The 60,948-nt window shown below is 38.8% G+C and overlaps 1 protein-coding gene across 2 annotated transcripts; it reads left to right on the forward strand.

Moving 5' to 3' along the window:
- Positions 1 to 39,957: 39,957 nt before the first annotated feature.
- Positions 39,958 to 52,611, forward strand: kif2c (kinesin family member 2C). 2 transcript variants are annotated; one of them, XM_036597659.1, is made up of 22 exons: positions 39,958 to 40,154; positions 41,467 to 41,561; positions 41,716 to 41,838; positions 43,132 to 43,180; positions 43,278 to 43,310; positions 43,647 to 43,778; positions 43,936 to 44,043; positions 44,359 to 44,456; positions 44,536 to 44,631; positions 47,612 to 47,666; positions 47,881 to 48,043; positions 48,694 to 48,784; positions 48,896 to 48,959; positions 49,049 to 49,140; positions 49,363 to 49,505; positions 49,779 to 49,983; positions 50,720 to 50,830; positions 51,229 to 51,296; positions 51,430 to 51,523; positions 51,709 to 51,783; positions 52,170 to 52,263; positions 52,349 to 52,611. In XM_036597659.1, the coding sequence occupies exons 1-22, from the start codon at positions 40,094 to 40,096 to the stop codon at positions 52,411 to 52,413; spliced, it is 2,115 nt and encodes a 704-aa protein (XP_036453552.1). In that variant the 5' UTR covers positions 39,958 to 40,093; the 3' UTR covers positions 52,414 to 52,611. The 2 variants fall into 2 exon arrangements, with proteins under 2 accessions (XP_036453552.1, XP_036453553.1); XM_036597660.1 differs by lacking the exon at positions 43,278 to 43,310.
- The last annotated feature ends 8,337 nt before the right edge of the window (positions 52,612 to 60,948 follow it).

A 60,948-nucleotide genomic window follows, 5' to 3' on the forward strand; every position in this document is an offset into this window, starting at 1 on the left:
CTGCGTCTTCTGCGTCCCCTGACACCGTAAACTCCAGAGTGACGCACATGTTCAATGCAATAGTACATAAACATTATTCTTTTTAAGGTAAACATTAACAAAATTGTCTGTTGTACACTGTCAGAAAAAAAGGTACTGTATAAGTACACTTTTGTTCACCAAGGTACAAGTAATGCAAATGCACCCTCAAAGGTACAGTAAAGGTCATAAGGCTTATTGTGTTTCCTAGCTAAAGGTCCTGAAGATGTATCCTTAAAAGTACCACCCCACTGACAGTTTTTAGTGTACTTTAGTGTAAAAGATGGCTCTTCAAGGGTTCTTCAGTGAAGGAAATGGTACTACAAAGAACCATTTTATGTTTAGATGTTTTTTTGCACGGTGAAATAGATCTTTGCATGTGTTGTATATGGTTCAATATGAGACCAAAAAGGATTCTTCTATTGTTAAAAGCTTGACTTTGTAACATAAGAAGAACCGCTTATATATATTTATTAGTCTTAATATCCACAATGCCTCATATTTCAAAAGTGGTGATCAAATCAAAAATCTTAGGGCAGATAACTTCATTAGAAAATACTTCAAATAGATAATTAGAGTAGATTGTTTATTTCATTAAAAAACCCAAGGGGGAGCGAAGGAATAAAACATCTAAAATACCTTCTTGTGTCTGCTTCATTTAGTTTATATCTACATTGTATAAAATCCTATATGAATATGTAAAGTGAATATGAAAATTCCAAACTTTTGAACAGTAGTGTATGTTTTAGTTTAGGCCTTTGGATATGATCAGCATTAGAGAGTGGGTATCATTTAACGCGCCCATCAGCTGAGCCGAGCCATCAGCGTGGCCCAAATCAGCCGTGGACATCCTGGATCAAATTTCAGAGCTAGTGGCCAGTGATTGAGACTGATTGGATTATTTTGATAACGTAACGGCCAGTTGCCTGGCAACATGCACTGTTATGCAGTAAACAGAGCAGTCGTCAAACACCAGCTCTCTGCCCGTGCGTGCGTTTTCCAATGCTAGCCCCTCTCTCGATAAGGAACCATGATTTAAGGCAGAATAATTGGGGCTTGAGATAATACTGGCTCGGACCTGGACGTTAGGACAATACAGTGGGCTTTGGCGTGAAAGGCAATAAAACACTGCTCTAACTATAAGATCCACCCACAGACTTCCGTTTAACATTCAGTCATAACATGACTGATGGGTGTATTCCATGAAAGTGGTAAAATCCTGACGGCAGCGAGCAATAAAACTGCTGCAAGACCTTGTGTACTTTCACAACATAACAATGCTGTCTGATTTTGAATAGAAGATTCTGTATGCCTCTTCAGTCCTCAGTTAAATTAGATGGGAAATACCACAAAGGTTGTCTATGTGAGAGTGCAATGACATGCGCACGCAGGATCTGAAGGCTTTGAATCCAACCTAATAATCATACTCAGCTCACACCCAGGCAAAAGCATAAATAGACATGCAAAGTCCACACTTACACAAATAAATCATTTCGCATTCAAACTCTAGATGAAGGCCCTGCACTTCCTTCAAAGGTCCCATCACACCTACAACCTCCTTTACCCCAGAGCTCATTCTCTAATTCAAATAAACATCCTGCAAAGGACCAACAGCGTAATTCTGTTTCATTTCTTTTTTTTCTCTCTTTTTTTCCAAACTCAGCCTCCTGCGTGCTCTTTGAGGCCTGTGCCGAGGCTGAAAACACAAGCTTCCTCCTCCTCTCTCTCTCTCTCTCTCTCTCTCTGGTGTTATTTAAGGAAAAAGGCGGCCTCTCCCCTCCTTTCACTGCCCTGGGATGGGTGTGGTTTTTTCGCGAAGACAAACTTCTGAATGATGTGTGCCTGCAGATTCAGTCCCCGAGCCGTTCTAGAGGAGGAGCGTCTAGGCCTGAGCTCACAGTGGAGTTAAAAAAGCTTCGGCTCTTCTCACGCTGGAGCACCGTGGGCCCCCTCACGCTGGACACAGAGGTGGTCTAGGCCCAGGGGACCCAACTGAGGCTCTACACCTCTTAGAGCAGAGATCTTCTGGAGCACTTGTGTGAGTAAAAGTGTTGGTTGTTTTATGTTTGTTTGTCAGTTTTGTTTTTAATTGGTTCTTTTGAGCATATGAACCTGGTTGAAGGCTGTGAAAGCGTTCTGCTGTGGAGAACGGACAGATGCATCGTAAAACACAAGCCATCTGGTGGCTTTGCAGCTGGTGTCCTTAATTAAAACGTGTTGTTTATGATGAAGAGTTAAAGCCTTTTGAAATTTGATTTTTTATTAGAAACTAGCGATGCTTAGGAATTTTTGTATATAGAATATTGAAATACATAAAAAAAATGAATGAAAACCATGTCTTTCTTGACAAGCTTCGCAAAAATCACGAATAGTTTGCTGGTAATCTGGTAAATCTTGTTTCAAAAAACTATATATGTAAGTATGTACATGTGTATAATATACTTATATATATATATATATATATATATATATATACATATATATATATATATATATATATATATATATATACATATATATATATATATATATATATATATATATATATATATATATATGTACATGTACGTATATGTATGTGATCATTACTATGTTTCACTTTCAGTTTTTAAAGTAGTTTGCTGACAACAACTAAATGGTTAGCGGCTGAGTGAAATAGAAAGAAAAAGCACTTGTATTGTTCTGCTTATTGAATACCAAATATTCTTGAATATTTTTTTGTCAGAACACAAATAGGTTTTATTATTCATGCACCATCCAAATTATTCACTTCTCATGATTACCAACAACAATGCCGGGCTAATGACACAAAATAAAACAATTTGTCATTGGAATTGTTTCAGTGGTATTTCATAAAGTAACAGTGAATAACATCTATTTGTACATATAGTCATGGTAAAAATGAACACGGTAAATCGGCTATTTAAAGAAACGGACCATTTTGAATGAACCTTCCGCCTTACCCTCATAACTCCAGGAAAAAGCCGACTAGGCATGAAGTTGCACTGTAATCACAGTTTTACATGGGCTTTAATGGGGAACTAAAACTAATTTCATTTAATAAAATGAATGGCTTGTTGGAAATGCATTAATTTGCTTGAAAGTTGGTGCTCACTATGCTGTGGTCTACTGCAGTAATATCTGGCATGGATTTCTATGATTTTGCTAAACAAAAGATAGCAAGGTGCCTGAGCAAAGGAACAAGAATCATGTCTCCAAATAGGATGGCCAGAGTGAGGTTGAACACAGTGCTGTGAGCGTGAAAAAGAAACAAACGTAGCTCAAAATGTCTCCCATTGGCAGCAGCCCTAGATCTTTTTAGAACATTTACCGCACAGAACCATTTGCCGGGAAGAATCTGTGTTGCTCTCTTTATAGGAGGTGGAGAAAGTGAGGAAATAAACAAGCGTCATTTCATTCAGAGAGGTGAAGAGCGGGAAAGAGAGTGGAGAATGGCCTTCGGAGAATTTGCTTGAGCCCTGGCAGAAGAAGAGGAAGTAAGCCATCTTTTCCACCTGACATCACTGACGGGATTAGAACAACACTGAGGCTGAGGCTCCTTACGCAGGGCCTGTACAGTACAAGCACTCTGGATTCACTCACCTACCTCAGCCGCTTGCCCACTATGAAAGCCCACCACAATCCTAAAACCTCGATTCTCTTAATTCACTTAATATGGTCATTAAGCTTATGTTCAAGAGGCAAGACTGCTACAGCTTAAAAAAGTGTCCACTGACGTGTTACAGAGTGGCTTAAAGTGTGAAACTCAATTTTACTGCTTTAGTGGGTGAAGATTTTACAGGCTTTAATTTATTTAACCTTGATGCACGGTTTGTTGAAGACTGTAGACAGCTGTCTCTTATAAATGAACAGAATTAAATAGATGATTGAATTTTTTACAGTGTCATTTAAAACACATCTAGTACTAAATGCCGCATTGAAAATCTGTATTTTTTCATTTAAATCTGGAAATCTGAAAACAACAGAAAGTTTTACGATTTTGAATAATTTAAAACAAAAAAGGTTAAGCAAAATAAAGAAGAAATATTCTAAATTCTGTATTCAAATGTGTAAGCAAATGTGTGTCATGTTACCATGTTGAGGACTTTGTACAAAAGGGTCAGATTTTTTGGAGTCTTATCTTTTCCATTGACGCACGTGTTCAGGCGACTCTCAGGTGGATTAGATCTACTCATCCGAGGCTTTTGCACAAACTTGTGGAATGCGGCTCGAGTGCACGCTGTCATTAAAGCAAAAGGGGGGGAAATGTATGAATAAATACTAAGAAATTCTGAAATTCTTGTAAACTTCGTGTAAAATTCAAAGTTTCTACTTTTTAGTTACATTGTTTTGCTGATTTGTATTGAAAATCTTTGTATTAACTTAGAAGCATTTTCACTAATAGTCTCAGATTTTTGCACCCCATTGTTAATTCTTTTACTAAAATTAATTTATTTACTAGGATTAAATAATAAATTGTCACTGTCTAACAAGAAAAACTCTAAAATGGTCACTACAGGGCAAAGTCTTTAAAAATCTTAAGTTTTAGTGTAAGTAATATGTAGTGTAGAGTAACATGATTTTATTCACGTCATTTTTTGCCTTTTTTTTTTCTTTTGGTCCATTTACTTACGTAACTCACGTAACATAAAGGGAGCTGCTGTGCTTAAATGATGTAAAACTTGGCAAATTTGGAGATACGTGATTTTGATATGAGAGGGATGATATATAACTGTGATTGAAAAGTAAACGCTGACATAATAATGTTATATTTATATATAATAATGTTATAATGTTATATACATTTGGCCCTATCTGATCTAAATGAATGTATATAGTATTTCTATTGCTACGTATATATATATATATATATATATATATATATATATATATATATATATATAGCAATAGAAATGTACTAAGAGCAAGGTATGGGCAGTTTTACAGAGGGAATTTGCATTTTGTTGTTACGGATGAATTGTATTGCAAATGGACACTCTGGGACTAAATGGCTGGTGTGTGTGAGTGGCCGGGGCGGAAATGACTATGCAAAACAGACAAACAAATTAAGTCAGAGGGGAAGGGGAGATGACATCATAACGTCCATATCAGAGCAAATTATGGGCTGATTTAGAGCTGCAGACATTAACAGTTTCCAATGTCAAATGACCATCCAGAAGAAGAAAACAAAAGACAAAAAAGATGACGAAGAGAAGCAATAAGAAAACAAAGGAAAGGAAAATGTCAAAGAAAGAGAAAGAGATGATAAAGAAGTAAGAAATACTATATTTCATTTGTTTACCACAATGATACATCCACTCTGTAATATAAGGTAGACTAAAGTAAACACATGTAGACAAGCACACTTCAGCCAGGAATTCTGGATTTCAAGTGTCTGTCTGGTCTTCTGAACATCAGGGTTCAAAAGAATGGAAAAAGATTGGACATTATAGCCCAAGCAGCATTGGACTGATGCATCCAAAGTCTCGGATGTCATCAATGCTATAACATCTCCATATTTTCCTCTCAGAAGCTTGATTTTTCCACATTTGTTGACTCAAATAAGCTTTTGAAGGCCAAAAAGAGGGCAGGAGGACAGAGAGCGAGGCAGGCTCCAAGTGAAAAGCGAAAAATAAAGATGAAAGAATGAACCATGTGCAAGGACCTGGTGTGAGAGGTTTTGTTCTCCTCTCCTTGTTTACAGGAAGTGCACTGAGGTCCAACAGATGGGCACATTCATGGCGAGCGACTTTATTGCATTTTTCCAGGCCCAATAAAGCGCCAAAATTTCTCTCCACCTTCAGTTCACTGTGGGAAAGAAGGACTCCAGCTACTTGTCTGACGGGCAGGCGGCCACGAGCGTGTGCACCAGGTTAATTGGGCGAAATTGCTGCCGTTTTATTAATGAGGATTCCAGCGCGCAAAAAGGAAGAACAGAGGATGTGAAAGAGAGAGAAAGAGGAGGAAAAATGTCCTTAACAGGGTGTGTGAATCAAGAATAGTCAATTTATTGTTCAGTCCAGTCACGCAATGGGACCTGTTCTGGTGAAAGTAGTATAGTTCTTTAATATGTAGTTAGATTCAGTTTTAGTTGCAAGTGCTTTATATAACAGACATCATTCTAAAGAAACTTTGCAGAAATTTGGGGGCTGAAGGAAACACTGGCAGAAAAAAAACTCCCTAACAATTGCTGAAGAACCACTGAGAGGCACCAAGACTCAAAAGAGGAACCCGTCCTCCTCTGGGCTACAGCAGATAGTGGAGTTATGATAAAATTATTAGAACGACTGAACACAAAACAACTGCCACCAGACCTCAAGCCAAGCTTCAATATCCGGACAGCTGTCTCTTTGCAGAACCAGACTGCTCTCTGATGCAGTGCTATTTAAACCCTTAAAGACAACTGAAATCAAATTTGGCCTTTTTACTTTCTATGTCCCTGGTAAGCACAATTCATCATACCACTACATTTGAAAAACAAAATTCTAGCTTCCCTGTAATCTTTGATTGAAGTGTGATGACTTATGCCCACCACTAAAACAACATCTGAGTTTCGATTACATCACCGTGCACCAGCAGGCAGGAGAAAATAATGTTAACTAATGAAATCATGTTTCACCATCCACTCTTAGCACCACCATCTGTATTCAAGCTTTCTCAGAAACCTTCCCTAATGTTTCACATGTATGTCATGATATGGAAATGCATTTTGTTTTCCGATTCACATTGAATTGAATGTTGCGGTAGAAAAGCTGCTGATCCTGCTTTTCATTCAACTTTTCTCCTTTAACACTGGAGTTTCTCAATGCTGCTTATGTTTATTATAACACAAAAAAACATGCAAAAGTCTTAAAAAATAGGATGAATGATGGAAATTGTTTAAAACGTTGGTAGTGACTGTGTTTTTGCCAGTAAATATTCTGTTTAACATTAGAATAAACACAAACAAACAAATACAGTGAAATGTAAACATACGTAAAACAAGAATTTCTTGTTTTTACAGGAGTGGTTAATGTTGTAGTTAGAAGAATACAGTTAGAAGGTCACAGGTCTGGTTCCTGACTTCCTGCTGCACTCTAGCCATTGCATAGATTTGATCCATTCCTGGATCATACAGTCCATACTTGACTTCCTCGAGGAACACTTTAGAAATGGTTAAGCTAACACACTCACACATATTAAATCCCTATGTATTTTTATTTGTTTTTATTCTAATCTTAGCAGGGACGTGGGAAGTAGGGGTACTGAGACTTCAGGGTTGGTTAACCGCAACTGCTAAAAATATTTTTTTTTTTCAAATAAGATTTTGACTAATTTGAACATAGTCAAGACTTATATCTGCTAGTTTTACAGTGGAGTTTGTATTTTTATGTTTTAGTCATACATTTTTAAAGCCTCCAGTAGTCGTGCACTGTTTACATTACCTCTCTGGGGGTTGGATTTCAAGACTCTATAACTCTAAAATCGCTTCCCTCGCCCACTGCTGGCCACTTTGGCTGTGCATAGCTAAAACACATGCAGGTTGAGGTGCAAAGAGAGCAGCTGTATACAGAGCTGTAAGTCATTTCTTGAACCCCAAAGCAGCCTAATATAAACTTAAAAATGATGTTCCATGCTTTGAATGCATTCTTTTTCATTAACCGTTATATCTCCCGCTTGGTGCCCATTCGAGTGTGTGGCTGTGGGCATAACACAATTGGTTACCACGCCACACATCATCATTCTGATTAGACGTCTTTCAACTCATTTGCATAAAGTTCATCCAGAAAGACAGAGCAGAGTAATCAGGGTGTGCATTCAGCAGTTTAATGAGTCAGTTATGTGTGTATATTGTTGTTTCTCACCATGTCATGACACACTCAGTTTGATGTAAATTATCAAACAAAAATAAAATGAAAGGGTAAATAACTTTGCATGATGTCACTGTTTACGTCACGTATATGTTGCTTACAATTTCAGCACCCATGACTTAAAACACCTACTTGTGTCCCTGAATTGCTTTTCAAACAAATGCACTTTTGTACAGCACTGTAGAAAAAACAAGATTTAGCTAAGCCAAAAAAAAGGAAGCTTTTGTTTGCATGAAAAATAAGAATAGGAACATACTTCACACTTCGGTCACCTGTAATTGGCATTGTGATGAAATCAATTCATAATAAGGCTTTATCAGTGTGAATTACAATCAAAATGTGTGCGCTTGCTTGCTTAGAATCTGACAATAAAAGCAGCATCATGCTTCTTTTACATGGTGTTAGAAAACACACTAGCACACAGAAAGCTTCAGTTCCACCTGGGCCACATGGACATGCACACAGCCGAGCAGATTTGAAAGAGTCAAAGGGGACAAAGTCAAAGCCTCAAAATGAATTACCTACAAGACTTTAGGTTAGATAGGGTTAAGGGCCTGTTTAGGCTCAAGCGGTATGAGCCTGGTTATATTCAACCTCTCCCTGTTTCCTCCCACTGTACTTTTTAACATCTTCAGCATGTCTCTGCACTGAGTAGTAAATAATTTTCAGTCTCATTCTGCTTCCCGATTAAGCTCCTTGGGCTAAAGGCCTGTTAGACATTTAAGAAGTAGTTTGGCGGACACAGTTTGTCCTAGCTTTAATTGCTTTTTTTATGTGGTCCTTTTGGAGAAAAACATGAATCGTCCGAGAGAGAGAGAGAGGTTGCGTCAAATCTTTTGTTCCTTTGAGGAAATTATTCCATTTCTTATGATTACCTGTTCGACTGAATAGGTCCATTGGTACTGAACACATACAGCATGACATACTGTACTGTATGTGTAATTATACTGTATGTAAATATGAATATTTACAGTAACGTTTGATAACAGGGTGTAAACCCCTCAGATCACTCATTTTCCCCATGTTTACTGGCATTCATCATTGCGCTGTAGATCTAGAGTATGCCACACATCACATTGTTTGCAGATTGTGTAAATGAAAAGCCTATATAGTATAACATCTTTAATACAAAAAATGCTTTCAATCCTTTCTTTGTAGAAGTGACATTAATATACATAACTCCAAAGTACAGTCTTTATGGTAATATAGAATCCTGGACAGGAGCCCTCTAGCCCTCTAGACAAAGCGGATATCATGTACTGATTATTTCCAGAATACGTTTGTTATAATTGGGCTTGGAACCACATGTAAAGGAGAGAAATTTCAGTAACAACATTTACGTCTGTAACTCAAGATGAAGTTGACTGCGGTCTAGAATGAACTTTCTGTCCTAGCATGCCCTCTGCGTGTGTGCATGTGAGGGTGTGTGAGGCTGTTAGCATTACATGAGTGTGTGTGTGTATATGCGAGTGTTTTTATCCATATTCTGGACAAAAACAACAACAAGGATCAACAAAATGGTCCAGATTTTGTAAAGCATTTTTTTTACAAAAGCTACATGACCATTCAAAAGTTTGGAATCACTGTTTTCAATGATATTAAACCAACTTTGTAGTAGGTACATGTATAAAAAGACTAATATCATGCTTGTACTCTATAGCTTAATAGAGTTCAAGTAATTTGAAAGAAGATGTAAAAAATAGGTGAAATTCCATAGGGACAATATGAAATATACTCAAATCAACATCCAGACTCCCTCATATTTGAAACATAATCAAATCTCAGGCAGAGAACCTGAATTACTATAAATAATTACAGCATATTATTTATCCTTTAATAACTTTTTGATGTTCCCAAAAAACTTTTGGGAACGTTCTGTTGTCTAACTTAAGAATTTAGTCAAACATTGGTGAAAGACATGCCTTCTGAGGATGTAAGTGAATTATCTACTGTTGTCATCATATCTTCATCAGTATAATGTTAATTTTGCATTTGAGACCTCAATATCAAGACCGACCTTTTGACTGTTTATCAAGACCAACCTTTTTTTAAACTTTTTTTGACGTTTTGTGCTTGTGACATTAATACGTAAAGATGTATGATGTGGTCTAAAATCTTCCTTGAAATCCAACCCAGCACCTCTGACTCATAGCAACTTTCAGTTTTAACAAAAAAAAAAAATCTTACATAGTGCACCTTGAATATGACAAGTAACTCCAAACTTTTGAATGAGTGTCATTTTTATTAAAACTTTCCTCTTGTTTGCTGATGATGAAGTTAGGTTTGGAATTAGAGAAAATCTTTTACATACACATCATTACTGTCATAACAAAGTCTTATATCTCCAAGATTGTAACATTACAATAAAATTCAGTTCCTGTTCTGTTCTTCACAGACTGCCCTTCATGTAGATAATTTTCCCTCATAACAGTCAGTAAGTACAAGCTATTCATTTTTAGGTATCAGAAAAAAAGCAAAAAACATTACAAACAGAAGCCTCAACAATTAAATGTAATATCCATTTTTCAGTGTTTACACTTTGCCTTTATTGCAGCTTCCATCTTTTTTCAGTGATGTTGAGGTCTGGACTCTGGGGTGGACAGTCCATTGTTCTGAGAGCACCAGCAGCTTCTCCTCTTTCAAAGATAGATGCTTTAAATGCTGTTTATCTGATGGTGACAGTTTTGGTGGTCTGCCAGGTCTTGCATGGTTATTAGGAGTCCCATTTTCTCTGTACCTTTTAATCATTTTTTTGAACTCCAGTTTTGGAAAGTCCTGTTTTTTCTTTGACTTTCCTTATCCTTATGCAGATGAAATGTCTTATAACTAATTTCCTGAAAAAATGTATGCTGAAAAATTAATAGCTTATACTTAATGGCCATTTTAATTGCAAATTAAATAAATCGTGGGTGGTCTCTGACTTTGACACAGTACTTTACGTAACCATAACCCCATTTTCTAATAGGTATTAATGCAAAAGCGTGTGTGTGTCAAAGTGTGGTAGGAAGCTGTAGGCTGTTGCAGGGCTGGTGACTGGGCCCTGCTGTGTGCCTCTTTCAAACTCTCCCTGCTTGGCTTTGAACTGAGATTATCAGTGTGTGTGTCTGCGTCACGGCTCCGTCCCCTCCCCGCCCCAGGCCCTTTTCCCCATTGCACCGGGCACACACACTCAGCTTTATCTCTGCCATCGAGCCGGGAAGCCCGCCCTCCCGCTTCCCATCATGCACTGCCTTCCTTTGTCCACTCAAGTGCTTCCTCCATGCCAGGAGCAGGCAGTGGCGTCAGAGCAGCTGGGCCAATCCCGAGCATCCAGCGGGCCTGTCCCGCAGCCTTTCTAGCCAGAACAACCAACACAGGCTGTGAAAATCATGTGTAGACATGGAGGGGGGCTGGCAGCACTTCAGACTCTCAGCAGACGCCCTGTGATTTTGATCCTGGGCAATGAGAGCGTCACTCTCCAGCAAAGCAGAAATATGAGGTGCCAGCACTGTTCTCAATTGCTGGAAATTTTAGGGCATGCTACTGCAGCTGAAAACAAGTGAAATATAGCTGGGAGAGTAAAAAAACAATGGAATGGGTCAAGTGAATGAGAGTGAAACATTTCATGTTGCTGCCGGTTCCTTTGGCTCTGCCCAACATTGGATACGTTAGCAGAGATCTACATTCAGTGTCTTATTTCACAAAGACGTCAGTAATAACATCAGTGAAGTAGCTTGAAGGCTGAAGACAAGTGAGCAGCATAGAAAATCTTCAAAGATTACTCAAGATATTCGCCACTATCAATTTGAAATTAGTTTATTAGGACAAACCAAAGGTTTAAAATGTCCTAAAATAATCACTTCTGCAAAAAAAAGAAAACAACATATATGCACAAAATATCCAGATGTAACTAATTACTCATAACAAAATTAGTAACTTAAATAAAAGGCTGGAGAAAAACAAGCCAATAGAATAAAATTATCTAAAATTGTCTAAACGAATATCTAAAAATATCTCAAATTCATTAAGTAGTTGACACAAAAATCTAGATGTGACAAACTACTAATCATAAAATCAAACCAGAAAAAAGCTGGAAAAAACAAGCTTTAAAGTTTAAAATGATCTAAAATATGTACTACTGTAAATAAAATTCATTAAGTAGTTGACATCATAGTTAATATGTGCAAAATATCCAGATGTGACTACGCATCATAAAATCAAAGCAGAAAAAAAGCTGGAGAAAAACAAGCCTACAGTGTAAAATTAACAGTATAAAATTAATATTTACCACCGTAAATACAATTTATTTCTTTATTAAGCAATTGACGTTCTGGTTAATTATGCGCAAAATATCCAGATTTGACTAACTACTCATCAGAAAAATGAAAGAAGAAAAAGAGCTGGAGAAAAATAAGCCAACAGTGAAAATTAGCAAAGATATTCAAGACTACAAATCAAATTCAATGAAATATTTAATTAAACATTTGGCCACAATATTTGATATACATAAAACATTTGATTGTGCTGTGCCATTTGCTTCAGTGATTTTATTTATTTATTTATTTATTTATTTATTTACTTACCTTTTTTTATGAGAGCATCGTCTGTACTTAAGTGTTAAAGCCGTGCAGTGAAATGCCCTCTCTAACTTGTCTCTGAAGCTGCTCTGGCTGAAGTGAGCTTTGAAACTGAACGCTCTTATTCTAAATTCAGTACTAAGAAATGGAGTTTCAAGAGCCAGATAATCAAGAGAAGATGTACCATCCGTATTTCTGTTCCGCCTTTCTTTACCAAGCCCTATAGCTTAATAACGGGTAGTGCTGCATTCACCTATTCATTGTTTTTAGCAATTGTTCAAGCCTAAACAGTATACACAGAAATAATAGATAAAAATTTACATCATAATATACAATAATAGAAAGATTGTAGTAGGACATTAACCTAACAGTTGTTCCCTGTAAAGTACACACTGTTGCTATGGTGAAAATGCATTAGAAAGAAAAACCTATTAGAATAGATGTGTTTAGAAAAGATATGTGTGCTAATTTGCATTTTTTCTTATGGACAGTCATTATCTAAAGTGATCTTTTTATACATAGGTCTTTTTCCAAGCTCGGTCAGACATTTGCAGTACATCTCCAGGCGTGTACTGACTGGATCAGATAAGCGTGGTGAGGGAGTTTTTTTAGTCATCTTCAAGGCTTCAATTAAATAGCGCTGCACAGTCTTTTCAGCAGCAGTTCAAATGACGCGTATTAAGCTGACAGGCAACGTGGATGAGATTCAGCACACTAACACTTCCAGCTACTGCACGACTGAGCTCAAAGCTCACTAACTTTTTAATGATAATGCCCTCAATGTTGTGTCTGGTGACCTACGCCTGATTGACAGATGGGACAATTAAACTGTTCTGTAAATGCCGTCTAATAATGACATCTTTCCCACTAATTTAATGTGCAATTTGTTAGCAGGGGTCAGAAGGGGTAAGATGAAATTCAGCCCATTAAAATATGCAGGTCTTTATTTTTCCTGTGCGTATTTTGAATAGTGTGCCTTAAACGTGCACTATGAAGAATTTTCTCAAAACTCAAAAGCTAGTCATTGTGGGTTGTCTGTGAACATTGATCACATTGAAGATGTGAAGTGCTGAATGGTAAAAACAGCTTTCTTCTTCATTTGAAACACTTTTCATAGTAAGTTAACAGAACAAGAATCTGTGTTTTATTCAACTCAAGCAATTACGTTGAATGAAAGAATTGTTCGTTCAAAGTATTTATTTGAGTTTAATAAAACTAGTTAATTTACTTGTTACCACATGAAGTAATTTTTTTAGGTTGGACTGACAAACCATTTTTAAGTTGCATTAACTCCTTACACCTTGACCTGATCCCAGACCTTTCACTTTATTTTTATATTTCACGCAAATTAATTGGACCTCTATGGAAAAATGATTTCTCTTGCTGTTTTGTAGTAAAGGAGTTTGAAGTATACTGTAAAAATGGCTCATCAGATCAACTTAAAAAATTATTTCATGTAGTAACAAGCAATTGGACTACACTGCAATTGTGTCTCATCAGGTCTACTCAAAAAAATTACCTCATGTGTAACAAGCAATTGAACTAGTTTTATTCAACCTAAATAAATACTTTGAATAAATGATTCTTTCAATGAAAGTAATTTCTGAGTTGAATTAAACTATTTTAATTGCTTGTTACCACATGAAGTAATTTTTTAAATAGATCTGACAAGCCACTTTTGACAGTCCAGTAACAAAAACAGCCTGTTAGAGATAACAGGATAATTGGAAAGAGATAATTGGAAAATGATCATATAAAAAAAAATAAAATACAAGACAAATGTAAGATACAGGCATTTTAAGATCAGAAAAGGTACAAAATATTCCCCTTTGCCCTGGAAAATGAATTTAGTACCTTTGAAACTCATTTTACTCCTTAATTCCTTAATTAACATTTTATTACACATTTCTATAACCTAAGATTAGCTCAACCAGTTTGCACTGGAGTCTCTGTAGTTTCTGAATAAAAGGCTGTAGTATGTAATAAAGCTGGGATTTTAAGGGGTTAAGATACCCAGTTTGACGTTAAAGATCATGTCGTACCTTTTTGAGGGTACATTTACATTTTTTCATACTTTTGGGAGACAAAGATCTAGATTTATTGTGCTTTTTTCTGACAGTGTAGTACAGGACACAGGAAGATTCTTGTTTATCCTGGACTGAAGCTCCTTAATCCCTGCTCACACCATTTCATTGAGTTGTTATAAATATTTTGAGAGGCTGTGTTTGCTTATTTGTCCAGCCAAAGGAAATGGAGCAGTTGGCCTTGCAAGTGAGGTAACAGCCAATGTGAGAATTAGGGCACTCGTTTTGTCCTGGTCATTTATTACATTACCTGTGTATGCACGGTCTGATAGCCCACCACCTATCTTAACCCTTTAATATCCCAGCAGAAAGATCTAGAAAGAAAGAAAACTACACAAAAGCCTCCAACACTAAGCATTACATTACATCTATCTATATTTTATTTGTGTACTCTTTACTGTTGTGCACACTGCTGCCATTTTAACTCTTCCATCCTTCTAGTCTTAAGCCCAGTGAGTTACAGCTGTGTCCTCCTGACAAAAGCTGTTCCTAAAAGAGTTGCTGACATTTCCCTTCAAAGATACACTAATATTCACACAAGCATCTACCTAAACACACCTAAGATACCTTCAAATTACTTTCTCATATGCATTTAACTGACTAAAAGAGATACTTCTGAAAATATAAAACTATTACCTGATTCACTTGCATAAGGAAGGGCACAGTTTAAGGAAAATAAGTGAAAAAACAACACAAGATACAGAGAAATTGGGACTCGAACAACCATACAAGACCAAAAATCCACAGGTGTTTCTGCCCATCCTTCCACTGTGAGAAGACAACTCAAGACCATAGTGAAGTGTAGCTGTCAAGAAGCTGTTACTAAGAAAAGGAAATTGACAAAAAGACAAATGTGCACACTGAATCTGGAACATGCATGTGGATTAAGTTTTTATGGATTGATTACTCTAAATTCGTAATAGAGATTACTTGTATTGTGAGAAGCAGAAAATACAACCAACTCCTAAAACTAAACTTTGGAGGTGTGGATAAATATCCCTGCAGATTTCTTTGAAAAACTGAAAGCAAGTGTCCCGAAAAGAATGAAATGCAAAGGTAGACACACTAAATGCTGGGGAAAAAAAGACATTAATAGTTGAGGTTTCTGTGTGATTTTTCAGCTTTTTTGACACAAAAATGGATAACGTGTACTTAATGGCCATTTTGACTGGAAATGTATTAATTTGAAGCATGTTCAACTTTGCACAGTACTGTATAAACTACCTGGCAGGTGTTTAGATGTACCTGCTCATAGAATGGGTTCCCTTATTTAGCTGACTGTTTTACTCATTTTAGGATAAAAATGCCATTTAGGGAAGACATCAAACTTGGAAATAACACATATGAAATTATGGGCAGTGACCATAAAAAAGATGCTACTTTATTTTTGCCTTGACCCACTCTTAGCATTCTCTCAAGCAGCTTCATGAGAAGCCACCTGGAATGCTTTTCCAACAGACCTGAAGTTGTCCCACACATGCTGAGACCTTGTTGGCTGCCAAAAATAATTTCTTATTTAAAATATTCATTGTGGCAATAAATTCATACATTTGCATGACCTGTACTATTTTATTTGTATAAGTAAAAACGTTTAATCCATTTAAGGATACGCCTGTAGATCAAAATGTATTTAAGAGTATAAAAAACATGCATTTACTCAGGTGTGTCCAAACTGTTGCCTCATAGTGTATTTATAGCAGAAAGATGTTCTTTTCTCCATCAGCCAGTGAGCTTATGAGCTAGTTATCTATGATGTTAAAGCCAGTATATTGCCTTACAGGTGTTAAAGATGAAAGGCAATATTCGTCAGATGTACATGGACGAGCACAATGTTATCTGTCTCACTTAAGCAGCCCTGCTCTTATAGCACTCAGCTATTAATACACCTTGCAACTCCAATGACTTCATATGTGAAAGAAAGACTGCACTCAGCCCGTGCAGAGATGGCCTCTAATTATTTGTGAGACATGCCACGAAGGGTTCTTTCAGAGCCTGTGAAAAATCTTATTTTCTGCTGTGTTCACGTCTAATAAAAGGTCTCTTCTCTCTTTTTTTTAGATCCCTTCCATCTTGATAGAGGACATCTGGCGAGGAAACCTCTCAAAAGCTACTTATTGTGAGTTGTTGCGAAAAAAGATGCTATGTGTCCTTTGTTAAAGTAAGTTTGTTGCAGTGTTTTTATGAGCAATATTCCCCATGTGATATTAAAACACCTCTCAGCTCCATGTCCTCGCTTTCTTTTAAGTGTGTTTCGAGGGGAAAAGCCGCCATTTGCATTTGCTGCAGACTGGAGCACCCTCCAGGCTCTCAACATGGCCTGTAACACAATTATGCTCTGGCTGCAGCCACTCTGATGGGAGACAACTACAGCTAAACATCTCCACATGCACTCAAGGGCAAAGGCAAACTTCAGACGAGGCTTACACTGGTATTATGAGTCATGTTGTGTTGCAACAGCTTGAATGAAGTATGGCAAATATTACAACAGACGTGTCTGAAATATGAGGTCCATTATGTAGCCATTGCAGCACCCTTGCCAGTTGTCTGCTTTGGTTCAATACTGATTGATACTGGTTTTTGTTACATGAATGATTCACACTTCCAGGGTTGGTAATATAATTGATTAGGTGAGAGGGCTCTCACCAACACGGCGTGCAGAACCAGTGTTTGGAGACACTTATTGCAAGCTGCCTGTGAGGAAAAGTAAATGACTGTTAATAAATTAAAGCTGAGGAACGTGTATGGCAAGTGCACGTAAACAGGTTTCTACTGTGATTGACCGTCACGTGATGTGATTGAAGTCACGTGAACAGGGAGCCAATAATATGTCACAATAGACACATAAGGCTTATTTAAAGGCGTAATATTGTGCCCTCAAAAGAGAATTACCAAGTCAGAATTGTTCACATTGGTGGTGATAGGGTCCAGGCATCTAAACTGTTTAATACCCCTAAAACATGTCTCACAGAAAGTCTTTATTCTAGGGCAAAATAATCCTCAAATAATGCTTATTTTTTGCAGACTGACCACTGTTTCACCATCAACATTACACATACATTATATTACTATCAGCATTATATATAAGTCACATAAGTTCACCGCTAAATAAAATTTCTAGATTTGCCCTGGTTCTTATCACCACCACTGCACAGAAATCTGAATCAGTTTGTTTCTCTACAGTGCACCATTTCACATCACACCACTCTCAATGACTTTGTTTCCATCTCACTGTTTGAGTTATGCAGAAATCCTGCAAAATCGAATTGGTTAGTGTTCGTGCAGGATGCAGGAAAATTTGTTTTTATTCTCTTGTCAACACACAGCATGCAAAACCCGAGTAGCGAGAGCAATGGCGAGTGTATGGACACACATGCTCGCGCATGCTGCCACGCGAGACCCGTGCTGTCAGAAGGTCATGCAAACAGAGGACACTAAGGCTCCATTGAGTGCATGTTTTCTCAGGTGAGCCTAGGCAAATCAACTGTGCGAGTAGTGTGTGAAAGATGAGATGGTGTGATGTGCAAGGTTTAGCTCTTGTGTGTGTGTGGGTCTGCGTACGTGAAATTAATGGGTGATGACTGACCGTGACTAGAGTGCGAACAAGTGCCGTCAAACCTCTCTCTCTTCTTTTTCTTCACTGGGGCAGTTGGAGGGATTCCTGGCAGAGTGATTTGGGACTATAGCAAAAAAATCACATTGCCAGGGATTTCCAACCAGCTGCAGGCCATTCACTTCAATGAGTAGCTTCACCACATTTAGCTTTACCCTGCTTGAGGCCTTCTGGACAAAGCAGGAAGGCTCTGGATCAGTCCCTGTCCCACAGGAAAACCTCACAGGCTGTAACGATGCCCCTCCTGCCCTGGCCCAAGGCTGAGTAAGCTTCTCCATAACCGAGCACTCTGACAGCTGTTCCAGTGAACTCAAACCGAAAGCACATACAGCTCATATAGGTTTAGAGCGCCAAGCGTCTTTCCTACATTTCACAGCATAAACAGTCACCCTCCAACTTATGACTGCGGTTTTGTGATTTGGAATGCGATCCGGCTGCTTTGGTGCCATGCAGACGCATGTGGGCTCGCAGTATAAAAAAGTCTGTGGCTTCTGTACTCGAGGTGCTCTTTGAAAGCTACATGTGGAATGCATTGGAATTATCGCTGTAGCACTTTGATGCATAAGTGCGCATAGAAAAAGCTGTTAATGAGTTCGTTAGGCACACAGCTTTTTAACAGCAAGCATTTGTCAGAAATCGGGGGAGGAATAGGGTAAAGAAAAATATAGAAGCTTGCAATGCAAGTGCCATATGATATTTTATGGGTCTTATTTATATGTCTCATTAAAAAGTGCATTACTGCTTTACTTTGAAGCACGTTTTCACTCTGACACAGATCGATTGGTTGATGTTTTCCCTCTGTAAAGTGGGCATGAGGCCCAAGAACCCCATCCAAGAGTGAGTAAATGCACTCATGCGTCCATGAGTGAAAACAAGCCCAAATGTCCCACGGTCGCTCTCTCCCTCTCCATTCAGCCAACGACAGTGACCGAGACTCTGTATCTGCAAGCCATTTGGGTTTAGGTGTGGCAGGAGGCAGAAAAACAAATCCCGCAGCATAAAAAAACACATGTGAGGTCGCGAGAAGCCGAGGCGGTGGCAGGGCCCTGCTACGTTTCGTGAGGCGCAGGACTTGGCTCGCTTTGTGAACAGATCCAGGAAAGGCCGTGTTCACAGTGGCTAAGTTCCGCTCCTCTGAGGCTCATTCGCAGAACGGCAAAGGAGGCGAGAACTTGTGTAGGCAAAAACTACTAAGAGTCTTGATGTAAGGTAAGTCTTTTCTTTCATATTTGAATTAAAAATCTTACATAAAGAGAAGGAGCTGATCATAGTTCAGTTATTCCTTTATAAATATGAGCTTGGAGTTCCACCCTTCCTCTCAAGCAGGGTGGTCTAGTCAAGCAGGCTCTTATCCAGGGGCATGTGTACAGAATAAGCAAAGAATTGAGACAACTACAGTGGTTGCGCTTTGCTAGCCTTTTTAGCCGGTGTGAGCCCTGGGTCTTCTCCGTGGACAAATGAATGAACGAGATGAATGGATGAAAGCTCAGGCCCTTCTAGGCAAATAAAGGAGCTTTTAAAAATATTATCTCTTAACCACAACTGTCAAAGCTATATGAAGGAACGCTCTTGTGCGTATGAGGCGCTGAAGGCCAGACAACAACAGATTTATTTACAGACGCGTAAACCATCTGAACTTCACAGAAGACCACATCATCAGAATCAATAAATCAAACACCCACAAGTGTTTTAAATTTCAACAGGAAGAAATACAAGTTACCCATTGCAATAACATATGTGAGTATTACCATAATCCCTTGTGTTCTGTCCAGGCAAGTCTCTACACAATCCCAAGACAAAGCCAGAAGCATGCATTATTCCACTAAGTGCACTTCTAGTCTTTTGTGTAAATGAGAAAGACTGTGCTCACCACGATTCCATACAATTCACCACAATATCTACTGCTCTCAGAGGTGTGTATTTCAAGTAGCATGTGTCTGCAGGGTTCAATAGGTTTAACAGTGATAAACCTGCGCTAACTTGTTGACAAATGCTTGCCAATGTCAATACATGACATGCCCCCAGATCTGTTCATCTTTACAGTGTGAAACCTAAGATAGCAACAAATGTTCTGCATGCAAAAGTCACCATAACACCCAGTGTACTGTGAAAACATCTGAGGATTCATCTACTGAGGCACTAAACATGTTGTGTCCAAAATCAAGTACTGCATGCTACATAGTTGGGCTTCAAGATATAGTCCTACAAAGCAATAGACAGTAGTTCCTACACTGTCAGATAAAATTATGCTGTACAGGTACTGTGCAGTTTGTGTAGCATAGTAGGTAATACTTAGTGGCGAACCATGCCAACCCATTGATTAAGCTCATGTTCGTATTCACAGACAGCAATTTATCTAAGACTTTTAGAAGATCTAGAGTGACTTTTTTCATGAAATTGGTCCAACTTATTGGAAATCAAAATGTGACTGATTCCTCTGTCACTTAATAGTACTAACGTAGCAATTATGCTGATGCTTAAACATGTTAGGCCTTCTCTTCAGCGCTTGAAGTCCTAACCAGTAGGAGAGCTCATTCAGCTATATCTCCTAGATACCATGGAGAGAAACAATTCCTGATTGAATAAAAAATAGTTCAGTAATCTTTGCACAGTTTAAATAGAAACATGATTATATTGAATAGAAATCAACTAAAAATTACAAACATTTATTTTTTTTAGTTCTCAGAAATCATTAGGCCTTCTCTAAAGGCCTAGAAGGCCCAAAAAGTTCCCCTCTCGTAATACTCTTGCTCCCCATGCAGCAGACTGGGATTCTGTTCCTTTCTTGACAAGCATGCTACTTTATAGAGTCCTTGGGCAAGACTTCTAACGCTAAATTTCAAGCGCTTAACAAAAAAAGGCATAACATGTTTAGGGATCAGCATAATTGCTACGTTAGTACTATTAAGTGACAGAGGAACCAATCAATCAGTCACATTTTTGATTTCAATAAGTTGGACCAATTTCATGAAAAAAGTCACTCTACACCTTCCTCTGTAATATGATTAAACTGTGAGCTGTTCTGGATAATAGCGTATGCCAAAGGCATAAATGTACAGATAGATTTTAGTCTCCAAAGATACAAACAATGTATATGTACCCTCAAAGGTACAACATTGTCCTTAAGGTGCAGTTGTGTACCTTACATTTTCATAACTTAACTTTCTTAAGTAAAAATAAAACAAAAGGTCTGAAGTCAAGACAGGGTATATGGATCCAATGCAACTTAACAAAATAATTACAGTGGTAGAGTACAAGTATGTTAGTAAAGATACTGAAGACATATCCCTGAGGGTACCACTACAGTGGAAGTGCTTATAACCTGAACGTTTTTTCTGAGAATGTACAACCTCTTTTGACTTTTCAAGACAAGCATCCTGTAAGCATCTTGTCTTTTGTCATATTATACAAAAACACTGTATTTTTATATGTTTATTATGTTTCTGACCTAAACAAACTATAATGATCTGATATCATCACTGAAATTAAATGGATAAATGAGAAGAAAAAATGTTTTTAACTTTTAATGTAGGTTAGTTAAAATTTTTATTTCATGGAATTTTAAGCCATGGTTTGATATGACAGCAGAGATATGTTCTGTTATTATTACTATCTGTCATTTCAGTACAGCTGGAATTGTGGTACTGAAGATTCAGTGATCATACACCTCAGATTGTACGTTTCAAGCACTATTTGATGAATTTTATTGAACTGGTTAATCTTTCTAGAACACTGTTATAGTAAAATAGAGCACAAACATGACATTTGCAATTCAGTTGAAGTCATGAGGCAGTCATGACTAAAATAGACGGAATTTAACTTTTACTTGGAGTTCTAGTACTGCACCTCTGCATAGTGCCCCCGGTGGTGGGGAAAGGAAGTGAAGGGGGAGGAAGACTGGGCTCAACCTCCTGTGCCTACTGAGCTGATAACAGTTGGTAAAGCACGCACTGGCTCAGTTCAGCAGGAACCGGAGTTAGGCCCCTTACAGAGCAGGAGATGCGCCAACCGACACACCCCAGAGGAGCCGGCCTGCCACCAGCCCATCAGTCAACCGGAGCCTAGAAGCCACAGCGGTCTGCCGTTTGAGCTGTAAGCAGATTAGAAGAGTGGAGTCTTTCCAGACTTCCTCATTTTCATCCACATATGTTTTCATTTAAGGAATAAACTGTCAAACCAGTTCATCTCAGGTACTGTATCACTGCCTTTATGTACAGCAAGTGAACTAATGAAGGAGCAAAATGTTTTCTTCATGTGTGTCGAAATAAAAAAGGATTGAACTGAACTCAGGGTGCAGAGGCCATTTATTTTGTCTTTTGCTTATAGGCACAATGCACAACATTCAGCCATCTTACACAGATGTAGCAAGACAATGAAGGAACATTGAAGGAACATGCTGTATTGTGAAGAAGACAAAATGTACTCCAGGTTTCTATAACAGGTCCAAGAATGAGGCATGAGGAAGCAGAGAAGCATTCAGAGGCTCGGATCTCTCAGATTCAGCACAGCTGTGGACCCTCCGCAGTTACATAACAGCCATTTAGGCAGATTGCGTGTGACTGGATCATCTTCTCTTGATCCCCTTTAAAGAAAGATCAGCAGTTGATGCTTCTTTGTTACAAAACTTGTGTCATTTTGGCTCCTGCCAGAGTTTCTGCCTTCATGAGGTAAGATACAACAATCCGTATCTATAGGCTCAGAGTAATTCTACCTTTTGCCCTCCCCCGCCCCACCGCACTAAAGCGCTACACCTTAGCACTGTTATTAATTGGCTGGCAAGGAATGTTTTGTCTCCTAGCAGGTAATGTTCTATGTGACTGAAAGGCTCCTCCAGGCTTTACGGGTAATCCTTAATGTCACATTAAAGCTGATTTATGACCCGTCCTTCTCATGAGAACAAGGCTCAGAAAATGGGCGAGGGATTCATTTTCCCATGCAGATGGAGAAAAGTACTGTAGTGGCTATAACTACTATAAGCAGTGTCGTGTTTCAGCAGCTGTTTTAAAGGCATCAATTGTGGGTTTGATTATGAAAGCATGGGAGAGCACAGGGAATAAAATTCAACAGGCTAATGTGAGGACCAAAGCAAAATGGCCTCTGGGAGTTGGTTCACACTCTTAAAAAGGTTCCTAATTGGTTCCTGGCTTGAAAGAATGGTTCTAGAAAAGACTTTACATTTCAGAATAGGGGTGAATTACATCACCCTAATGGTGTGCTTTTAAGACTTATCAAACCAGGAGCTGGTCATCTACCCTTATCAAGCAATAACTAGGGTAAATTAAACATTTTTCAGAGTACTTGTAATTCTCTTATTAAGCCATACCATACCAGTAGTTGTTAACTGTCTGCTTATTACTATATTATTAAGTAATAACTAGAGTAAATTAAGCATTTCCAGAGAACTTGTAATGATCTTATTAAGCCTTATCAGGCCAGTGGTTGATACTTAACTGTTTACTTGTTACTACATTATTAAGCAGTAACCAGTGGGAATTAAGCATTTTCCAAAGCACTGCAAGAGCACTTAATACTCTTATTAAGACTTATCAAGCCAGTATTTGGCAACTGGCTAAACAGGCTGCTCATTACTATATTACTAAACATTATACAATAGTTAGTTCCGGCCACACAAGCTGATTGGTTGAGAAGCATTCTAACCATGCTGTTATTTTGTTATAACATCACATTTTTTTCACAAACATTTAGTCACTCCGCTGAGACGCCGTTTACTTTGTGCACAAACAGAAAACTTTTAAGATTACATTTGACCTACAGCTGATTTGGTCCAATTCTGAAGATGAGACTTCATTAAATTCTGAAACTCTCATTATCACTGAGCAAGCTTTTCAGTTGGCAGCTGTGACAGAAGAACACCTAAATAACCTGGAATTAGCCAGAAATGAACCGAATACCATTGGCCAAACAAAATGGGCTGTAAAATGGTTTACAGACTGGCTGGAACAAAACAACTTTAATATCGATCTAGCAAAAATTGACAAAACTGAGCTAAACTTGATATTGCAGCGGTTTTATGGCTCAGTCCGATTTGGTCAGACTCTGAACATGAAACTATACGTTTGGCGAATGGTATTCAGTTAATTTCTGGCTAATTCCAGATTGTTTAGGTGTTTTTCTGTCACAGCCGCTTACTGAAAAGGTTGCTCAGTGGTATTGACAGTTTCAGAATTTAGAGTAAGGAGGAGAGCGAACTGCTGGCCATGCAGCCAGTGAGCAGAGCTCGTTACTCTGACGCAGCAACAAACTGCTTGTTAAGGAACTATAATTTGGTGGAAGAAACTGCTAACATTTAAACACATTAAATGCCATGTTCACAGCCCAATTTATTTTATTTCTTACTTTATTTATTTAACTGTTGTATAAAAGCAATAGAACACTCAAGGTCGTGTGTTATCACAACCAAATCACAGCCGTGATGTTATTTCGCAATAACACACTCCCTCTCGTGTTCTATTGCTTAAATAACTGGTATGAATTAAAAAGTCTCCAGAGCACCTTTATTTGATTATTATACATCAAATTTTTTTTGCACAACATTCTAGGTGTCCATTATTAGGCCTTATCGAACCAACGGCTGGTAACTTAATAATCAGGCCAATAACTACTAATTAACTGGCTGCCCATCACTATATTATTAAGCAGGAACTGAATTGAATTAAGCATTTTCCAGAGCACTGTATAAAGGCTTAATAAATATAATGTGAGGGCTTTATAATGCCCGGTTATCCTCAAGTTTTCAAAACTTTAATACGTATAGAACCTTTACTTCTACGTAGAAGTTCTTTAAACATTAAGAGTCTCAAGGGTCTTTTTTATTGCATTTTCCCCTGAGGTCAACTTATAATGTTTATGTGGGCTTATATACTGTTATCAGTCAGAACTCATGCTGATTATATCACTTTGCCTTTAAGACTGATATATATGTAAATGATCTTTGTTGTGGTTGGCTGCCCTGTATTCAAAAAAGCAGTCCAGGTTAAAACACTCCTTACCACTTCAGTGACAGTAGGCAGAGTTGAACAGCCATTAGCTGAATAGGCATATATATTTAAATGTTTTTTTCCTGACATCATAAAATGAGCTGTTTATGCAGCTTAGTTTCTTTATGTGGACTGTATGGACTGAGGCAAGACCGATACATTTTGAAACTTTAATAATGTTTTTTTATATCAAACACTTTTCAATAAATTAAAACAAGGCAAATGAGTTTTTCCTTTAAAATTGGCCCCTGATCTCATTTACAAACCTGGTTCTTTAAAGAACCATCTACTTAAGGTTCTTTAGGGAACCAAAAATGGCTCTTCAAGAAGAATTATTTTTGGCACTTTTATACACATACCGACACAAGTTTGTCTGTTCATCTGTTATTTGACTTAAAGTAGCTCTGTTCTCTATAATGACTAACAAAACAGAGACACCCAGTATCTGTCAAATGGGAGATGCAAAGCAAAGCACTGAATTCATTTCAGTTCACTCAGTGCTTCTAATTGCCTTCATGTGACATTTGCTCTACGTAGGAGGGAAAATATTGTTTTATAATGGCTTGGGTGACAATTAAAAATTCACACATCACTTAATATGGCCAATATGCTTCCCCAAATCAGGTACGTCAAAGCAGATTAAGGGTAATTATGGAAGGCCATATGTCGAACGATGCGGTGCAGACAGCTACAATCAAAACTATTCAGCCTTATGAACAGCTGCTCTGAAACCGCTCGGCCGTTATATTCCTAGTGCCTCTTATTTCAGTTTGAGGCCTCGATTTAAACTGAGCGCTTTGGTTGAAATGCATTCTGCAGTTCAGACAGCATAATGCCAATTAATCAGTGGTGCTGTGCTTTAGCTTTGGTGGTGGTGTGTGGCTCGTAAGGAATATAATGAGAGCGAAGTAGTGCAGCCCACTCAGCTCTGATACCAGTAACATCCGGCGGTCCACATGCTCTCCTTGCCTCAGGCATTTACAGTAGGTGGACAATGAAAACAAGGAAAGTTACATAAACTACTGCATGAACCTAGTAACACTGTTATAGTTCAGTTACATTTATAGGAAGACAAGGAGCTCAATTCAGCGGAAGCTTCTTGCAGTAGAACGTTTTATGCCACGTTTCTAGTGAACATGGACAGAGTTTTCTCTGAGATAACCTGTCATTTTCTAGGCGAGTCAATTAGTCCTTCAAGGTTCATCCTTTAATTTACGTAAGAGACAACCATGCTGCAAAAGGAACCAGCAGATCTCTCATAACAGAAGCTCTTATTAAATGTATCTTTTGTCAACTGGAGCAAAAATCAATAGCAAGCCCAGACTAGTCTCTCTAATTGGCAAAAATGAAAATGGATATATCTACACTCAGTTTATCGAATGAAAGAAACTTCATACAGCTGCACAGACATGATGCAATGTGTACCAAATACCCCTTAAATAACCTCCAGCAGTGCAGGAAACCAGATCTATTGCCATATGATCTGTACCAGCTGCAAAAATATGTAACACATTCCACACATAGAAGTATCATTATAAACATCCCATCTACACAAAACACCTTCTACCTCCACTCTCTGGCCATTTTGTGAGCCCATTACATAAGTGAACATTTACAGATCTGTTGATGCACAATTTATCAGTACCCATCAGCCCATCACTGGTTAGTTTCTGACCACAGCAGTGCTGCTGAAGAGGTGACACAAGAAGTAGGGGTGCTGATGGGTGCAGATTTCAGGATTTTTTAACAGCAACTGCTAAAACAGTAATGTAAAAACAACAACAGAACAGAAATTTAAAATATTAAGAGCATAGCAAATACCCATGTGTACGCTTTGCATGGTGCAGTTTGTAATATATTAAAAAAAATAGTATTTAGACATCAGATTTTTATAATGATTATTTTATAAGGATTATTCTATTTAACAATTTTAGCCCCCCCAGTTTAAAACACCTTCCTGCATCCCAAGTTGTTTCTCAAATATTATTTGGGTGGTGGACCATTCTGAACACAGCAGTGACACTAACATGGTAGTGTCTTTGTAGTGTGTTCACTGGATTTTACTAAAGTTAACATCTTAAATGGCCAGGGCCCACCGACAGGCCCAAAGTTTTATTACACACTTCTATAAAGAATAACTCAGGCAGTTTGCACTGAAGTCCCTGTAGATAGTGAATAATAAGCCTTGGGATTTCAAGGGTTTAAAAGAGAAAATGGAGGATTTACCAACCAGCACATAAATGGTCAACATCTTGACATGTCCTTCCTACTTTTTCGAATTATGTAGGACGATTCTGGGGCTTACAGGATGGTTGTTGAGAAAAGTATAAAGCTAAGTTGCAGAAGAGCTGTTAGATAGATGTTTTAATAATTTAATAACTTTGATTAAAGCCACAACAACATCTTGTTTCATTTAGTTATTGTTTAGTAATTGCTTTAAACACTACTGTATTTGTTTGCTGACTTTGCCATGATTGTAATTAATAGTTCCTTTTTCTCCTTAATTATCATAGTATTTATTATTATCACAGTATTTTACCACATATAGTAGCAACATGCAGATCGGACTAAGAATTTTAGTGATGGAAAGAAAAAAATGCCAGTGTAATAGGTGACAGAACTGAATCTCCATACTGAATATATATGATATTCCTGTTCCTGGAAAGTTCTAGCATTGCAGTGCAAATTAAACCACTACTGATTACACATAAAACTGCAGTAGCTTATGTTGAGCATGAGAGCAGTCAGTCCTCAGTGAGGTAAATAAGCAGAACTGATTACATGGTTTGCACAATAATGCGAGTCAAAATCACTCTGTGGTCAGAAATCATCCATTAATGAAAGGCTTGAAGATTGCTAATACAAGTTCTCCATCAACAGATGGGCTCCGGCCAGGTGAACTTCCTAGGCATTTGTTTCTAATAAAGTTGCCAGTGTCTGTGCATTTGAGATGAATGTTAACGTGACTGCCATATTGATATCGACTAGTAACTGCCCAGCTTGGTGGCATCATGTGATGGGGGGATAACATAAATTCATTTAGAAATGTACAGTGAAGTCAAGCTACAATTTTGAGGATTTGGAAGAGTATTTTAAGAGAAATTGATTTCCATCACATCTACCAATAATGATTTTGCATTCGAGGCCTAAACATCAAGCTGGAACTTATTCATCAAGCACCATATTTGGGCATCTTTTTTTCCTCCTGATTCTGTAATACTTGTTTTAATTTTAACAAAAAAAAAAAGATGCAGCTTAAATGCGATCCATCTCAAATGGTTTTGATAGTGATATTGAATAATATGGACCTATTTTTAAATGGAGCACAGTGTTCCTCGCATACTGCCTCACACCATTTCCAAATCTGTAAAATAAGAATACAATGTTAAAATTAACTATGATGTTCCATTCAAATCACATGATGGGTCAGTGCAGAGAAAAGAGGCCTTTTATGCTTTTCTGAACAAAGCAATAGCAGATTATTATCACATAATATAATTTAATAGATGGTCTGACAAGGTGCAATCTTTCTTTTCTCGTGCTTAATTTGTAAGGCTTCAGAATTTACTATGACAGAATTCCAGTTAGAATGCCGCATCTCAACAAAAGTCTCTATCTTTAAAGTGAGTGCAGTGATTTTAGCAAGTTTAGCCCTGCAACCTCTAATAGCAGGAGTGCTTTGAAGATATGTCTCTCTCTCTCTATCACACTCTCTTTCTCTCTCTATGTGTCTCTCAGTCTTTCTTTTGGCACTTTTGTGGTCTTCATGGCCACTTAAAAGACACAAACCCTCATTTTTCCTTTTCGTCTGTCAATGGCCTTGCCCCTTTGTCAATAAAACAGGATGGGAAAGAAAGAACAAGTGTGGCCTTTCATAGTCACAAAAGAGGGCTCAAACTAGATTAAGGCGCATTACCTCATTGGATTCACTCAGGCAGTCAAGGAAAGTCTCTGCATGTATGTCTGGAGTTCAAGAACAGTCTGAGTGAGACCCAGTGCTTTTCACTGAACACAGACTGTGGCCGCTTTCTGCTATGTGCGTCATTCTATCAGAGGCTTGGTTGGTTTGATATGCTGGGTCACCTCACCAGAAAGAGACACACAGCTTTATTCTTTAACATCATGTGGCATGAATTTGAACTTCTTCTAAGCTGCTGTACCTGTTCAGCGTACACTGTATGTCCAGAACTTCCCATATAATACCCCTTCTAATTAGTGAATTCAGCTACTTTAAAGCAACAGTTCGATCGCACACACAGCTTGTATAATCTCCATAGAAAAGCACGAACAGAATTGGACACAGTGTAGCAGTCGCACATGAGCCGAATATCACCATAACTGCATTTCATCTGTATTGGACTCTGGAGTGATGAAACTCCATCCAACACATTTAATAATATGAAGCATTGAAGTATTTTCAAATGGGGCTTTTTAGATTGCTTGAAGGGCAAATCACTCCCTCTGCAGCAGAGTTGGGTTGTGAACTCTCTGCCATCATTACCACACGGTTGTTGTTGAATTATTTGCTCGTTTCAGCTGGACCTACATTTCATTTCAAATCATGCAAATGTCTGTTTTTTTTTACAATTCAATTATATAATTGAATTGAGAATATTCAATGACAGCCTTGCCGAGTACCTGAAATATATCAGAAGATATATCAGATAGAAGCATATTATGCATCATATTATGCAAATGCATCTCACCAGAGGGACCACTTGGGGGGCCAGCTATTGTATCAGGGAGGCCATTGCTCCATCTTGCCACATCTTGCGGTACATTTTATCCAAGTGAGGTTGTTGGTGATGTGCACACCAAGGAACATGGAACTCTCTAGAGTTAAACCCTTGATGTGCAATGGGGAGTGGTTCCCTCAGTTTCCCCTGAGGTCTATCATCTCTTTCATCTTATCATTTTTGAGAGATAGACTGATAGATAGATAGGATAAGACCCACCACTGTAGTTTCATCAACAAACTTGAGGATGTGATTTAGGCTATGCTTTGCAGCACAGTCATAAGTGAGCAGTATGAATAGGACAAATCAGAGTTACGTCACAACAAAGAACTTGCTTCCAGGTAGTGATGCACTGGTGTTTTGTACCAATCCTGATACTTATTTGAGAGTTATTTAACCAAGATATTGAAGAAAAAGACCTTTTTCAGATTCTGAAACATCTAAATACTGAGTTAGTGTGTACCTCAACTTATTTGTAATTAAATATTGCTTGTTGTTAAAAACGGCGTTAATAGCGATAAACCTGTGTGCTACTAGAGATGCTCTGTTGCTGTTACATTTTTTTTAACTGATCTTCCCACTGTAATCACACTGCAATTCACTGGACAGCATGGGGTTAATTTTTTGTCCCTTAATCATGAGCATGCACTAGCCATTAATTTTCACTGCAATGTTTAATAAAGAAAAATAACTTTATCAGTAGCCTTTATTTTATCTGCTATATAATAATGCTAATAGCTGTTACATTAGTGAAACTAGGTTGACCAGATACCCCCGTTTTCCCGGTTTTTTCCAGCTGGAGCTGTCCGCGGTAATGTTCTGGCTTTTAACTGTGAATTAAAAACACACCAAAAAGTCCTAAGAAAAACCTGCAGCAGAGCAGACAGGCAGACATGTGCTTGTTTTGGCCTGCAGAAGGGGCTGCTGCTATCTACTAAGCACTTCTACCACTTGCTCGCCTAGTTTTAGAGAATACTGCTGTGTAAAACTCGACCAGAAGCTAGCAAGTGAGTCCACAACTTCACCACAAACGTCTTTTCAAGACATGAGGTAACCCAGGGATTAAAAGGGTTGGGGGTTGGGGGGGCTTACGGGACTTGAATCGTACTAGCAGGTGATAGGTAGGTCTGATTTACTTGAATGTAGCTACTATGCAATCTACAAATAGCTCATCATTTTTTAAATCTGCGTCACTTTTTCAGCTGTCCATATTTAACATGTGGGGTGGTGCTGAAATCTTATAATTTAACATATTTAACATGCTATTTGTTTAGCAGGCATCAACATTCACAATCAAACCTAAGCAAGATGGAGTCGCAAAGCACGACGGCATTTATTTGCAGTTTCATGCGCTGAAATGAAACTTAAAATAAGGAGAATTGGTGAGCTGTGGGGTGGATAAAGCAGCAAGCCAAAGGTCGTTTTTCCAACAGACTTTATCATCAACTCTTGTTGTCTCTTTCTCAGCAGTAGCAGGAAATAATTGGGCATAGCCTTTACCTGGCCAGGTATGCTGTCAGGGCCAGCAGCCTTCCGAGGGTCAACTCTAGAAAGGGTAGTCCTAACAGGTTCTGGTTAGCATGTGTGGTAAAGGTCTTGAAAGCAAATCATTTGTGTACAAAGAATGGGTTTGATTGGTTCAGATCACCCTTAGCGTAAGGCCAGTTGTTTCAGAAGGTAGTGTTCAGAAGGAGCTGCTGGTGACATCTTTAGGCACTTATCAGCAAAGAAGATTAGGTTGAATTGACATCTATCCACCTTAGATTGCATGTAAGCATAGCTACTCATCCCTTGACTTTATTAACCAAGCCAATGATCATTCTAAAAAACTTTGCTCACATTATAACAATTTAATTATGAACAAATTTTGAAAAAGTGGTGAATTTCCCCTTGAAGTCAGTAATTATAGTTGTGTATGTACAGTTGTATACTCACTGAGCACTTTAATAGGAACACCACACCAACACTGGCTAGTTTTGCTCTCAACAGTTTTTCACGGCATGGATTCCACAAGATGTTGGAAACATTCCTTTGAGATTCTGGTCCATATTGACATGATTGTATCATGCAGTTCCTGCAGATTTTTCATGCTGCAAATTTCCCGTTCTACCAAATCCCATAAGCAGCAATGAATAGTTGCCAGTTTTTGAGGTTCCCTCAAAAATCTTACTTCAGCATCAGCGCAGTTAATAGAAGAGCAGTTGGCATGTCTGGAGTTCTTCTAGACATGCCAACTGCTCCCCTAGGTTAGTATGACTTGGCGAAAGCATGTCGCGCAAAATGTGAAAACATTTGTACTTTGTACAAACCTGCGTGTGTGCCACCATGGACTCTGTGTACGTCTGTGCTGCTCATCCCACGTTTAAAAGGGAATCTGTGAATTTTACGCGATCTGTGTCGCATCTGAACTGTGCCTGAGACAAGGATTGGAGCAGATCTTTATGTTCGACACCACATCCCACATCCCTAAACAGATAAACTAAAGAAACTTGCACTTATTGCACTTTGTTTTGGGGAAAAAAAAGTCCAGCCCATGTAAACATTAGCAACATTAGCAAGTGTCCTGAACACCGCAACCTGCAAAGATACACAACATAGTATTTCTACATTATAGTAAGCTAATCACGAAGCTACTGGGTTTTTTAAGCAAAAATCTGTGATGACAATCTCACTCAGTAAATAAATGTTTATCTTGGAGCTGAGCATTTTGATTGAGTGGCATTAACAGGCCCAAAGTGTGCCAAGAAAACATTCCCCACACCATTACACAAAGCAGGTCGGGTTCATGGATTTATGCTGTTGGAGCTAAATTCTGTCCCTACCATCTGTGTGCCTCAGCAGAAATCGAGATTCATCAGACCATGTTACATTGGCTGACAGAAGTGGAACCCAAAATGGTCTTCTGCTGTTGTAGCCCATCCGCCTCAAGGTTTGATGTGCTGCATTCTGAGATGCTTTTCTGCTCACCACAATTGTACAGAGTGATTAGCTGAGATACCACAATTTCCCTCAATTCTTTGTTGACATCTCTCATGATGTCTTATTTCTTTATTGCACAATTCTGAGCAAACTCCAGAGACTGTTGTGCATGTAAATCCCAGGAAATCTGCAGTTATAGAAATACTCAAACCAGTCCATCTGGCACCAACAATCATGCCACAGTCAAAATCATTGAGATCACAGTTTTTCCCCATCCTGATAATGTGAACATTACCTAAAGCTGCTGGCCTGTGTCTGCATGATTTTATGCTCTGCACTGCTGCCCCATGATTGGCTGATTAGAAAATTGCATTAAGGAGTAGGTGTACAGGTGTTCCTCCCTATCGGTGAATGTGTATGTACTGTGTATTATTTTGACACTTTTTCCCAAAAACCTAGCAGACAACAGGCTTTCCTAAACTTTTTCATTCTACTAGGACACACACCCACAAGTTCAGTGCAAATGTGTTGTGTCGATCATTATGCTTTCCGTGACAGCAGAGACGCTTTGGCACGCCATAAACCACCCTTCATGGAGAAACTATCAAATCATCGCAGCAACCATAATGAAATCCAGCAGAATGAAAGTCTGTGTGTGCATGCATGTGTGTGTGTGTTTCTGTCAGCACGCACTGTGTGTGTGTTCATGTGGCGTGTGTGTGAGAGAGAGGAGGAGTGGGTGGGTAATTATGTCGTATTGCATGCACGCTGTGGCTGCGGAGGTTAGGATGGGGATGATGTTGCCTTGTAATCAGAAGGCGCTCTGGCGTTTTAAGTTGCATCATTGTCAACTTGAAATAGGCAAGTGGAGAGGACAAGTGGTCGCAGAGCTGAGATCCCAAATAGCAAGATACTGTTACATGCAAGCCTCGGAATGAACTTTATGCTAGCTGCCTGCTGCTAACCTCAAATATGAATTGCTAAAGAATCTCTGCCTATGCTTGAAGAACTGATGAGCAGTTAACACTGTTAGAGTATCCAGTCCATACAGTCCATATATGGGAATTAAGCTGCAAAAACAGCCCATTTGGAATTCTCTGTTTTTGCAATGTCACAAAAACCAAAAACCAACACATTTACATGTACTGCAGTGTAGCTTTGCCCATTCAAAGTTTAAAGAGTGTTTCAGTCTGGACATCTTTCTGAATGAGGCACATTACATGGCAGCCAATCAGAGCAGAGATCATTTACATATATTGGTCTTAAAGGGCACAGTAACAAAAACAAACTGTTTAAATCTCATGGATATAGAGAGGTTGGAAAAAAGTCATATAAAAATTGGATTATGACTGTTCTTGGTACTTCAAACCACATAAATGTCATAAGTGTCATATATGACAGCTAGACAGTATTTAAAGCTTTCATCTTTGAGAAATGAAAAAATCCACAGGTGTTTCTGTCCATCCTTCCAGTATGAGAAGACAACTCAATGCTATGGGTCTAAAAGGATGTGTAGCTGTTGAGAAGCTATTACTGAGAAAAGGAACAAAACAACAAAAGAAGAAAATTTGCAATCAAACAAAGAAGCCGCTGGTGTTCTCAGAACAATGGACTGACCACCCCAGAGTCCAGATCTTAACATCGCTGAATGCATTTGGGACTACTTGGATCATGAAAAGCAGAAAATACAACCAACATCTAAGGCTGAACTTTGGAGGTGTGGAAAAATACCCCTGTAGATTTCTTTGAAAAATTAAAGCAATTAAAAGCTGTAATAAAATCAGCAGAGACACTAAATTTAGAAAAATACAAATACTATATTTAATTGTTGAGGCTTCTGTGCAATGTTCTGTTGAGTATATGTTTTCCTGAAACTGGAAGATGAATAACTTGTACTCAATGGCATTTTGACTGAGTGGCCAGCGATTTTATATCAGAGGTGTATATCAGTGTCATTGCCATATTGGTATCAGCTAGTACCTGTAAAACCACCATAGCACATTTGTTTAAATATGCGCACCACCAAAACAATATCTGACCAATGATAAATGGGGTAGAAAGTATTACAAAGTATCTGATATACACATTCCTTGTACAGTGAAAGTGGAACGCTGCAGAACAGATGAATATCAAAGACATATTACAAAGAAAAATTAGACAGAAGGCTTCAGAACAGACATCTGGTCGCCGAGATGAGATTTTTCATTTGTGAGGAGGAGCTCTCAGACACAAGAGACCCAGCAGACATTTGAAGTCATTTAGCAGGGACTGCACTGCACCATAATATTCTGTGCCGGAAGCAAGAGATGGATAAAATTATATGTTTACATGCCAGATCCCAGCTTACTGATGTATTTGCTTTTATCTGTCAGGGAGAACATAGTTTGATCAAAGACATACAGTATACTGCTCATCCACTAAGATAGTGCTGGTGGTAGAGATTAGTTGGTTTTTTTTTGTGAAATGGCTACAGATTACGAAAGAGCATTCTCATGTAGATATAAACAAATTAGTAATAAAAAGAGTATTGTTCAGTGTTTACTTTACTGCAAAGAAGCAAAAGTCACAGAGCACTCTGGAGTTATTTAAATTCCAGTCAAAACAAAAGTTTTTCATTTTTAAATGTCAGGAAAAAAGCAGAAAACATATATTTAACTAAAAATATATAATTACACAGACATCTCAACAACTATATCATACCAAATGTTTCAGTATATAGTGTGTCCACTCTTTGCTTGTATTATATCTTCAATTTTTCTGCAGGGATATTTTTCCACACCTGTAAAATTCCATCTTAGAACTTGGTTGCATTTTCTGCTTTTCACGAGCAAAGTTTTTCAAAAACACATTCACTGATTTTAAGGTCTGGACTGGGTTGGACAGTTTCTTGTTCTGAGAACACCAGCAGATTCTTTATTTGATTTGAATTTTTTATTCTTTTGTCATTTTCCTTTTCTCAGTAGTGGCTTCTTGACAGCTACACACCCTTTTAGACTCATAGTGTTGGGTTGTCCTCTCACAGTGGAAGGATGGACACAATCACCTGTGGATTTTTTTTGGCTCTAAAGCAAGAGTGGAGCTTGATTTTCTTCTGCCTCTCAAAGATAAACGCTTTGTTGGTCTACCAGGTCTTACATGGTTGATCTTTTAATTATTTTTTTGAACTCCAATTTTGGAAACTCATGTTTTTCAGTTATTTTCAAAATTTTTCTCTTACTTATGCAAATTTATTATCTTATATCTGATCTCCTCAGCTATATCTTAAAATGACTAACTTGTACTGCAAAATGCAAAATACTCTCTGGTATTTAGGTGGTCCCATGTTGGCCTGCTACTCCAGCATTGGCTGGCTGCTAACTCACTCGTAGAGCAAATATTTGGTTTAACAATTATTCTTTAGGAAAACTGAAGAAGTAAACTGAAGTTGACTTTGAGACATTCAGGGGGTCCAAAGGTTAATTAGGGATTCCTGGACCCCCCAGGTCCCCCTGTATTTCGCATCTCGCTTGTTTTCGCATTTTAGCTGTTCTAACAATACCACTGTTGATCAGATATTGTTTTGACTGGAAATTAAATAAATAAAAGTGGTACTTTTTGACAGTTCTTTTGCACAGTACCGCACATTGTAGGTCCACTTTACTGGTGTACAGCCCATCTGTTGATGCATAAATTGTATTAGTTATCCTCTAGCCCTTCATCACCGGTCATTTACTGTTGATCAGATATTGTTTGGGTCGTGGCTCATTCTCAACACAGTGACACTAACATGGTAGTGTGAGTGTGGAATGAGTGTATCAGATACAGTAGTGTTGCTAAGGTTTTTACACATCAGTGTCACTGCTAGGGTGAGAGTGATCCAACACCCAATGATATCCAGTTGATCAGCTCTGTGTTCAGAAACTGGCCTGTGATGAAAGGCTAGAGGATGGATAACACAAGTTGTGCATTAACAGATGGGCTACAGCAGTTATCACTAATCCTCTTCCTGGCTTCCTGCAGGCTTTAGTTCCAAGCTGCATCTAAAATGCTGCCTCCTTCTTACCTAACACTAGTGTATCTAATCGAAGACTTCTGAAGAAGTTAAGCTGGAGCAGGTAAGGCAGGTAAGGTTGTTGGAACTCCACTCCACTGGAAGGTAGATCTCCAGGACCTGGGTTTGTTGACCACTGGGCTACAGTCTCTAATTGTACCCCATGAAGGTGGAGCAACAAGGTAGGTGGTACTATTAAAGTGGCCGATGAATTTATATTAGGGTTGAATTTCAATCACTGCCATGTCGATAGCAGCTAGTAATTGCGTAAAACTATCATAAGACATTTCAATATTGGGTTTTAACCAATAAATGATAAAGTGATGGACACTGTATAAAAACTGTGTACTTTCCCCACAAATGCAACAAGTATCGGGTGCTGTCTTTTACATCTAAACTGCAAAAACATAAGTGTAGGCCATTTTTATAGAGCTGCCAGTTTTTTTAGCAAATGATCACCTACCAATAGCTAAACTCTCAAATCTGATCAGAGAAAGAAGAAAAACTAACAGCAGCATTTCAGTCTGCTAAACATAATAGTAACCTTCTAGTCCTTGGATCATTAGGAGTCTATCTGCAAAACAGATTTCAGAGTAAAACCAACAGTGTTATGTAAAATTATGTAAAAGTCACGTCAAGTGTGAAATACAGAATTGTGCCCACGACACTGACCACATCAGACACTGCATACAATGTTCTGGAGAAAGACTCTGTGATGTAATCACCTGTTCCCTAGACAACAAACGTCATTATACTGAACCAAAAGGCAGGCACATTTCTTTCACTTTAAGGCTGTTCTCTGTAAGACTGAGAACATAGGATCTATATATAGTACCCAGAGTAATACAGAACAGCTTTTCCATAGACATGAGTCAGCTGCCTGTGTTCTAGTGGAAGGTACCACATAGTGGCCATTTGTGTCACTGCAACCATAGAAAATTACATGTTATGCTTGATTTTGGTATTGTAGTCCTATACAGAAATTAGTATGGGATGGGTCTTAATGACTATATAAGTACACTGCTTCTACAACATGCTGTTCTTGTCGCAACACTACTTGCATCCTGCAGCCAAGGCCAACCATCACTTGACCCCTTCACTCTGGACACTTGGGATGGGGGGGTGGAGTCCACATTGATCAACAGTCAGTGTGCATCAGTTGTCTCCAGCTACCATTATGCCTCTTTATCCAAAATCGACATGATGCTGCTACTGAGATTCTCTGGAGTGCAGAACGTCTTGCTTGTGTGGTCACTCCCAGTGCACCAAACATCCGCCAGACTGTCTGGACATGAAAGCCTCTGCAGCCAACCTCCACTGGGATCCATGTCTGCCAGCCCCATGGTACAGTCCGTTTAATGATAATTAGCCTCTTGGTCCCTATATTTACAGTCATTGGTGGCTATCTCTGGTCCAGATTTATTTGAGGCCCTTTAGTTTACTCTGGAATATAAAGTGACCACAATCAACATATGTGGACAGTTAAACCTTTTTTCCCCTGTACATCATTTTTGCATTTTCTGACTCTGCTTCACCTACTTTTCTGTTGTTTTTCTAACAGAATGTCACTCCATTCACACGTGATCAATCTCAAAGTCAATGTCAAAGTCAGCTTTCTCATTTTTTCTCACCAAAGTTGTGTTGAGTGAGGAATGAAACATTCTTTCTGCAAGAAACAGTGTTACGTTTAACACATAAATACAATAAATACACCCAACAAACTATACAAAAACACTATAAAATAACCTAAACTATAGAATATGCAATAAAGTACATAACCAAGAAATACAGGTCAGTTGAGAGTACACAGTGCACATTAGGGTAAGAGAAAATAGTCTAGCAGGAATGAATGTTACTGTATATTACTGTCAGTGCACACTGATAATTAGAAATAGTTTTAGCAGCTTAACCACAGACACTGTCAAAACTACAGACAATGTATACAAGATATATGTGCATATAGTGAATGAAATATGATATCTCAATCTGAGAACGCACAAGACACAAGACTGAGATTGTAACAGTGAAATAAATAATAATAAGGCAGATTGTTTTACAGGCTCCCAGCACATTCACCACGTGTAAAACATGGCCAAACACATGCAAGAATGAAATGGCCAAACTGGTCTTACAGCACAGACGTCTGCAGTAGCTGGTATAGCTACAGTGCCCCCTACTGGACTTTTTTAAAAGAGAAAAAATAGCATTTAATCACACACATACTAACAAATAAAATGACGATGATGATGACTCTTCTTCTTATTATTATTATTTTCTATATTATTATTAGATTATTATAAGTATTATTACATTAGTAGTAGCATTAGTAATAGTACCCTGCTTAAAAAAAAAATCATAGAAACCGTTAGATGTTTCGGTTGGTTCCTGGTATCCAGTAGCCACCAATGGTATTTTGTGTTTAATTGAGGGGTTGATATCAATGTTTCCTATTGGGATCCAAAGGTGTCATACAGGAAATTAGTGGTCTTTAATGGTAAACTTTAAGCAAATTCTCATTAGAAAAATAATCAGCTAAAAAAATGTCTTCATTTAGCCAAACAGGCTTATTTCATTCACCCATTTCATTTGCGCATGTAAATCTAAATGAAATAAGAATCTGCTCACAGATAGATTATATGAATAAAGATAAAACCATGAAATAACCACGGTTTGTGTGAAAACATGACCTAAAATAAAAGTTTAACAAGCAGATGTGTTACCCTGAATGTTGTTGTATAGGTCAAAAAAAGCTAGACCTTTTGGGCGGTGTGACAGGGGGTGCATCCGAATAGTTTTCCTTTCCGATCTGCTGGCTTTGATTTCGCCTGATCTGGTAATCATGTAGATCCACATGTTACTTAGCTCTGTCTATTTGTTTAGTAAGGCCGTGGTTTACAGATCAGGCAAAATCAAGGCAAGCAGACAGGAAAGGAGGTTCATTCAGCTATTCCAGGTGTAGCCTCTGTTCTTTATGTCACAGACTGACAGAAACTCCGCTCTTCCCGTTCTTTTGAAAACTGCTCAGAAAACAAACTTTAACATGTACGTCAATTACTTTTTGCCCTTTTTTCCTTCCGCGCTGCTCTCATTGGATCGTTGCGATTCCTCCTCTTGCGTGTTTCCGATTAAATAAACAACTTCCGCTGACGCTTTTTGAACGCTTGGCGGTTGGGTGTCTGTGTGTTTTTCTTTTACATATACATCGCTTATTGAGCTCTTTTATACTGGCTAGTTTTAATAGCTAGCGGACTGAATTTCATTAAAAACGTGTGTTCGCTCCAGTTAATCTAAAATGGAACCAGCAGTAGCGAAGCTTCTCATTGGACTCGCCGTAAAAATTAGTCGCAGCGACGGTAAGAAATATCAGTTAGTTAAAGTCGCGTTGGTTAGACAGCCGTTTGAGTTAGCTAGCTAAATTAACTGTTTTTTGAGTTTCGTCATTCCAGAAACAAATTTAGGTTGCTGCTGGGTAAAAAAAAAACCCTTAGGACATTTCCATGCGCGTTTTCATGCCTGTTAATGCTAAGTTAGTCATGTTTTTTTTACTGTGTTTTGGTTTGAAATTCGGCACTGAGGAGTTTGAGTACGTTACGCTGCAGAAGAGTAAAGACAAGTAGCTAACGTCTCCACAATTGCAAAAGGGGTTCAGTAGTCACTGGTGACTTTACATACCGAACAGAACTGCATATTTGTATAATATACATTATTGTCATTGGGTATTTTCTGTGGTAAATGAAATTATCACCAACGTGTGGGTTGTCTAACATATGACCAGCAGATCGTGAACAGCTCACTTGTAGTAGGAGCATGCCTTCCATTTCAGCGGAAAACGGATTTGTTTAACTTTTATAGGTTAGCGTAGTTAGCTAACCGAAGCCTAAAAACTCAAGACGTTTTGTCTGTAAGCCAAAACGGGTATTTTCAACACACAGGGGAAGCCGGGGTTGATTGACACTTTTCATTTTGATTCCCTTATCTCACAAATAATTGTTATCATCTAAAACTAGATGTAACGAAAGTCAAGGGTGTCCTCCATAAATGAACTAGAGCATTGGGTCATGATGTCATTCGTTTGATAAAGGTTTTGAATACATGTGCATTTATGACATTAACAGCGTGCTTGGTTATCACAGTCCATGAATGGTTGGCTATACTATACTTACAATCAGAAGGTCAAAGATTTTACATATGAATACACATTGAAATACTTTAAATGAATTTGATGTATTCAAAATTATTTAATTCATATTCATATAGATTAAATTAATATATAATTCTTATCAAACAAAAAGGTTAAATTAAATAATTCTGGTGTACCAGAAATAACTGACAGCCAATCCATTTTGACAGCTGACCCCATTTTCCCCCTTTTTACTTTAGTTTAGAGATGGATAAGTCTCTTACTGTTCAGCAATTGATTTTTTTTTTTGAAATCTCAGCAGTAGATACCGTGCCTAACTAAGAGATACTAAGTGCCAAGTGCTGTTGCCCAAGCCCTGAGCAGCAGCTTTAAGTCAATGTGTCTTCATGTGTTTTTCCAGCTAGTGAGTTAATGCTTAACTGATTTATTGAGTTTAGTGGTAGTGTCAGCTGTCTAAAGTCATTGCTGATAATGTGACTTGTGTCACTCACATATTAATTTGTTGTGTTTCTATTTTTGTGAAGGGAGAGTGCACAGTGCAACTGTGAAAACAGTCAATTCTGCCAAGTCAACAGTGCATGTGGAATGGAGTGAGAAAGATATGACCAAAGGAAAAGAGGTTGGCAGTGCATCCTGTTAAGATGACATTTCAGTCCTGTTGGTTGTCAATCAGAAGCAACACTTCAAGACTTTATAGTGTTTTACAATAACTGCTGACAGTACATAAATGTGGTGTTCTTGTGGTCTTCGCATGTTTTGTCTGCATCCTCTAGATTGATCTGAGTGACATCTGTCAGCTCAATGCAGACCTAATCCAGTACCTGCAACCTCCAAGCCAAGCGGCATCTAGCTCTGCTCCAGGCCCTAACCCTGGACGCGCACCTAAAGCAGAGAAGGTGAGTTGTTGAATTCCTGAGATGTGTTAATTGTGGAATAGAATATGTACACTGACCAGCCACTTTTATTCACTTTGTGGTCCATCTGTTTCTCTGCATAATTTATTAACCGGTTTTCCCACTGTATTTCAGTGGTCGGGACCCCCACAGGACCACAGAGCAGATATTATTTGGGTGGTGGATCATTCTCAGCACTGCAGTGACAGTGTAGTGGTGGTGGTGTGTTAGTGTGTATTGCGCTGGTATGGGTAGATCAGACACAGCAGTGTTTTTGGTGTCCATTTACTGTGCACATTAGTCTACATACCTACCTTGTTGGTCCACCTTCCAAGCATAATTATAGAGACAGTAGCTCATCTGTTGCTGCACTGTCATCTTCTAGTTTTTCATCAGTAGTCATGAGACAAGGCCTACGGGACACTGTTAGCTGGATATTTTGGTTAACGGACTATTCTCAGTCCAGGAGTCACACTGAGGTGTTTAAAAATTATATTCTAAACTGTCTGATCCACTTGTGCCGGCGCATCTAACACACCACCACCACATCAGTGTCACTGCAGTAATAGTTGTTGTCTTTGACTGATCGTGTAATTTAATGTGTACACTCTGTTAAAGCCATTATCAGCAACTACTTCTCTGATTGTGGCTGAGAATGATCCACCACCCAAATAATCCCTGTGCTGTTGTGGTCCTTTGGGGTCATGACCAGGGTAAGTAGAACAGGGTAAGAGGGGGTTACCGAAGTATGCAGAGAAACAGATGGACTACAGTCTATAATTGTAGAACTACAAAGAGCACCTATATGATAAGTGGAGCCGAGAAAATGGATAATGAGTGTAGAAACAACGAGGTGTACTTAATAAAGTGACCAGTTGGTGTGGTCAGCATCACAAAAAAAACATAGTCAAGAGGCAAAAATCCAAGTTCAACGTGTTTGGTCCCAAACAATGCCCCCAAATTAGCATTTATGATGTTAGGATGACTGCGGTTATTTGAAACGATTGCAGCCAGCTTAAATAACTGCAGTCATTTTTCCACAGTCATTGGATTTCACAGTCGTATTATGCCGTAATAAACAGTGTTAATTGGTTGCGTTTCACAAAAGCAACTAAATGTAAATAAAAGAAAGCAGTAAATGCAATTATTTATATGGCACGTAATTGTTAGCTAAAATTTTATGTTTTGGGTGCCATTACTTTAAAACACAGTTTTAAGTTCAAATTTTAAATGTAAAGATTCAGCACTCGACATCATGTAACTTTGACCCATTCTAACTTAATCTTTGTCTTTTAGAAATCAGAGCTTCCTTCAAAGACGTCAAAGATACCAGCTCCTTCAGAGCGTAAGTGACATTCTGCTTTGATTATTTGCCAGGTATTTGTTCAGACAGAATAATTATGTACAACTTAATAATGTTAACATGTGTTTCCCATTTGAAGCTGCCCCTCCCGTCGGTCCTTCTGAGGAACCAGGTGCATACAGTGCATTTTTATTGATGTTTGACCCATGCACTCTCACTGATGGGGCTTTAAAAATCCTAATTCAAATCATTACGCTTTTTGTTGGTACACTATGCCCACTCTCTTCCACACCCTTGCTTGTCACAGAGTTAACTGCTTATGAATGTCTATGTTCTTCCTAACCTTCTGTAGTGAAAATCATGTCCAGAGATTGATTTGACTTCAGTCCTAAGCATGGTGATCCAAATGCAGTGTGCTATTAATAGTCATAGGCTTCATAGATATGCACCCTGAATTTATTTAGCTGAAATGTTTGCTTTGCACTAAGTCCTTTATCTTGGCCTACAGTTCCCAGAAGGATGACCACACGGCAGACATGTCTATTTCGTCCACCTGCTGCTCCATCTGCTAGCTCTGCGGTAGCTGCTGAAGAGGCTACCAGCCAGGAAGTACCCTCGTCTACCATTCCCAGACCCTCAGGTTAGTACAGTGACTGTGTTAGGACTTTATCCATCTTTAAAACGGGCATGCACCAATATAGAGTTTCTGAGTCAATACCAACAGGGTGAAAAAAGGCTTAACGGAGGGTCTTGTTAAATCTCTGAAGTCTTATAATTGTTTCCGCTTGATATGCCAGGATTATCAAGTTATCAGAGGAGGCAGGCTGCTAAACCACCATCTCCACTGCTGCCTACCATTGAAGCAGTGTCTGAGAGTGAGGCCTCAAAATGTGCCCCTGTGGCAAGTAAGTTAAAAGTGCACTGTGCATTCACTTTGCTCACATTTACATTTACTGCACATTTAGTTAGTTGTTGCTGGGAGCAGATTTCCTTTGTTTTTAAGTACATACTTGAATACTACAAATACATTAGCTGCTATAAAATAAATAGTAGGCCAAATTTACATTCAAAACTTTGTGTGCTAGTGTAAACTCAAGTTCTGCAGAAAAAGGTCTACCTGGAAAGTCAAGGAATTGTACACTTAAGTGGAATTGCCATATTTTCTATGGTAATGCATTATTGATGCATTCATAATACCTGTCTGTTCACTTACTTGTCAGATACACGTCTTTCACGAGTCCCAGAAGCGAATAAAACAGCAAACAAAAGGTTGTCCATTTCAAATAAAAACCCTGAAACTCAGACCAAGAAAGGAAAGGTATGTGGTACATTGAAGAGTTGTATGATTTATGGAAAGCAATGATATTTACTTACTTCACTGTTTTTGTCTTTATTAGTATGGAGATATGAACCGACCAAACAAGCAGTTTTACCAGATGATTGAAGAGTACCGGGAGACTGTGGAGACAGTTCCATTGTCTTTGACTGATCCTGTAAGTTAGTGCATACATTCTGTTAAAGCCATACTTCTCCCTTTAGGACATAGGGAGCCGCTGCTTCTCCTTATACTGTCACCATCCACTTAGGTGATATTAGAAATAAGCTTTGGTAGCACTCATTGAGCACTTCTAGGTTCACTGTATAGGTCTGCAATTATTGACTGTAACTCATCTGTTGTCATGCATTACTTAAGCAATAGAACACGAAAGGCCGTGTGTTATCGCAAATAACATCACGGCTGTGATTTGGTCGCAGATCATCACAGCCGTGATGTTATTCGCGATAACACACGGCCTCGAATGTTCTATTGCTTTTATACAACAGTTAAATAAATAAAGTAAGAAAATAAATAAATTGGGCTGTGAACATGGCGTTTAATGTGTTTTAATGTTAGCAGTTCCTTCCGCCAAATATTAGCTCCTTAACAAGCAGCTTGTTGCTACATCAGAGTAACAAGCTCCGCTCACTCACTGCACAGCCAGCAGTTCGTTCTCCAGCTCCTTACACCAAATTCCGAAACTGTCATTACCACTGAGCAAGCTTTTCAGTCAGCAGCTGTGACAGAAGAACAGCTAAACAACCTGGAATTGGCCAGAAATTAACCGAATACCATTGGCCAAACATGTAGTCTCCTCTTCGGAGTCTGACCAAATCGCACTGAGCCGTAAAACTGCAGCAATATCAAGTGTTGCTCAGTTTTGTCAATTTTTGCTAGATCAATATTAATCTTGTTTTGTTCCAGCCAGTCTGTAAAGCATCTTACAGCCCATTTCGTTTGGCAAATGGTATTCGGTTCATTTCTGGCTAATTCCAGGTTGTTTAGGTGTTCCTCTTTCTGTCACAGCTGCCGACTGAAAAGCTTACTCAATGGTAATAAGAGTTTCGGAATTTAGTATAGTCTCGTCTTCAGAGTCTAACCAAATCGGCTGTAGGTCAGATTTGATCTTAAAAGTGTGCATTTTCTGCTCCCGAGTGGTGCAACTGTCTAAGCGTTGCCCCTATCATCAGGAGATCGAGAGTTCGACCCTTGGTGATGTTACAGCCATCCTTCCTCGCTTTCCTGCGAGCGTGTTCAGCTGTCCAGTGACGTTGCGTGAGCGGCAGTTCGAAAAGATGCGGTGGCTGGCTTCACAGGTCTCGAAGGAAGCCTGTACTAGCCTTCGCCCTCCTAGCATTGATAGTATTGTGTGACTGGGGGAGTCCTAACTAGCGGGTGGATTTGGAGAGTACTAAACTGGGGAGAAAACTGGGTAAAAATTAAAAAAAACAAACACAAAAAAGTATCCATTTTCTGTTTGTGCTCAAGATAAGAAGTGAAAACGTTCAAACGGCTTGAGCGTCTCCTACAGCTGTCAAAATCGTTGCTTAGCAGCGCTGTCTCAGCAGAGTGATACAGTGTTTGTGAAAAAACCGTGGTGTTATGTGATGTAACACTTCTCAACTGATCAGCTTGCGTGGCTGGAACTAACTGTTGTATAAGTGTTAATAACCCTCTACCTCATTCATCAGTATCCAGGAACCAGGCTACTGACCAAATATTGTTTGGTGGCAGATCATTCTAAGCACAGCTGTGATATTCATGATAGTGTTGTGGTTGTGTGGTACTGGTATGACTATATAAGGCAGAGCAGTGTTGCTGGAGTTTATACACACGTTTGTGTCACTGCTTGGTTTAGAGCAGTCCACCACCCAAAAATATCCGGTCAAGAGCGGCTCTGTGGTAACTGGAATGGAATAAATGGAAACTGGCCATTGATGACTGGCTTGATGATTGGCTGTATCTTTATTAAAGCCACAAAAAGCTGGTATTGTTAATATATTAAAAATTAAAACAATAAGTAATTACAACTGGTCCACATCACCTTATCTTGGAGGGCAACAAACCGTGCTGCTTTCCACATGGCCATTGAAGCTAAAAGAATTCAGATGTCTCACCCTCTCCCACAATATGGAAAAACTCCAAAAGTTGCAATAAGAGGCTGATATACTAGCCTGAGTCTGATGATTGTTTGCCAGACCGGTGTGAAACATTGATTAAATGGAAGCACATGTGTTCCATCAGACAGATGAGTAAACACACTATAAATATTATTGTTTTTAAGGGTAACTTTGAGAAGGAGCATTCGAGTACTCTTTCAGAAATATCATTCGGTACTCAAAGCCTGTAAAATACTGTCAACCCTAATAAGCTCAGAATTAAGTGGCTGTGACGCTGTTTCAGCAAGTCCTGAATGCACCTTTTAATTGGCAGCAGTTGGTTTAGTAAAAGAATTTTGTTTACATTAGATACAGTGAGTTCATAATTTTTGAATGATGCTTATTTGGAGTTTTTTTTTGTCATTTATTCTTCCGTCAGAATTTTTTCTTCTTAAGTCCTCATCATTTTTCAGCTAGGAAATTATTATTAATTCAGTATTTTTGATTAAATGTTTGTAGCTAAGGGCAGCACGGTGGCGCAGTGGGTAGCGCTGTCGCCTCACAGCAAGAAGGGCCTGGGTTCGATTCCCGGCCGGGTGACCTGGGTCATTTCTGAGTGGAGTTTGCCTGTTCTCCCCGTGTCTGCGTGGGTTTCCTCCGGGTACTCCGGTTTCCTCCCACAGTCCAAAAACATGCAGTCAGGCCAATTGGACAAGCTAAATGGCCCCTAGGTGTGAGTGAGTGTGTGACTGTATATGTCTGTCTGTCTGCCCTGCGATGGACTGGCGACCTGTCCAGGGTGTATCCTGCCTTCCGCCCAATGACAGCTGGGATAGGCTCCAGCACCCCACCGCGACCCAGAAGGATAAGCGGTTTAGATGATGGATGGATATTTGTAGCTAATGTGTATGTCATGTTATGCATATATGTATTGTTGAGTGGAACATGCTCAGTGTATGTAATAGATATTATGTTTGATCTGAAATTCATGATTGACTTTTCAACAATATGCATGCATCATAAACCCTAGACATTTATATACCTGTTTTTGTTAAGGTTGAGCTTCACAGAATTTGTGTATGCGTGCGCAAGCGGCCTCTAAATAAAAAAGGTAAGAGGCTAATATAACCAAGATTAACTGAACATTTTTTTAAAAGTCATTAATCTGTTAAAAAATCACTTTTAAAATGAAGTTTATTTAATGCTAGTAATTACCAGTGTAACTTTACACTTACCTTTCTGAGGTTTTTTGTTTTGTTTTTTTTTTAAATAAAATGGAGTTATTTTGTTCCTCCACCTTTCTTAATTGGATATCTATTGTTCAGAGATAGCTAAGAAAGAGATTGATGTGGTGACTATCCCTGGAAATGGAGTCCTTCTGTTTCATGAGCCCAAGCAGAAGGTGGACCTCACAAAGTACCTCGACAACCAGCTTTTCCATTTTGATTACTCATTTGACGAAAATGCCACCAATGACTTGGTTTACAGGTAACGTAGTGTTTTGTGTGTAATGAATTTAAGAATTTAAGGACACATTCAGTATGGTTTTCCAGTTCCAAAACTGAAAGGGCTGCTGTGTGGCACAGTTTTCTTTTTTCTAAATCTCTACAGTAGCTGACTATCAAGCCCTTGGTCACTACACTGAGATGCATAATGCATGCTTTAACTTTTTAGGAGTGAAACTAGATGATCCTTTTGATGCAGTGTGTGTAATTCTAATATTAACCAAGCTCAATTGTGAGCTTATAGGTCTGGGTCTTTTTCTGTGGGGGTGAGGGAGGTTGCCTGTATCTTTATTTACAAAGTCTTCTTTAGATGAAATGCATGTGAATTTAAATTATTGAAAGGCTGCATTGCAATTTATACCAGTGCTGTAGTCTGACCGAATCCACTAAATAAGGTGATGCTCAAGTGTATTTTGCAGCAACAATGAATATGTATGGTGTATAAGTAGAGTACCCTGATGTTTTTGAAATCACATCAAGCTTCTCTTGTTTCTGACATCAGCCAGTTGTAGCTATTCCTAACTGAGGTTTTGGCTGTAAACAAAGCCCATATTCTACTCACACTCTGCTGGACTTGGTATTTCCTTTGATCTTTCTGGTGTGTTATGGTGTTTTATTGCTTTGTTTTTCCAGGTTCACTGCCAGACCTCTGGTCAGGACCATTTTTGAGGGTGGTAGGGCGACATGTTTTGCATATGGACAAACCGGGAGTGGAAAGACACATGTATGTATAGTGTTGCGTTGAAAAAGTGTTGTACTGTGATGTATGCTAGAGAATTTAGTTTGTTGTTGTTGTTGTTGTTGTTGTACAACTTTTTCCCTCCTGCCTCAATAGACAATGGGTGGTGACTTCTCTGGCAAAGCCCAGAACAGCTCTAAAGGAATATATGCTTTGGCAGGTAATTTGTTGCTGTTTATATGTCCTAATTTTTTGTCATGTATTTGTTTTACACCAAACTGACTTTAAAGTTGTCTGTATACCTCACAGCACAGGATGTATTCACCCTACTGCAACAGAGGAGATACGCTGAAATGGATCTGTGCCCCTATGTGACCTTTTTTGAGATCTACAATGGCAAGGTTTGTGTCAGGCTAGGTGAAAGACTTAATTTTATATTTCTTTAAACAATCAAAATAAGTTACAGGTTAATTACTTTGTGTGTAGGTAATGGAATGCTGTGGCACTTAGCAACCACATCAGTCTTAGAACATACTAATTCATAGACAGAGTTAAGACATGCTAAGCTGGATCTGAACATGAACAAATACAAAGAAATTGAGTTGTATGTGCATGTTTTGCAGGTTTTTGACTTGCTGAATAAGAAAGCCAAGCTGCGTGTTCTAGAGGATGAAAACCAGCAGGTCCAGGTTGTGGGCTTGCAGGAAATGCCTGTCTCCTCTGTAGATGATGTCATAAAAATGATTGAAAAGGGCAGTGCATGCAGGTACAATTTTTTTTATTATTATTATTTTATTTAATGCCGTCGACTCACTAGTGGCCATCTAGGTATTTATTTGTTTTACTTTTTAGAAACCCTTCAATTCTCTTGATTCATTATGGTAAGACCTAAGTTGTGAGATTAGGTGGCAGGGTCCAAGGATGTGACTGTCTAAACAATCTGGCCCCTAATCGATCACTTGATGTATGTAAGTGGAATATAAACTTTGCCTTCATCTGGATTTAAATGCTTCCCTCATCCTCTCTTCCAATGTCTTAGAACATCTGGCCAGACATTTGCCAATGCCAACTCGTCCCGGTCCCATGCAGTCCTGCAGGTGATCCTGAGGCGTCGTAAGCAGCTTTATGGGAAGTTCTCTCTGGTGGACTTAGCAGGGAATGAGAGGGGCACGGATGTCAGCAGCAACGATCGGCAGACCATGGTGGAGACAGCAGAGATAAACCGCAGCCTCCTGGCACTGAAGGTACTGTAACTCCTTTCAACATCTCTTTTCATGTAAGAATGTTCACAATCAACCTTCCGTGTTAGTACCGTATTTACCTTTGACTGTAGGTAGTTATTATGCCTGTTGGGACAAAACATTCTATCTCAATTTTGGTGGTGGTGACACTTTTATTAATTGATTTATTTATTTACTGACTTATTTTGCTTAATATTACTTTGCATAAAATTCCAGCTGGCCTTTACAATGTATGAACATTTCAGAAATGGACAAACAGGAATAAAATTACTTGAAATAAAATCCCATTTTGGGGATTGAAGGTTTTGTTTCAACAGTGCTGTCAAAGAGGTTATTGTAACTGTACTGCAGAATCCAATATTCTTACTTGATACTGGATGTTTCTTTGTTTATTGGCCTTGACAATGTATGAATATTTCATGACAAATGGGCCAACAGGAATAGTACAAAATTACTTGAAATAAAAACTTCTCCTCTAAATGTACCATTTTGGAGATGGAAGGTTTTGTTTCAACTGCAGTGTCAGAGAGGTTAATGTAACTGTACTGCAAAATCCAGTATTGTTGCCTGATATTAGATGTTTAAGTTTTTTTGTAACATGACATCACTATAATGATAAATTTGTTTGTAATGTTTTTGACTTAGTATCAGCTTGCAGTAATGCGAATAAACAACTTTTGTTAATCTTGGGAATGCCTGTGTGTGTGTGGTTTTGGTGATGGTATGTCTGAATTCCCAGGAGTGTATCCGATCGCTGGGACAGAACAGTGAGCACATACCCTTCAGGATGAGTAAGCTCACCCAGGTGCTCAGAGACTCCTTCATTGGCGAGAACTCCAGAACGTGCATGGTAATTAGAGTGGGCTGGTATGAAAGAAAAGACTTTCTTAGAGTAACATATGCTCTAAAGCAGAGTTTTTTTGGTTGTTGTTGTTGTTGTTGTTGTTGTTGTTTAAATCCAGTCCTCCGGGCCTCACATGGTCCACATTTTTGTTCATTCCTGACTCCAACACATAGGGATGGAGCAAAAATCTGGACAGTAAGAGGGTCCTGAGGACAGGCTTACTGCTATAAAGGCATGAGATTAGAACATTACTTGCACTGTTAGAAGGAAATGTTTTTTAGCTGAAGGACCACAATAAGTATTCACTACTTTTGTCACTATTTTCAATAGCTTCTGTGGCAGTCATTTTGTATGTTTTTAAAGTGTAAAGGCACAAATTACCTTTCAAATGTTGTACCTTTCAGATTGCCATGATCTCACCTGGTATGAGCTCTTGTGATTACACGCTGAATACACTACGTTATGCAGATAGGTACACATCCACTTTCTTTAGAAAGCATATTAGATGGCTTTATCCTACTTTTACACTTTATGCTACATTGTTTTGGTGCCCCCTCTAGTGGCTAGAATTTGGCTTTACACTCTTCCCTTTTTGTGTTTGGTAGGGTGAAAGAGCTGAATGGAGTGTCTAAGGGAGTTGAAAAAGAGAACACTAAAGTAACAGAGGAGTCAGAGGAGGGCAGCAGCTCTTTAGAGGAGGTAAGTGTAGCGTGGACCATACAGCTGTGCATATTTTCAGCTAAGGCTACCAATGCATAGTTTTCATTGAGACGTTTCACCCATACTGCTGAAAATGAGCCTTCTGTGTTTATAGATCATTTGGACAGTTGTGAATTTTTTTGAAAATATACTGGAAGACTTCAGTCAAGCTCAATTTGTTTCAGGAGTCTATTCATGCAGAACTTGAAGCAATGACCCACATCTCTGAGGTGGAGGAGAGGTTCTATGAAGACCTGCAGGTGTGTAGTTCTTGACTCCTCCTTGCTCAAATAAAGGCAAAGTTATACTTTAACTACACATACAAAAATCAATAATTATTTATAAATTTATCTTAATGTCTCTTCTATACAATAATTTTTGTGTGAATAATGAATTGTTATTTTCAGTTGACGGTTACTTATTGTGATTGGTTAACAGCTGTATATATTGTAGTTTCTCTTTGAAAATAAAGTTCAAACTTGCTGCACAGGGACAATTGTCCATCTGCTATGTTGAACCATGCTTATGTGATTTTCCCCCCCATCAGAAATAAGTGAACTTCCATTTTAAGTAACATTCACCCTTAAAAGGAAAAGCCCACCAACAAACACAAGTGTCTCTTTATATGTGCCAATTTCTTTTGCAGGGCGCAAGTGAAATTGCCAGAGCAATGGAACATGCATCATACGACATAGTAAATGGTCTCCCAGAAATTGATGCATATATGGAGAAACTGCAAGGTATGAACTTTCTTTATTTCTGATAGAAATCCCTGATGCTGGCAAAAGCAATGTGCGTCTAAAAAAAATGTTTTCTCTGATGTAGGATCCTACCAGGCTCTGCGATCAGCTATCGAGGCACTGAGGGCCAGGTCTTCCAGTCTGGCATGACGTGCAAATGAAGTGAGAATGTAACCAAATTATGTAGTTTGGTTTTTTGGAGGTGTGTCTAACACATTTCTCTGTTATAACCCCTTCCCTAGTCTAAAATAAATTCTAAATGTTGTTTGTTCAGATTATGTTTGTACTGACTTGTCGTTTTGTAAACCTTTTTATTCCCTGAATAAATGTTTACTTCTGACAGTTCGAGTCTGCTGTTATGGTTGTGTTCAGTTCAACTGAACTGTACATGGATTTTCATAGTAAACCTCATCTTTACAAAGCTGCATCAGAGAGCTTGCTTTCACCTTGCTTTGATGTATTTAATGTCTGGATTGTAATCTAGATGCACTTTTGCCAGATTCCACTTACACTTTTTAATAAAGGTACCCCTAGTGTGATCAGATAAGATGCGATTTTACTTACTTGGTTAAATCACACATAAATGTAGACATTGTTTTCAGTTTACTTTTCCAACTGTTATGATACAAATGTACAGGCTAGGCTCTGGTGCTTTCATTGGTCCAGAGTGCAAGAAAGAACCTGGTTTGTGGATATCTTTGACCTTGCAGATCTTACATCTCGCATTTCCTTGTTTATTCTTTTGCCCGCTAGCCAGCTCTCTGCAGGCACATTTTTGCTTATGTAACTATATGCAGATATGGAAAATGCATTCCTTTTACACTTACCTTCAAAGTGACCGAGATCTGTCTTTAACCACCTCAGAATGTGTTGTTGGTTTGAAGATTCACCACCAACTTCTCTGAGGAAGATGAGTGAGCCCAGCTACGATGATGGTGTCTCCACACACCTTTCTTCATACTTGTTACAGATGTAAGTAAGCTCTTCTCATGTGTGCGGTCAGACTCAGCAGTTATAGTGGACTGACTGATGTGACAGAATCTGCTGTTGCACAGACAGAAGGTGCATTCCAATCACCCTCGTAGTTTCCTTCAGTGTACTGCACAGGGTATTCAGACATTTTAAGGGTGATTCCAAACCGTAGAGAGTGAAAAAGTTCCATTGGAAGGAAACTTCAAACAGCACAGGGAGTAGTGAACAGCGGATTATCACTTAACAGGAAGCTGCAGTACTGAGGGTGGGGGTGGTGGGAGAGGGAGATAAAATATTGTAGCGGCCGCTGGGGGGCGTGACAGGCGTGGTGACATTACCAGCGCCAGGAGGGCGAGGTTGAGTGATGCGGAGAGACCGGGCACCATCCTATTAACCCAGGGAGCGAGGCTAATTGTGCTCTCTTGGACTCCCGGCTGTAGCATCACCAGGGAGCAAACTCGCCCACGCTTAGACGGTTTCGCCACTCGGGAACCCCATGATTATTGACTGAAATGATAAGATTCAGCCAGAATTTCTCCCCTTTCAGTGTGGACTGGGTGGTCCTAATCTTATGGAGTCCCTAAGGAACCACGGAAAAAAGCAATGATATTGCGTTCCCTTACTAAATGTTTGCGCTCACTCGCAGACATTACCTCGTGTTTTTGCCTTCCCTTGCCGTGGTTTTTGCATAGAAACGCAAAACTTATATGAGAGAATGCAAAAAATGCAAGGAAACGCACAATGTTTATGAGGGAATAAAAACGTTATGCAGGGGAATGCAATACCGTTGATTTTTTTTATTTTATTTATTTAATTTTTTTTGGGCACTTTAGGGGCTCCATACAATTTTGAGCAAAGCTCTTCTAAGCTTTACCTTTAACAATCATAAGGCCGATGTGGCGTGTCCTGCCCACACAGCTTCACTGCATTCTTCAGTTTCTTTGAGTCTGTGCAACCTAGCGAAAGCTAACCTAGCCAGCATGCCCAAGCTCCCAAACTAGCTTTTATTCTATCTGCCTGTCACCCATTCGTTCATTCAGCCAACTGGCCATGCCAGCTTTCCATCCGTGTGCATTCCCTAGATGTACATCCAGCAGAAAAGTGAACTTTCTGTAAGGCATCACCACATAAAAAGCTGGATTATGTTATGGATAACAGTGAGTAATAGATAATCAAGAATGATCATGGACAGGACGGTATAGTCTACATCTCTGCATGTATACGTAAAACCTGGTTCACTTATTTCTCTCTGCTCACACTATTGTGTTCAGTTCTGCTTGAGTGATGTAGGCTGACAGACATCACTAGGTTCAACACTATCAGCTGTATCCATTAGCATATTAGGCCTTGCCCAAACAGTTCGTAGACAAGTCTGATTAGTTAATTTAAGCAGTTTACATTAAATATATCTTGTTTTTTTTTTATTCAAACTTTACTAGATGTTTTTAATGTAACACTCATTTTTACCAAATTTTTTTTAATGTCAGTCTGTGTTTCCTGGGACTGTAAGATATAAGAGGAATGCTTCATTTACCACTGTATTATTCACTCCATGTCTCTAAGTGCATAGAAAATAAACCTTTGTTGGTGCAGGGGATTCAGGGCATTAAAGCCTTACTTTTCTAAAGGTCATTGAAATGCCAAAATGTTCTCAGATAAGGTTATTTAGAGAAAAGAAATCCTAATCTGAAACTATACTGATCAAGTTCACTTTTAAAGTTCTTTTTGGAGCTTTAACAAATTATCACAAAATGTCACTTCTCAACAGAATAATGAATGAAACTATGGCTTAAATGTCCAGCCATGACAAAATTTTCTGGTACGTCCACCTTAGTGTATTTTAATGTGCTCATTTCGGATTTCATTACCAAGGTGGTATGTGAACATCTTATCCTGCCTGGCATTGATTGTCCACACCATGTTGCATTAAGTTTTTGTATGTAATTAGTATGTATGTAAGTTTTGTATGAGTCGAAGTTGCACTATAAATAACATTCTGTGCCCTTTAATGAACAAGACTGCCATTTTAAAGCCTATTTAAATAACACAGATCAAATAAAGTGCTATACTGAACATAAAATGATTTAGCACAATAAATCATGTAAAATGATCATCAAAGTATTTAAACATCTAAGTATTTTGTGGAGACATTCTTTGTCAAAATATGCCAACAGGAACGTGTTTACTCCTCTAAAAGTGTTAACTGTCGCCTTAAACATGTGTTCCTAACATCATGATATCAAACTGACAGGCAGAAGGTTGGGGTTGCTGAGTATGACCTCTGTACTCTTCCCATCAGTTGCAGTGGGTTCACCCTTCTCTGTGACCCTTTCCACACACACGCATACAGACTGTCATACACAGTTTACACTCACCCTGCAAGCAAAAGCTGACACATGACAAATCAAAGGCCTACTAAACAACTCGCACCAAACAATTTTCCCCAAAGGACAAAAATAAACAAAATCGTCCTGAAACTGGGTGGCCCTACGTCTCTGTGTGAGGCCCACCAGGCCAAGTGCTTCCTCCGAGAGAACACCCCCTTCCCCCCAAACACACACACATACACACACCCCTGCTCACTGGGTGGTATTCACCAAACACACGCCGACACACACATCTCCGAACCATATTCAAACACCACACTGTTGATTTTCCCATGTTATTGCAATGCTAAAAATGCACCCAATTATTCTGTTCCATTTAGCTTACATTCAGACTACACAAAGCAGTAATGGTTCCTTGGTGGTGAGCTGCTCCAGTGATATGATGTAAGCAAAGTTCAGTCCTGCAGGATTTCTGTTTAGTCCATATCTGGCCCTCAGGAGTTAGGATGGCCCAAAGTTTTCCAGCATAATCAGCAGATGTATGTTTACAAGATTTACTTTTGTTTGTTGAGGTGTACAAAAATACACTGTCGATCATTTAATTGTATTACTTCCTCTTAAGCATTTTGGTCGACTTTACAAAATTGTACCGTTACGTTATTAGTAGTGGTGTTCCTGCTGGAGTACAGAGGTGGACAGAACACATACTCAAGTAAATATTGTTACTTCAGTGAAATGAGTCCAGTAAAAGAACATTTCCAAAAACAGCTTGAGTAGGAATACAAATGAAGTAGCTAAAAACTACTAAAGTACTGACAACTCTTATAGAACTGCAGTAGAACATCTCAGTACATTCAGCATAATCATATCAGTACAGAAACTGAAATTTATCAGGTGCTATTCTTCCCATTGATGCACCACCTCAAACAGGTGTTTTCAGTCACCAACATAACATGACTTAATCTAAATGTTAATGACTAAAATGGACCTGAGTAAAAAGCAGATTACCTTCTTCACAAATATACTTGATTAGAAGTAAAAGAATTATGATATGAAACTACTTAGATACCAATGGCTCCAAATCCATCCAAATGTTCATTGAGTACATGTAACTGAGTAAATATATCAATATATAAAACTAGTTCATTTGCCAGAGTATAAATTTTAGTAATTATTTATGAATATTTAGTTAATGTAGTATCAATATTACATTTTTCTAGTTACTATTTAGACTTAATCACCCAGTAAAGCACAACCTTACACGACTCCTCTACCACTTAATCTCCAGTGACTTGTTCTGCCAAGGAGTGACTTCTTACAACTTTACAATGGTCAGATCAGCCCAAACAACAGTTTATATCGAGTACTTTCCACTCTTAAAAAAAGATAGTTCTGCAAGGGTTCTTTAGTAAAGAACATGGATCTGTATAGAACCATAAACACTCAAAGAACCCTCGCATGATTAAAGGGTACATCATGAAATAGTTTTTCAGATTTATGTAGAATCTGCTATAGATGGTTCTGTACAGAACGTATTTTCTATAAAGAGTTCTATATAGCACCAAAAGAGTTTTTCTATTGTCAGGATGTCAAGCTTGTAACAAAAGAAGAACTCTTTTTGGTCCTGTAAAAGATTCAGTCTTTCAAAAAAGGAACACTCTACAGCACATTCTCCATCAATCTGAAGAACGCTTTATATAAAACACTATATAGAACCATTTTCTTTAATAAAGAACCCTTTAAGAGCCATCTTTGTAATGTGTGTAGTCTGGTCCTGGAGAGCCTTTGTCCAGCACAGATTGGTGGTTTTCCTGTTCAGTCAAACTTTCTCCGCAAATCAGCGTTGTTCTATTGGAAAATCCTTAGTGAAACTACAAAGGCTCACATGAGGATTGTGCCAAATACCGTCCCTCATGTTTTGGCCATGTCGCCTTTTTTTAAGAGGCCTAGGGGAAGTTGTGTGGGATTTTTCGATCTGAAGATGTGTTTCATCATGTGAGCTCGGCCTTGTGTCTGTTGGCCTTCAAGTCTGTTGGACTCCGCTCACTGGATTCCAGCTGTCCGCATGAATATTTTCTCAGTGAGGAGAAAAATTGGCAACGGCCGCGGTTCGGCTCCCATCACCTCCGCAGACTAAATAAACAGTCCAAACCACCCAGCGAGTCCATCCGAACAGCCTCTGTTTTCTTTTCTTCCTTGCTGTCTCCTTTCGAGCACTCTTTGCCGCTGGAGGCATCTGGACGTGTTGGTGTCTGTCAACACGAGGCCTGTGGCACTCCATCTACGTTCTTCCTCCCTTGAGGTGGGCAAACTGTAGGAGCTTTGCACATGCGTACACACCCAGTGGCTGTTTATGCTTACCTTACTAATCGCTAGCTGAAATTCACGATTCCTTCCAAAAGTTTCTGTTTCATTAAAAATCCTGTCTACTTATTTTTATGATTTTCTTCTAACTAGTTTTTAAAATGAAATGAAAGAATTAGCTATGTTGGTCTTTCCTGTTGATAGATTTTTGAAATTACCTTTTTTCTGCCATTTTCTCTTCAGTTTGAGTTGAGTGGGACTAAATTTGGTGCAAGTGATGTCAGATCTGCCAAAGTACCAATCAGGAATATGTATATGTCATCTACTTGTATTGCACTCTTTCATATACAGTGACTGCTCTCCTGCTGCTTCACGTCCCAGCCAAAACTCCTAGAAGGTTATTTAAGCTTTTCTAAATTTGTTAACAGTTCTTTCATCATAAGATGACAGCCTGAGTTCTTGAACATTGGCTGCAAAATGTAATTCGATCCTTAAAATGACCATTAGACAGCTTTTCTAATGTCTCTCTCTTTGCACTTTTCATGCATTATTTAGCACAAAGTGGTCTGTTTTTTGTGGGGGAAGGATCAAACATGTAGGTCTGAAACACACCTAAAAACAAAAATTAAATCAAACACCTGACTCAACAGTTATAGCTACTTTCATGGTTTCATGCAGGCGTTTTGTCTTGTAACAAATTAATTTTTAAGACGGATGTTTCATTAGCTAAGGTTATGTTTACATTTTGCCCTCCAGTCTAAAGGCTAAAACTGTATAACCACATTATCTTTGATAGTCAGTGTCTGACATGTACATCAGTGAAAAGATGTAATTGAGATTAAATGTGGCAGCTGTAATTTAGTAGCATACAGTTTAGCTGTGCTAATCAATTCTTTTAAAGACTTCACAAAATGGCTGATATCAGCATAAGGATTGGGGATCAGTTTTATTCATAACTAAAGAAAGGAAGGCCATTGTGTCTGTTTATTCTCTAAGAAATGTCATGATACGCTGAGACACATCTAAACACTATAGAAGACATCACAGAAAACTGCAGAAGCTTCAGCTTGTGTTAGTATGTTAGTAAAAAAAACTGTCATTAATTGGTGTTTGTGAATTGATTCACTTGACTCACTTAAGAGTACAGAACAAATGATTAATTTGAGAATTGTCAGTTACTAGTATTGTCGATCACCAGAGAAAGTGAAGTAAATAGATTCCTTTTAGAGCTGAATTGGAACTTCATTACTTCATTGCTTCATTACTATTACAATAATTATTACACTAAACTCAAATTCTTTAATAGCTGTTCCTTTGCTGATTGGCCATATCCATCTTGTTTCTGTCTTGTCCACTTTGTGGAAGTTTTCAGGCATGCAATGTGTTTTTATTGCCATTAGGGGGCAGTCAAATTGTATAGATTTTAAATTCTGAAGCCAGTCTTTGGGGATCAACTCTTTACATACCTGACAAAAGTAAGCAGCATTCTACAAAACCTTGATTCTGTGCTTTTTATGTATAGGGTGCTGCAGCAGCATGAAGCTGCAGACCAGGCCAAGCAAACCAGGTGACTAAAGATCCAAAAGTGAACCTACAACAGATAAGTACAACACTGCAAAGTAAATGTGCAGAATGAGTCTTGCATAGTTTTTTAAATATCAGTATCACCATTGCTCTCATGTAATGTACTAGAATCATTTCTCAAATCCAAGAGCAACACTTCATGTTTATTTTACCCATTTTGGCAGCTTCTGTTCCACTGGCATGGCTAAGGCCTTCGCATAGCTGAGTGTAAGATGCTGTGAGTGTGAATGAATTCGCCCACTGTGCTCTGTTTTTGAGCCGTTTTGTGCAGGGGAATAGTGTGCCACACGTTTGGCTGGGCTTGGGTGTTGTAGGAGGCTGATATGAAGCAGGCACTGGCAGCACTCCTGCATGCAAAGCCATGGCCTTCTCCAGCTGTTTTACTGTGTTTATATCCCTTTTTCAAAGCTGCTAGAGGATAGCACGCTTGTCAACACAGGTGTGCAGCCACAGCCACTCACCGGGGCAGCGGTTTATTAAACACACAAACAAATGGTCATTTTTCTGTGGCTATTTGTTCTGTTCTGACTCAGACTAACTTTATTTGGCCCAAAGACTGTACGTTTTTCCTCCCTCAATCCATGTATGGGACGTCCTCTCTTGCTTCTTTTTGCTCTATGTACGCTGTGCTGGTCTCATTGTTAGCTGTCACGCTCAAAAGAGAGACAAAAATGCGTCTTGCCCCATTTGAAAAGGGCATTCCCTCAATGAATCTTAAATATGGTTAATAGGAAATCCATCTGTGTCTTCGTGGACAGAGTCTGGGCCAGACCTCCTGTGCTTAGAGCAGAGCCGTAGAGGCCCACTGGACCCTTAGTGCGTCAGTATAGGCATAGTCAGCACACACATACACATATCCACACACCAAGAGAGGGTGCTTGCCTCAATCCGCCATATTGATGGATTTAGACTATGAGAACCATGCTGTTTTGAAATATTGGGCCTCCTCCTGCCTCATGTAAGTCCCAGTGAGACAGATTGAATAGACCTACATGTATGAAAAGACAAACTACACTGCTGTGCATGCTAGGCCTGAGTGACAAAGTCTCATGAATCAGTATAAAAGCAAGATGATCTGTAAGGTGATTTTAGTAAACAGCAGCACGATGTGCTTTAGCAGCAGATTGCTTGTTATTGTACATTTTAGTAACATAATACATGCATGTAATGGTAGAACTTTGCAGTGTTTGGTAGAACTTTGCAGTGTAGTTTCAGTCTGAATAGCCCCATCTGGTGGTTAAACTGATTCATTGCTCTTCTTTTCCAGCACCAGCTTTTCCACTGGGCCAAGTGCTTATTAATTCATTTCTGTCCTTTATATGTTAAGGACACACATTCTTCTTTTCAAACATAGTGCAGTCAGCTACAGGCCTGTCAGGGATGAAGCCAGGACTTGGGGTGGTCATGATGGAACCAGTGTTTTCATTGTGCTGGCAAACTTGTTAGGGTGCAATATCTCCAACTTGTAGTAAGAAGTAATTCATTTATTTCTGATGTC

Source organism: Colossoma macropomum, unplaced genomic scaffold, assembly GCF_904425465.1.
Source record: "Colossoma macropomum unplaced genomic scaffold, Colossoma_macropomum, whole genome shotgun sequence".
NCBI classification, from domain to species: domain Eukaryota; kingdom Metazoa; phylum Chordata; class Actinopteri; order Characiformes; family Serrasalmidae; genus Colossoma; species Colossoma macropomum.

Coding starts and splice junctions, on each gene's coding strand:
- kif2c (XM_036597659.1), top strand. CDS start 40,094: ATGGAACCAGCAGTAGCGAAGCTTCTCATTGGACTCGCCGTAAAAATT. Junction 43,779..43,935: donor TACCATTCCCAGACCCTCAG/GTTAGTACAGTG, acceptor TTGATATGCCAG/GATTATCAAGTTATCAGAGG. Junction 47,667..47,880: donor GCGGCCTCTAAATAAAAAAG/GTAAGAGGCTAA, acceptor TCTATTGTTCAG/AGATAGCTAAGAAAGAGATT.